Source organism: Emys orbicularis, chromosome 4 (genome assembly GCF_028017835.1).
Source record: "Emys orbicularis isolate rEmyOrb1 chromosome 4, rEmyOrb1.hap1, whole genome shotgun sequence".
NCBI classification, from domain to species: domain Eukaryota; kingdom Metazoa; phylum Chordata; order Testudines; family Emydidae; genus Emys; species Emys orbicularis.
In genome coordinates this window covers 125719587-125790951 of record NC_088686.1, presented here as the reverse complement: position 1 = coordinate 125790951, position 71365 = coordinate 125719587, and the positions used below count along the sequence as shown (strand labels likewise).

At 47.1% G+C, this 71365-nt stretch overlaps 3 protein-coding genes across 3 annotated transcripts; all 3 read left to right on the top strand.

The window, feature by feature from the left end:
* The first annotated feature begins 3174 nt into the window (after positions 1–3174).
* On the top strand, positions 3175–5367 carry LOC135877831 (olfactory receptor 10V1-like). The gene is made up of 2 exons (XM_065403373.1): positions 3175–3393; positions 4405–5367. The coding sequence occupies exons 1-2, from the start codon at positions 3175–3177 to the stop codon at positions 5365–5367; spliced, it is 1182 nt and encodes a 393-aa protein (XP_065259445.1).
* Positions 5368–18399: 13032 nt separating this feature from the next.
* Positions 18400–19152, top strand: LOC135878726 (olfactory receptor 10V1-like). The gene has a single exon (XM_065404458.1). It carries the CDS (start codon positions 18400–18402, stop codon positions 19150–19152), a length of 753 nt encoding a protein of 250 aa, XP_065260530.1.
* Positions 19153–47698: 28546 nt separating this feature from the next.
* Positions 47699–49093, top strand: LOC135878668 (olfactory receptor 10V1-like). Its single transcript, XM_065404393.1, has 2 exons — positions 47699–47767; positions 48128–49093. Exons 1-2 carry the CDS (start codon positions 47699–47701, stop codon positions 49091–49093), a joined length of 1035 nt encoding a protein of 344 aa, XP_065260465.1.
* The last annotated feature ends 22272 nt before the right edge of the window (positions 49094–71365 follow it).

The window sequence follows — 71365 nt, the reverse complement described above, 5'->3', positions numbered from 1 at the left end:
TAGCTGTCTGGCGTTGCGAGCTTCCAGAGGGCTATGGCCACTCGCTTCTGGACAGTCAGGGCTGCCCGCATCCGGGTGTCCTTTCGCTTCAGGGCAGGGGACAGCAACTCACACAGTTCGAGGAAAGTCCCCTTCCGCATGCGAAAGTTGCGCAGCCACTGGGATTCATCCCAGACCTGCAGCACTATGCGGTCCCACCATTCCGTGCTGGTTTCACGGGCCCAGAATCGCCGTTCAACAGTATCAACAAGACCCAGTGACAGCGAGATGTCCTGGGCGCTGGGTCTCATGTTCTCAGAGAGGTCGGAGCTAGTGTCCGACTTCATGCCGTCACGGTAGTGCCGTAGCCTCCTCTCATGATTGATCTGCAGCTGCCTCTGGTACAGGTGGAGGAGAAGCTGCGAGGCGTTGAGAACTGCCACAACTGCAGCGATGGTCGCAGCGGGATCCATGCTCGCACTGCTGTGGCGTCCGCGCTGTCAGTAATCAGAAAAGCGCGCGAACTGATTTCCCACCGGCGCTTTCAGGGAGGGAGGGAGGGAGGGCTTGAGTGACGGACGGATGACGACAGGCGCCCAAAAGCACCCTCGACACATTTTTTTACCCAGAAGGCATTTGGGGCTCGACCCAGAATTCCAATGGGCAGGGGGGGACTGCGGGAACTGTGGGATAGCTGCCCACAGTGCACCGCTTCCAATGTCGACGCTTGCCCCGTTAGTGTGGACTCACAAAGTCTCACAAAGTCGAATTACTGTCCTTAGTGTGGACACACACGTTCGACTTAGTAATATCGATTCCACATAGTCGAATTAACTAAAATCGAAGTACTCTCGTAGTGTAGACAAGGCCTCAGTCTCCTCTGATCTTAATTAAACTAATTCTATGTCATCTATATCCATTGCCACCTCACTGCTCACTTCCTTTTGCAAATCAATAATAAATATATTGAACAACCGCAGCCCTAGTGTGGAACCCTGTGGCACCCACTGCTAACCTTTAGCCAAGATGAAAACTGACCGTTTATTCCTACGCTTTGTTTTCTTGTTAGCAGCTTTCTGAGCCATGAGAGAATTTTACCTCTCGGTCCACGACTACTTAGGCAATGTCTACACTATGCAGTTTTTAGTGACACAGCTGTATCGCTACAGCCATTCCGCTAAAAGGCACACAGTGTAGCCGCTGTTTGTCGGCTCTCCTGACAACAAAAAACTTCCACCCGCAACGAGCAGCGCTAGCATTGTAGGCAGGAGAGTGCTCCTGCCAACAAAGCACTGTTCACACCGGCACTTGTTGTCAGCCAAACTTTTGTCTTTTGGGGGGTGGTGGTGGTGTTTTTTTAACACTTCTGAAAGGCAAAAGTTTTGTCGCTCAGTTGCCAGTGTAGACAAAGCCTCAGTTTCCTTAGTAGCCTCTTTATCAAAGCTTTTAATAAGATCAACTGGTTCTCCTTCATCTGCTATTTGACTGACGTCCTCCGATAACAATACTTAGCTTTTATATAGCACTTTTCACTTGTAGATCTCAAAGCACTTTACAAAGGAGGTCAGTGTCACTATCCCCATTTTACAGATGGGGAAACTGAAGCACAGAAACGGAAAATGACTTGTCCATGGTCACCCAGTATGTATAAGTGCTTGAAGAGGTCGAGGTTTTCTTTAGAGAAGCTGGGCTGGTTTGTTTATCTGTATGCTTTATAATTCTCTTTAATCGTTGTTTCCCCCAGTTTTCCTAGCACAGATGTAAAGCTGACTGATCTGTAGTTCTCAGGATCACTCCTACTGATTATTTTTAAAGATGGGCACAACATGTACTGCCTTCCAGTTCTCCAGTAGAGTAGCTGATTGTAATGAGAGATTGCATATATAGTTAACAGCTCGTCCACTTCATTCTAAAGGTCCATCAAACTCCTGGGTTTCTACAATCCAGTCCCAGTTATCTGTTGCTATTTTGTGTATTAATTTCGGTGGGTACCTCAATCTTGACACCTTAATCTCTGACAGAGCCTCATCTTTATTTCCGTGAAAGGGTGGGTAGGTGTCTTCCTTAAATTCTATGTGGTAAACACTGTTGCAAAGCAACCAGCGAGCTTTACAGTAATGTCTTAATCATCATGGCTCCCTTTCACCCCTCCAGCAGACCCACCAATTCTCTTTCATACCTCGTCTACATGGGGGAATTTACCAGCATAGCTATGCTGGTATAACTGCAAATGTGAATACTCGTCTCCTAGAATAAGAGTGCCTTTTTCTGGTATAGTTTATACCAGTTCAAAGTGACAGATGCTAAACCAGAAACAAGCATAATGATTCTGGGATAAGAGTGTCTGCATGGGAAGTTATATCAGCTTAGCTATGCAAGTATAATTGTACCGGCATAGCTCTGCTGGTAAATTTCCCCATGTAAACAAGGCCATAGGCTTCCTGTTTCTGAGATTCTTAAAGAATTTCTTGGGTTTTGTCTTTGGCTATTTGCTCTTCAAATTCCTTTCCGGTTCCCCTAATTTCCTTCTTATATTTTGTCTACCATAGTGAATGTTCCTTTATATAAGAATATGGGGAATTTCCAGATTTGATCAGAGCCAAGGTCCATCTAGTCAAGAATGCTGACCCAACAGTACTTGACATCAGATGCTTCAGAGGAAGGTATAAGTGCCATGCAGCAGGCAGTTATGGAATAACCTGCCCTTCAGGGAAATTGTGACAAAGTGGGAATTTTTGGTAATATTGTAAGTATATCAGGCATGCCTCAGTTTCCCTCTGTACTTTGCATCATGACCGACAGGGTGCAAAGGGGTTAAAGCTGCTCTTGGAGCAGAGCAAGAGGCAGGAGGTGTTTGTGTCATGTAGCTGTCTGCAGTGGAAGGAATGGGCTGTTAAGGGACTGGCTGAAACCAACCCATATCAGTGGAGAATTCAAAAAGACAATGGGAACCCCAATGGCCAGGACATTTACACCTAGCCACCAGCAACCAAGAGGGAGGCGATTCCCCCCACCTCTCATCAGGGAAGCACTGTCTTCCCCCCCTACCCCTGCCCCAGCTCAAGAACAAAAGGAGCAGGTGTCAGGTGGCTAGAGTGTAACCCTTCTGCCCATCTGAGTTGGCAGCAACAAGGGCCGGGTTCAGTATCTCGGGGTTCCATTTCAATAATGGCTTGAGCTGCACTTTGCAGAGACATGGAGCTCTCATCTTGGACTGACAGAGACAGGGAGCCCGAGCCAGATGCGGATCCACAGCAGCTTGGCTGGCTGGTTGCACTGGCCTCTATTTCTCTGGGCTACCCTAAGGACTTCCCCATGCCGTGTGCCAGTGGGCTAATGAACCCTGCTCTGGTTGGAAAAGGCTGCCTGGTGTCACTGCAGACACTGTCTGGGAAGCCCGTGGTCCTGGAGAGGGTACATGTCTCTGACCAGGTGTCTGGTTCAGTTGGACTCACTGGGCAAAGCTCACAGCATGAGGCAGGAGGGCTGGAGCCCAGAGGCTCCATCTTGGAGGTGCTGAGGCTGCATGGCCAGCCCTTGAGGAAAAGTGAGCCCCATTGGGGGTCAGACAAATGGAGGGGGTCCTCCAAGGAACTGTTTAGTAGCTGGGGCATAGCTGTGGATCCATAGAATCATAGAATATCAGGGTTGGAAGGGACCTCGGGAGGTCATCTAGTCCAACCCCCTGCTCAAAGCAGGACCAATTCCCAATTCCCATGACAGAAGTTTTATCTTTACACCGAACAGTTAATTGCCTTCACTTAGGCTTGATTCAATTTTTAGTTGCTCAGATAGCAGGGTGATGGGGGAAGTATAAAAACATGGAAGGACAGAGGGTAGATAGAGGATTGTTTCTGGGCCTGGGCTCTCTTGTGCCTTGCCATTTAACCATACTGCTTTCTTCTTTCCTTCCTGCTGCTTTTTTGGTTTGGAGGTAGATATCCTTTCTGAGACTCTCGTCACCCTGCGGCTACTGCAATGGTTTTTTATGGCCACCTTCAGGTCAGAGTCAGAGGAAGCATCACAAGAAAATACTATTAATAGAGCCAGTGTTATCCATGCAGCATCAAAACTGTAGTTTGGTTTGAAAATCAAGACAAATCAGTCACCATAAATAAGGGTAAGAAGGGAGCAGGGCTCACTGCTGTCTTTCCTACCAGAAATTCCAATGCATTCTGCCAGAGAGTGGCATCCATCACCATCCGGGATAGATGGGTGCTTAGCATCAGCCTTGAATGTCCGGAGGGAAGATGATTCCTTCAGTCACCTCGGCAACATGCCCTGTTCCCAGAACTTCTCTTAGGATTAGAAAGTGTTTCCTGATATTGCATCTGAATGTCTTGATTGCAGTGTGACCTTGTCTCCTCTTGTTCTGCCCTTGATGACTGCTGACAGGGTCTGCTCTTCTCTCCTCTTCTCTCGCAGGTCCCATGTCTTGGTTCCAGGGGGGATGAAAACCGAACAGGGCTGATACAATTTCACTTCCATCTTCTCTCGACCCTCCCTGAGATTCAGCTGCTGATTTTCCTGGCTTTCCTGCTCATGTACCTGCTCAGTCTCTGTGGGAACACGGCCGTTGCACTCACTGTGTGCACTGACCGCTCCCTCCACACCCCCATGTACTTCTTTCTGGCCAATCTGGCGGTGCTGGAGATCTGCTACTCCTCTGTCATTGCCCCATTGGCCCTGGTCAACCTTGTGTCGGGGAGGAAGGCCACCATCTCCCTCGCTGGCTGTGGCACCCAGATGTTCTTCTTTGTCTTTGTGGGAGGTGCTGACTGCGTTCTGCTGGCCGTCATGGCGTACGACCGATATGTGGCAATCTGCCACCCACTGCGCTACACCCTCATTATGAACTGGAAAGTCTGTGCCTGTCTCGTAGCTGGCTCACTGGTGCTGGGCTTCCTATTATCCCTGCAACTGACCATCTTGATCTTCCGCCTGCCGTTCTGCAGCACCAAGGAAATCAGTCACTTCTTCTGTGACATCCCTGCTGTCCTGAGGCTGGCCTGCATCAACACACGTGTCCACCAGGCTGCCCTTTTCATTGTAAGTGTCACAGTCCTGACCATCCCCTTCCTGCTGATCTGCCTCTCCTACGTCTTCATTGTGGCTGCCATCCTGCAAATCCGCTCTGCAGCCGGCCGATGCCGCACCTTCTCCACCTGCTCCTCCCACCTGACAGTCGTCCTCCTGCAGTACGGCTGCTGCAGCTTCATATACCTACGGCCTAGCTCCAGCTACTCCCCGGAGCAAGGTTGGGTGGTGTCTGTGGTCTACACCTTTGTCACCCCTGTACTGAACCCCCTGATCTACAGCATGAGGAACAAAGAGCTAAAAGATGCCCTGAGCAGAGCGCTGGGAAGGAAAATGCTGTCCCAGGGATAGTGACAGCTTTGGGCCATCAATCAGTAAATGACCACAACTCCAGAGACAGAATGTAGATAATTTAGGGTGACTGGGATTGGGATAGAGCACTATACATACAGAGAACTGGTTCCAGTGGGCCGGTGGATCGAGTGGACGACATGGCGCAGGGGAGTGGTATTGTATTGTTGAATAGGTGGTTATCATTGAACAATATTGACACACCTTTGGCAAGCAGAAGCAGATAGTGGGGGCCCAATGGGTTAGCTTCCTGTTGATGGAGAGATCAGTGATGTGGTGTCTGGGAATATTCTTCATGTAACTTGCTATTATTTACACTTGGTACACAAGTTCCTGGACAGGGGTGGTCATAAATGGCACATGGTCAAACCATTTTGTCTGGGATCTCAGCCCCTGGTGCCCAGCATCCAACTATGCCCCAATAAGGGTCTCTAGTGAAATTAATGTAGAAAGTAAACTCGTCTTGCTGCTTGCCACAGCTCCCTACTCTTTTAATGTTTGTTGTTCTTTGTTTTCCAGCCTGGTTCCACTTGACTTTTGTATTGTTTATATCCTTGTAATGTTTCTCCTTTGCTGGGGACATCTGCTGTACCTTGAACACCTGATGTAATATAATAAGGAAGAGAGGTAAGCTAATAGGACTGGCTTCAGAGCCAGTCACTCCATATACAATCAGGCATCCAGGGAGAGAATTGCTCTGGAGAAATTAAATCACCCAAACTAAGGTTCAGTTTAGTGGCAGCGAAAACTCAGACCATTTGACTCTTTGAGGAACAGGTCCCCTGAACTGTATAGCGTGGACCTATGATTAGAAATTGTAACATGGTGTGGCGGGGCGACGCCTAACTGGCGTGGCGCCTCCTGCTAAGCATCCAGGGAATTAGCTCTCCAGGCCAGAGCGCCCTCTGCAGGCCAGTGTCTCGCCTGCCGCTTGCCCCCATGTCCCTCCCGGACCCAGGTGCCCTTCTAGATCAGGGTTCTGCCCCCAGCAGTAACCCCCAATCTGGGTCTCCCCACCCAGGGGAACCCCCAACCCTCTATTCCCACCTTGCCTCAGTGGCTATGGCCAGTCACTATCTAGCCCCTGCTCACTGGGGCGGACTGCAGTCTGTAAGCCACTCATCATCGGCAAGGGGGATTAGGACCTGCTGCCTTTGCCTGCCCTGGGCTGCACCTCTGCAACCCCAGTACCTTTTATAGGCCTTTAACAAGGTCTGCAGCCTGGGGTTTTACTAGGCTAGAGCTCCCCCAGCTCCCTCTGCCCTTCCCCAGCACTACTCCACCCTGGGTACCCTTCTCTGCTCCCAGGCAGCCAGGACCTTCTCTCTAGCTTTATGAGAGAGAGAGTTTCTTCTGCCTCTGGCCCACAGCCCTCTTATAAGGGCCAGCTGGGCCCTGATTAAGCCAGCCACACCTGTGGTCAGCTACCCAGTCAGCTTCCCCCAGCTGTTCTTAATCCCTTTCCCTACTGCAGCCCTCTCCAGGGCTGCTTTTAACCCCTTTTCTGCGGGAGTGGGGCAGCCGCCCCACTACACATGGATATAGAGCTTTTCAGCTGGTAAGATCTGCACAGAAATTGGAGGACAAGGTAGATCAAGGATATTGGGATGACATATGGATTTTTTCACATCAGTTGCCATTATCAATCTTGGCCAAGATTTTCCAAAGGGATTTTTGGGAGCCTCATTTTTTGTCATCTCTGGCCAGTTCCTCCCAGACTTGACATTTGGCTTTGATTGATCCCTTATGGAGCACCTCAGCTGAGGCTGATGATTAAACCCTCCCATTTGTCCTATAGGCCCTGAAGGGCAGTGTTGAGACACACACAGATAGATCCTACATGGAACACACACACACACACACACACCCTATTTGTAAAGCAGGTCACTTTGCTGAGCAGCTATCCATTCCCTCCCCTAGTTGGCCTCCACTTCTGCTTCTGGGCTTTGCCAGTCAGTCAGACATTTTGCAAAAGGAGAAGAGACACCTGACCCAAACAGCTCTAGAATACTGCAAACAGCACAGAAAAACTGTGTGTCAGGGACTCCCCATCCATGATGTTTTCCCTCCTGCAACTGTGGCTATGCCCAGGTACGCACACAGCCTTCTGCTCTTGTTGAAAACAAATGCTTATGTCTAGATTTTATTGTTAATAAAACCTATCCTTTGAATATTAACATTGGTTCTGGATTTATTAGCCCAATCCCTATTGTCTAGGAGGTAGGGGTTTTAACCTGCTAAGACTTTAAGCTTTTCTTAGGACATAGGCCCTAGTTCTCCAACAGTCAGGTGCTTAGGGCTGTGTGCAAAATTGAAAATAAACTTGTAGATTCACTTTGCGTGTGTGGTAATTCCCGTGGCATGTGCAAATTGGATATTTGCCCATGCAAATAACTAGATAGACATTGAAGTATCTCTTTGTGTGTGCACATTAGGGGTGCAATTGCCAACACTTTTCTTTTTGCCTATAGGTACATGGCCATTTGAAAATTAGGCCCAGAATGATGAAGAGAAATAGAACCACATAAAGCAGAAGAACAGAAACTGTGAAGGAAGTATCCAAGGTGTTGTGTATTCTGTGCCTACCTCATTATGCTCTGGAATCTAAGATTACATTGAGAAAAAAAAAAAAGCTGGTTCTGTCGCTGATGGTTGTGAAGAAATTTTAAAATGCGAACAGTTCTATGTCTCTGTAGGTTCTAGCACAATGGGGGCTTGGTCCATGACTGGCACTCCATTAGTCCCTGTGATGATCATAGAATCATAGGAGTTTAGGGTTGGAAGAGACCTCAGGAGGTCATCTAGTCCAATCCCCAACTAAATCATCCCAGCCAGGGCTTTGTCAAGCTGGGCCTTAAAAACCTCTAAGGATGGAGATTCCACCACTTCCCTAGGGAACCCATTCCAGTGCTTCACCACTCTCCTAATGAAACAGTGTTTCCTAATATCCAACCTAGACCTCCCCCACTGCAATTTGAGACCATTGCTTCTTGTTCTGTGATCTGCCACCACTGAGAACAGCCGAGCTCCATTCTCTTTGGAACCCCACTTCAGGTAATTGAAGGCTGCTATCAAATCCCCCCTCACTCGAGATACAAAAGGAGCGCTTAAAGACGATAAAGTCATTGCAGAGAAACTAAATGGATTCTTTGCTTCAGTCTTCACGGCTGAGGATGTTAGGGAGATTCCCAAACCTGAGCTGGCTTTTGTAGGTGACAAATCTGAGGAACTGTCATGGATTGAAGTGTCACGAGAGGAGGTTTTGGAATTAATGTTAAGTTTATCGATTAACAAGTCACCGGGACCAGATGGCATTCACCCAAGAGTTCTGAAAGAACTCAAATGTGAAGTTGCGGAACTGTTAACTAAGGTTTGTAACCTGTCCTTTTATACCCAATGAGTGGAAGTTAGCTAATGTAACGCCAATATTTAAAAAGGGCTCTAGAGGTGATCCCGGCAATTACAGACCAGTAAGTCTAACGTCTGTACCAGGCAAATTAGTCGAAACAATAGTTAAGAATAAAATTGTCCGACACATAGAAAAACATAAACTGTTGAGCAATAGTCAACATGGTTTCTGTAAAGGGAAATCGTGTCTTACTAATCTATTAGAATTCTTTGAAGGGGTCAACAAACATGTGGACAAGGGGGATCCAGTGGACATAGTGTACTTAGATTTCCAGAAAGCCTTTGACAAGGTCCCTCACCAAAGGCTCTTATGTAAATTAAGCTGCCATGGGATAAAAGGGAAGGTCCTTTCATGGATTGAGAACTGGTTAAAAGATAGGGAACAAAGGGTAGGAATTAATGGTAAATTCTCAGAATGGAGAGGGGTAACTAGTGGTGTTCCCCAAGGGTCAGTCCTCGGACCGATCCTATTCAACTTATTCATAAATGATCTGGAGAAAGGGGTAAACAGTGAGGTGGCAAAGTTTGCAGATGATACTAAACTGCTCAAGATAGTTAAGACCAAAGCAGACTGTGAAGAACTTCAAAAAGATCTCACAAAACTAAGTGATTGGGCAACAAAATGGCAAATGAAATTTAATGTGGATAAATGTAAAGTAATGCACATTGGAAAAAATAACCCCAACTATACATACAATATGATGGGGGCTAATTTAGCTACAACAAGTCAGGAAAAAGATCTTGGAGTCATCGTGGATAGTTCTCTGAAAATGTCCACGCAGTGTGGAGAGGCGGTCAAAAAAGCAAACAGGATGTTAGGAATCAGACTGAGAATATATTATTGCCCTTATATAAATCGATGGTACGCCCTCATCTTGAATACTGCGTACAGATGTGGTCTCCTCATCTCAAAAAAGATATACTGGCACTAGAAAAGGTTCAGAGAAGGGCAACTAAAATGATTAAGGGTTTGGAACGGGTCCCATATGAGGAGAGATTAAAGAGGCTAGGACTCTTGAGCTTGGAAAAGAGGAGACTAAGGGGGGATATGATAGAGGTATATAAAATCATGAGTGATGTGGAGAAAGTGGATAAGGAAAAGTTATTTACTTATTCCCATAATACAAGAACTAGGGGTCATCAAATGAAATTAATAGGCAGCAGGTTTAAAACAAATTAAAGGAAGTTCTTCTTCACGCAGCGCACAGTCAACTTGTGGAACTCCTTACCTGAGGAGGTTGTGAAGGCTAGGACTATAACAGAGTTTAAAAGAGAACTGGATAAATTCATGGTGGTTAAGTCCATTAATGGCTATTAGCCAGGACGGGTAAGGAATGGTGTCCCTAGCCTCTGTCTGTCAGAGGGTGGAGATGGATGACAGGAGAGAGATCACTTGATCATTGCCTGTTAGGTTCACTCCCTCTGGGGTACCTGGCATTGGCCACTGTCGGTAGACAGGATACTGGGCTAGATGGACCTTTGGTCTGATCCAGTACGGCCTTTCTTATGTTCTTATGTTCTCTTCTGCAGACTAAATAACCCCAGTTCCCTCAGCCTCTCCTCGTAAGTCATGTGCCCCATCCCCCTAATCATTTTTGTTGCCCTCCACTGGACTCTCTCCAATTTGTCCACATCAGAAGAAAGTAAAGTGGTTGTGACATTCCCCAGGGTGCAATCTGAACTGTTGTGTCCCCTTAGCTCTCCAGCCTGGGATGCTTTTTACATTGTTTTGCTGGTGAACAACAACCCCCTCCAGGCTCTGCTCACTCACAGCCACCAGCATGTAAAGTCACTCCCAGATGAATACATGAATGCTATGCCCAGCCATCCATGAATTACATACAGGGTGACACCTGCATATCCCTCAGGGCCAGCCTTGCTCCCCAGAAATGTGTGTCTTATACTGTTCAGGACCCTCCTGGATAGTATAAGTAGATAGTCCATCATTCCAACAATGGGTAATGAATATGCACCATGCTTGATTACCTAAGTAGAGAATCCCAAGCACTTTAACCAAAACACACTAGTTTAGATAAAAATAAGGTTATTAACTAAAGAAAGATAGATTTTAAGTGATTACAAATATGGATTCATATAAGTCTGGGTTGGTTACAAAATAAATAAAAGGATAAACATGCAAACTAATTCCTATAATAGCCTTAAAAGCAAAAGGTTTCTCTCACCATGAGCTGAAATACATTTCACAGGCTGTGTCCCTTTCCAGCCTGGGACCCTCTCCCCGCCCTTTGTTCAGTTCTTTGAGTGTCATTGTTGTCATGAGCAGAGAGGTGGAATGAGGAGAGAGGTGGCTAGGGACATTTCCCCCCCCCCCCCCCCCTTCTTATACCCTAACACTTTATGTTGGAAAAATCCTTGCTGGATCATGCGAGCAGGCAATTCCATTGCGTATGTGAGCTCCAACTATCCTTCAGATGAACTGTAAATTTCTTGTTTTGGACCCCCCCCCCCGCACTGGAGAATGTCCGATTAAGCCGGTAATGGCTCTTTAGCACTTTGCTGACATGCTAGGGTGTCTCTCTCTCTGGTTTGTGGGCATTACCCAGGACTACAACATGTTTCAGTAAAAATCATATAGTAAAATCTCATAGCTTTATTCACAGTGTCGTTATACACATCTTAACAGGACAATGGTGTTCAGCAAATTATGAATTTTCAAATGATATATGTGTTTGTAATGTTAATAAAGTTAAGGGTTGTGATTTTGAATATTATGTATCCCTTTGGATTGTAGAACATTTGCAGTATAATGCCCATGTGGTTAATGATATAAGATTGTTAATGCAGGTATGAATATAAGTGTGGTTAGATAACTGTTAATTCACCATATGCTGCAAGACCATTTGCAATATATAAAATGAATGAATACTAATTTCGCATTGAAGTATAGCACAACAATCAACAAGTGACTAAGGTTTGAAAAAACCATTGCTGAAACCAGACATCATTTTTGGTGGGAAACATTACTGGGCTGGTCGCCTAGGTTGACTGGAGTTTTTAATACAATGATTCACCCCATTTTGGTGATAATTGGAATCCAATTGGCTTTGCTTTTAGGCAGGGTGATATTGACAGTGTGGGCAAGAAGAACCATCCAGAAGATACAGATGGCCAACATGCAAGATCGTCTAATACTGTTGCTGACCATCCCTGGGAAATGTATCCAAGTAATGTAGCGTGGGTATCTCATGGTAGTGATGACTGCTTTGGTGAAAGAGTTATCAAGGAGGGGAATTGTAGGTCAGGGCCCTAACTCACCCCCATATTAAATTAGCCTTGACCAGCCTTGGGTGAAACTCAGGGAGTTCACCACTAAAATTGAAAAAAAGAATGCTAATCTCCCTAACAAGAGTTATAACCACCAAGTGTTGTAAAGTAGCTGGAAAGATTTAGGGAGAATACAGAGAGACCCAACAAATGGTAATAGAATATCAGGGTTAGAAAGGACCTCAGGAGATCATCTCGTCCAACCCGCTGCTCAAAGCAGGACCGATCCCCAACTATTTTTTTTTTTTGCCCTAGATCCCTACATGGCCCCCTCAAGGATTGAACTCACAATGCTGGGTTTAGCAGCCCACTGCTCAAACCACTGAGCTATCCCTCCCTCCAAGATAAGCTCTGACCAGCGAATTTATGCTGACCATCTGCACAAACAGAGGTCATAAATAAGTTACAATTTAGGCATGAGAGATAAAAAGGAAAAGACTTGGGCAGGGAGGAGGAAACATAGGTACCAGTATGTGATTGGCTAAATTTTGTTACCTGGGGATGTTGGACAATGTGATAGGTTTAGTAGAGTTAAAGGAGGTAGCTAATTTTACCTATATAATGTAAATGAAAAACAATGCTCTTTGGAAATCAACTCTGGACTGCAGTGCAACAACAAGCTACGAGACATCGTACCCCCTCCATGACCATGATGTGTCAGGGTGCCAAGAACCTCCAGACGAGTGCATCCTGACTGGCCATTAGGTGAAATTTGTCTATATTGGGAGTGGTGAGCATAATAGATTAGCCTGGCATATATATTCTGTGTGTGTTACTAATAAATAGATGTTTAGAGCATAGCTGTGTAAGGTTTTTTCACTGGGAAAAGGTCCCATGGACCCATAGAGCCCTGAGCCCCAAGGGAAAAGGGGTAAGGTTGGGTACTTAAATTGACCAGGTTTCTGCCTGAGCCCCATGGGTAAGGGTAGGTGCCTTATGCCCAGAGCCCTCAGAAGAGAAAGGGTGGGGGTGCCTAAATTAACTGGGTCACACCTTGAGCCCCCGGTAGGGTATAGGAAGGGTGCCCTAGATTGTGAAGGTAACATTGCCACAGATTTAAGTCCAGCTTGCCCCGGAGTACACAAGATCTTATCCTCATCTGATGGACAGAAAAATGGTTTTCAGCAAAGCAAGAGTGTGGGAGAGACTGTGGGGAACAGTTTATAAAAATAATTGTTCTTCTAGGTGGGTGGAATGAAAGGGCCCCATAGCAGCAGCATTATCCCAGGAATGAGAGGGAGCAATATGACTTTATATCAGATATAGACATGAGCCACAAAGTTGAGACCTGAATATCAAACTGTGATCCAGGCATCCCATGTTGGGAACAGACGGAGGAGGGTACAGAATTATGAGTCCACATTTAGGGACTTGCCTAGCTCTGCCCATATGGGCATGTTTCCCCTGCGATTGCCATCTTCATGCTATTTCACTGAAGAGGACCAGGTGTAGTCCCTGCCAGAAGCTAAGAACTCGCTGGCCATCATGGTTAGTTCAGGATGCATGTACGGGCAACACCTTAAGAGTTAGTAACATGTAGAATACTGTGTTCCAAAGAGGCTGGAGGTAAAACGAGCTACCTGGGGTGAGGTGGCTCTCAGAGCTAACTCAATCAAGAGTGAGAAGAACTAACATCTTTCGGCTTGGCCGAGCCCAGCCAAGTGTTTACAGTCTAGATAAGGTGTGGGCTGGGGCCTGCATAAAGCCCAAAAGAGGCCAAGAAGAAGATCTTGAATAGGGGGACCCTCAGGGCCAAAGTTAAGTTAATAAAAGATCTTGGTTATGGGAAGAGACAAAAGGTCTGGAGCTGTATAAAAGGAGAAAGAAGGCACAAGATTTTATCTGTTATGAAGGCCAGTGTGACTGTATCATGAAAAATGGATCCCAGCTCTCTGGCCTGGACAAGTGCTTTACAGGCTGACCATTGGGTGAGAAATACCTTGGCAGACAAGAAAGGAACTTGTTAATAAGTATAGGCTCTACATTGTGTTCTACATTTTTATTTTGGCTGTAACTGTATGTTTCCAGTCCTTATACTTGCTTCTGTTTGAATCCTTATCTTAAGCTTTGTCAAATAAATACCTGTTTGGTTTTACCACAGACATGACTAAGTGCTGTGTGCTGAGGAGAGTGTTGGCCAGAGGGAACACTAGTGAACTGGGGAGCATGCAGGGCCGGCTCCAGGCACCAGCGCAGGAAGCAGATGCTTGGGGCGGCCAATGGAAAGGGGCAGCATGTCCGGGTCTTTGGCGGCAATTCGATGGCGGATCCCTCAGTCCCTCTTGGAGGGAAGGACCGGCCACCGAATTGCTGCCGAAGAATGAAGCGGCGGCGGTAGAGCAGCTGCCAAAGTGTCGCTAATCGTGGCTTTATCTTTTTTTCTTTTTCTCTTTGCCGCTTGGGGCGGCAAGAAAGCTGGAGCCAGCCCTGGGAGCATGGCTTCCACAGAGGCAGCAACTCTGTGTACATTGCAGCTGTCTGGAAGATGAGGGTCTGGGCATTCGAGTGTAATGAATTGAGGTGTACAGATACTGACTTCTTAGCAGAGAAAGAGAGACTATGAAACACCAGCCTGGGAACCCGTATCAGCCATCTGTGACCCAGACACCTGCCTGCTAATACTTCAGGTGTGCTGGAAGGATAGTGGTTGTAGAACAACCTTCCAAGCAGTTACCTGAGGTTTGATGTCAGGCCAGGATAAAATCAGGCTTTCCTTAGCCAAAAAACAATTGCGGGGTGATGGCCATTAGCAATTATTGGAAAAGCACAAACAGTAAGGTGGGAGGAGGATTGTATGTGGGGGGTAAAGGATGGACTTCCAGCAAAGGGAAATGTCTTCTGGACATCAGGTAATGTTTCCTGACAGTGAGGCCTGTCTGGGTGTGGAATAGTCTCCCATGGGAAAGCATGGACACCCCATTACCTGAGACATTAAAAATTGTATCACAAAATATCCTGGATAATACACTATGGGAAACAATCCTGCACTGTGGGAATGGACAAGGCAATGGTTTGGGGGGAAGGAAAGTCCAGAGGAGGTGCAAGGATCATACCATGAGGGGGTGGGGAGGACAACGTGTGTGTGTGTTTTTGTGTGCGTGCGCACATGTGTGTGTCTCTGAGGGAGTTGGGAGGGTGGATTGGGGGTGATTTGGGACCAATCCACCATCTTTTTTTGATTGGGTCAAAAAAAAACCTGATGAGGTTCAACAAGGTTCAACAAGGACAAGTGCAGAGTCCTGCACTTAGGACGGAAGAATCCCATTCACTGCTACAGACTAGGGACCGAATGGCTAGGTAGCAGTTCTGAAGAAAAGGATATGAGTCAATAGTGTGCTCTTGTTGCCAAGAAGGCTAACGGCATTTTGGGCTGTATAAGTAGGGGCATTGCCAGCAGATCAAGGAATGTGATCGTTCCCCTTTATTCGACATTGGTGAGGCCTCATCTGGAGTACTATGTCCAGTTTTGGGCCCCACACTACAAGAAGGATGTGGAAAAATTGGAAAGAGTCCAGCGGAGGGCAACAAAAATGATTAGGGGGCTGGAGCACATGACTTATGAGGAGAGGCTGAGGGAACTGGGATTGTTTAGTCTCCAGAAGAGAAGAATGAGGGGGGATTTTATAGCTGCTTTCAACTACCTGAAGGGGGGTTCCAAAGAGGATGGAGCTCGGCTGTTCTCAGTGGTGGCAGATGACAGAACAAGGAGCAATGGTCTCAAGTTGCCGTGGGGGAGGTCTAGGTTGGATATTAGGAAACACTATTTCACTAGCAGGGTGGTGAAGCACTGGAATGCGTTACCTAGGGAGGTGGTGGAATCTCCTTCCTTGGAGGTTTTTAAGGCCCGGCTTGACAAAGCCCTGGCTGGGATGATTTAGTTGGGAATTGGTCCTGCTTTGAGCAGGGGGTTGGACTAGATGACCTCCTGAGGTCCCTTCCAACCCTGATATTCTATGATATTCTATGATTCATTAGGAGACTCTATGATATGAAACTCCATGGGGACCTGTAGCGCTGGGCCCAGGGGCAGTGGCTGAATCCAGATTCTGCACAGTCCAATCTGCACGGTCCACATGACCCAAACCCCCGTGTGTCATGGGTCTGATGGGTATTTAGCTTCTTCAATCCCTGGCTGGTGCTGATGAGCTGGAGAGGGTTTGGGGGGGAAGGAAAGTCCAGAGGAGGTGCAGTCCCTTCACCAGTGCGGCACCAACCTGCTTGCCTCATCCCATGGCCTTCAGGCTCTTCCACCCCGCCATCGGTGTCCCGGGACTGATTTAGTTTTCCCCAGGTATGGTTTGGGTAAAAACAGAACCAGGATTTAAACTCAGCCCCATCATGCTCTCTGACTGAGGTGAGAGGCAAGGGGAGGTCTCAGCACCAGCCCCGATCCCGAGGGTACGTGTAAGTCATGTAAGGCTCCCGGCTTGAGCTCTTCAGCACTGGTACTGAAGAAAGGGAAAGCAGCTGCTGACTTTCCTTCTCAAATGAGGTGAGACCCCCGCAACTACCCTCTGTGTTTAGTTGGGCAGCCAAGACTCCTGGGTTCAATTCCTGATACAGGGGCTGACTTTTGTGTGACCTGGGGAAAGTCCCCTCCCTTCTCTGTGCTCCCATCTTCCCCAGGTGTAAAATGAAGCTCATCGTATTTCCACTCACCTCTCCCATAAAGGAGTGCTGAGATCATAGGGTACCAACTGCTGGACAAATGCAAAGTTATATCCAATATCTGCTCTCTCCATAGATATATCCTGTGAAGTGGCTCCTAGCCCTTTGACAACAAACAGCAATGAGCAGCAAAGCAGAGTCTGCAAACAGCTGTAGTGGCAGAGCTGAGTGCCAGGCAGGTGTTGGCTGGGGAACCGGGAATGGGCACTCTGGTCTGGGAGAGCTGCTTTCCTCTGATAATGCAGCAGCCACATGTAATAAGAGAGCGAGCAAGATGAAGAGACATTGTGGGGAGAGAGAAGTGTAGATGGACAAATTGCAGGAGTGAAGAAAAAAGAAAATAGCCAGTGATAGAATATAAGATGCTTAAAAAGGGTGGGAAATTATTTTCCGGACATGGGGACTTTCCCCTCTGATAGTCACTTCTCTGATACTAGCTTAGAAGCTGATAAAAATCTGAGTTTCTGAGGACCTTACTAAGCACAGAATTCACCTTTTGCTTTTGGGTTGTTCATATAGTTGGGAATTGGTCCTGCTTTGAGGTCCTCCTAAGGTCCCTTTCAACCCTGATATTCTATGACTCTATGATTCTCTGCAGGAATCCGCTTAAGTCTTCAGAAAGAGGGCTGCCAGTGAAGGGCCTTTTAATTCACTAACAGATTCAATGATTCCTGAGATGTGTAGTTGCTTTTCCTCCCTGTTAGTGTTGGAAAATACTCTTGTCTCCTTTTCAGCCTGCAGCCAAGGATGCCTTGGCACCATCTCCCATAGGAAGCACCTCCCACACCTGTGTCTGTGCCTTCCTCTTCATTGCTCCGATGCAGCTGGGTTGCATGGTAATCGCTCCGCAAACCTGCCATCTGGGGGGAGGGATAGCTCAGTGGTTTGAGCATTGGCCTTCTAAACCCAGGGTTGTGAGTTCAATCCTTGAGGGGGCCATTTAGGGATTTGGGGCAAAAATCTGTCTGGGGATTGGTCCTGCTTTGAGCAGTGGGTTGGACTAGATGACCTCCTGAGGTCCCTTCCAACCCTAATAGTCTATGATGATTTCTTGTCTTGCTAAAACCTCCCCTCAGAACTCACCCTGGTTGGCTTGCCTTTGAGGAGGGAGCGGGGAGAAAAAGGTGGGGGGTGGGGAGGAGAAGAGACTGGCAACACTAAGTTAACAGAATCATCAAACTGTGTCACTTTGTTGTTGTCATCCTCACCATTTCCCTCCCCTTCCTTGTCTGTTTATGAGGCTCATTTATTGTGTCATGTGGACATTAAGAGGTGCACTCCTTGGGGTAGAACAGGTCTTTCCTTGCATTTTAAGGGACTCAGAAATTATACATAATAGAAGAATGCACTGTAGGGAGACCATGAGTAGGTCTCCTTACATCAGTGCATGTCTGATTTCAGAACTAGCCCTGGAAGATGGGTGCCCAATTTTACACGTGTACATTGACAGTGAGGGTGGTTCCTAGCCAGCCCTGGACACTTCTTAGAGTTGGAAAGTTCTTCCTGAGATTGAATATGAATGTTTCACAGCAGTTTAAAGCCATCTTCTCTTGCTCTGCCCTAGAGGACAGGTTATAGTGACTGCTCCTCTCCCCTCTTTTCTTTTGGCAGGTCCATGGGGGAAGAAAAGCAAACAGGGCTGATACAATTCCACTTCCATCCCCTCTCGACATGCAGCGGCTGATTTTCCTCGTCTTCCTGCTGATGTACATGGTCAGTCTCTGTGGAAACACTACCATTGCAATCATTATCCACACAGACCGCTCCCTCCACACCCCCATGTACTTCTTCCTGGCCAACCTGGCCGCTCTGGAGATCTGCTACTCTTCCTGCATTGCCCCCTTTACTCTGGCCAACCTTGTGTCGGGAAGCAAGGCCACCATCTCCCTTGTGGGCTGTAGCACCCAGATGTTCTTCTTCATCTTCCTGGGAGGTTCTGAGTGCGTCCTCCTTGCCATCATGGCATACGACCGATACGTGGCGATCTGCCAACCACTGCGCTATACCCTCGTTATGAGCTGGACGGTCTGTGTGCGCCTTGTCGCTGGATCGCTGGTGCTGGGGTTCTTATTTGCTCTGCAATTTACTGTTCTGCTGTTCCACCTGCCGTTCTGTGGTACCAATGAAATCAGCCACTTCTATTGTGATGTGCTGCCCGTCTTGCGTCTGGCGTGTGGCAACACGAAGAGCCTTGAGGCCATCATTTTTGCTGCCACTATCATAACCCTGGCCACCCCCTTCCTGCTGATTTGCATCTCTTATGTCTTTATTGTGGCCACCATCCTGCAGATCCACTCTGCGTCTGGCCAGCGCCGCGCCTTCTCCACCTGCTCCTCTCACCTGACAGTTGTCCTTCTGCAATATGGCTGCTGCATCTTCATTTACTCCCACACTGGCTCCAGCTACTCCCCAGAGCAAGGCTAGGTGGTGTCTGTGGTCTACACCTTTGTGACCACTGTACTGAACCCCCTGATCTACAGCATGAGGAACAAGGAGTTGAAGGATGCTCTGAGCAGAGTGCTGAGAAGGAAAGTGCTGTCCCGAGAAAGTGACACCTTTGGGCCCTCGATCAGAGAAACAATGTAGAACTGGATGGCTCAAGCTGCTTGGGAATGGGCCATACAAGATTCCAGCTCTAGGGAACCAGTTTTGCTCTGGACCCAGGCTGTAGTGGTACAAGAAGCCCATGGTGTTGGAAAGTGAGATTATGCTGGTGCCATGAAACTTCATGTCAGTTGCATGCTAATACCAAGGAAATCTTAAAAATCCTGATTAGACATTCTCAGGCTAGTGGAAAAAGGGTAATTTTGTCAGTATTAACTTTCCCCTACATTTTATCAATAGTTCTAGTAGCTTAGGGCTTTTGACTAGAAACTTGAAATTTGGCAGGCAGATATTTGTGTTTTGCTTTCTTCACAAAATTCTGTTCAGATGTGACGGAGTTATGAGCAGCAGCAAAATCACCATGTATGCGTGCTCAGTAGGACTTGTTAGATACTTGCTCCTACTTTTCTGAACCTTCCAACTGGTCACTGAGAATGCTCCCAGACCTCGACAGTGTTTCCACACCAGTACACAGAGTGACAGAAAGGACACAGATAAAACTGCTGCTGCAGGCAATCTTAATTCTAGCATGTCCTCATTTTTGAGTAACTGACACAGAACCTTAAAAGGAGTCTTTTAACATCATTTTTCTGCATGGAGTTTCTCTACATAGAATGTAGTAAGTAGCTACCCTCTCCAGATGCGCAGGAGATGGAATCTTGGGGGAGCCCAAGAGATAGTCACTGTGCTGGAATTAGAGCTGCTCTGTAATAATTTTTGGATATTGTATGTTGATCTGGTAATTGGGATGTTTGCTGTATGAATATACTGGTTCCGTTTAATAGGAGACTGTAAGGAAAAACAAGCAGGAGAGAAACAGGATGGCTCAAGATAAGCCTCTTCTCTTCAAACACTTGAGAGTTGTTAAGAGAAAATGCCATGATGGGAAAAGGCCTGTGTGTACTGGAAATCAAAAGGACTATAGCAACTTAAAAAAGACTAAGAACTATCTCTCAAGTTAGGGGACATCAGCCTAAGATGAAGCCTCCCCTTGGGGGGTCTGAAGAAATTATACCTGTCTGGGTAACCATCAGGGGGTGGGAAGCCTATTGTGTAAGATAGACATGCATGTAAACTGTTTGCTGTTTTAAACTCATTTTTTCACAAACTGCTTTGTTCCTACTGAAAAATAAACAATACTTTGGTTTAAGAAGGTTGTTTGGTCACCCGGTAGTGGTGCAATGAATCAATGAGTCTGCAGATCCCTATGCCCAGTTGGACAATTACAGGTTGGATACACTGAAGGAGTTACGATTGGAGGAGGAAGCCAGCACTTCTTCCAAAAGTATGCTACGTTGGTGAGGAGAGGGGGTCTAGGTGGATACAAGGGGTGAAAGGAAAAGGGCTGGACAAGAGTAACAAACATGTCAATTAATAACCAACCCTGAAACAATTATCAGATGCTCCCTCCTCCGGATATCGGACCCACTCTCTTATAATCAAGAGTAAGCAGAGCACCCAAAAGAAAAGTTGGTGCAGCCGTCAGGTATCTCGGCAAGTCTTAGGAGGTTGATATGTGTCCTGTCCCTTAAGCTGACTCTTTACTATTGACATGCTGAAATAAATGTTCGGCTCACATTCAGATAAAGGACAGGCTTGATCATTGCTTGTTGGTATGGTGGCACTGACATCCTTTCAACCCTGTGTGAGCCTTTGCCTGTCTGGGCATGGATTTAACTAAGTCCCTAATAGCAGGTCTTTTCGCACCTTAGAGGCCTTTCTTACTAACTAGCTTAGTGCAACCAGTGCTCACCGTTGTGGTGCCATCTGCCCCCTTGGAGTGAAGCAGGTCCATGTGTTGCTTGAACTCTACTTCGCTTTCATCTTCTAGTGCAGGGGAGGCCAAACACATGAGGCCACAGAGTGTCTTTTCCCTCTGTGTCAGGGAGTCTCAGGGCTCCTTTCCTTGTCTCCTCATTGTCCTGACCTCAGTCTCAATCTCCAATCCAATCTCCCTGGTGGCCCCAGTACTTTGTAGGGGTACAGCTTTTCCCTCCCACCTCCACTATTAAAGCTGTGCTGGGCTGGAGGAGTACCGGCCTAGGGTGAGTTCCTTTGGGCAGTTGGTTGCTTTGGAGTCCCTTCACGCTCAGTGCAACTCTGGCCTATTCCTGATCCCAGACATGTCTACACACTAGGCTGACACTTCCCCTACTCAGAATGCCTTCCCAGCCAAACACAGCCTCTCCCTCATCCCTTCCATGCTGCCTCCTTCCCTTTACTCAGCCCCTTCCTCCTCACTCAGCCCCCTCCCCTCCATGCTGGGAGTCATTATGACCTCACTCAGCCCCCCATCCTTCTCAGACAGCTAGAGAAGACCCACTGAGCCCTCTCTATTCTATTCCTATCCATAGTTCCCACCCCCCAAGGCTTACGCTGTGCCCCTCACATTGCCTTGTGCAACCTAGGGTTGCTCTTGAACTCTGTCTCACATGTTTAGCGTAGGAAAATGGAAGACCCTGCATTGGTTGACAGGACAACATGGGGGAGGCAGGAAAACCCTGAGGCAGCTTGTGTGTGGAAAAGGGAAAGTGTGAAGGAGGGATGCAGGGAGGGAAGGCCCTGAGGCAGTGGGATGGAGTGCGTATCTCACACAGACTCTGTAAGGGTTAATGTGGGCCTGAGGGGTCCATTAGGGTACCTGGCTGCATCTGGAGTGCAAGCCAGTCTTAACTGAACAAGAGACTCAGCTGGGCCAGAGTAGGCTGGTTTATAAACCAGGAAGTTTGCAGCAGAATGGAGCTGCAGGGAGAGAATCTGCAGTCACTTCCTTGGAGCAGAGAGGAGGGGAGGTGAAAAGCCAGGAGGAGAATAGCCCCAGGGTTATAGGCCTAGAAGAAGGGTCAACTTCACAACTTGAGAAGTACCGTGGGGAAAGGAAGCCTGAGAGGGCTCAGTAGGAAGAAGCCCAAGGAAACAGCAGCAAGGGGTAGGTCTGTACAGACTGTGGCTGCTTGTCATAGGGTCCCTGGGCTGGAACCCAGTGTAGAGGGTGGGCCTGGGTTCTTCTACCAGCCATTGGGAAGTGGCCTGGGAGTGTTGGAGACACCAACTGGACGGCTGGTCCGGAGAGACTTTGTGACCTCGGAAGGGGAGGACACAGTGACCTGGCCGGAGGGCAGAGTCATGATGAGGGAGCACCCAGACTCGTGAAGAGAGAGAGAGAGCGGGGTTGGCAGCTTGAATAGCTGATGGAAGAGGGCACCCTACCTGTAAAGAGCTGATCCCCGGAGCGGCCAGGTAGAAGCATCTATCGCGGTGAATGAACCCCTTCACAGGCGGTTATAGGGGGACGGCATGAAGGAGCCAGGGGAGACCCTGAGGGCATTAGGCGGGTGGGTATTATGAGGGACACTGAGGGGATTACAGCGGTGATGGTGTGAAGAGTTAAAAGCAGGAGCTGCTGCATCTGGAACTTTAATTTAGGTAGCATGGGTAACAACCGCAGTGTAGACACAGTGGCCTGGGGTTCAGAACAGGCTAGCAACATGTGTATGTATCCAGGGTCCCTGGTGGGCTTGTACTCAGGTTGTTAGCCCATGTGGAAGACTGTGCCATCATGTCTACACTGCCATTGTTACCTGTGCTTGCTAGATTAATGCTACCATGGGTATGCCCACCTATGCTACCATCACACTTTCACTTATAGTGTAGACATATCCTAAAGAACAAATGCTCTGTAGCTGGGGGCTGTATCCATTCCTATCTTGTGGGGATTGGCACAGGGGGGGAGCTGTCATGCCCAGTCACCAGCGGGATCCCAGTTTACTGTAACCAGCTGGCAGCCCTGAGATTGGCTCTCTCTCCTTGTTCTCAAACAGGAACTACAGCGAAGGTGTAGCAGACTCACTCCTGGGGCTGTGGCTCCTGGGATTGGTAACTGCTGGTCTCCCATATTAATATTAGATAATATTCTTCATTCCTTTTCTGGTTTTGTCTTCGACCCAGTGGCTCAGCTGAGATGGTGCTAATATACAGGATGACGGGGGCATTTTTTGGTTTTCCCTTCCTGTCATTGTTTCTCTATCTTCCTCGGTGATTTATTTCCCCCATTCACACTCTCTCTGTTTTTTTTAAATAATCAATAAATAGTACATTACAAAAGACACAGGAACAGAAACTGTTACACAGGATAATGAAAGATGGGTGAGTGATACTTGCCTGCTTCCTAGGACAGGAATACTAAGGGCTGTGAAGTACTCAAACATTAATGCTACACAATGGAAAGGGTGAGATTTGAGCTCATAGTCTGCAACCCAGTCATGCCCTGTGCCAAAGGGTATTCTGATAGGGAAAGGTTCAAGCTCTCTCATTAGCAGTACTTCTATACTACAATGAGTGAGGCACAACAGCCTTTTCAATTTAGGGACTGTCCCACAAAAATCAGGACAGATGACAGCCATACATTCAGTTCACATGTGAAGGTTTTCTTCACAGACAGTAGCACAAAGAGAAAGACACCACATCATTGACCTGCAGCAACCTGGCGCACGTGAGATCTGAATGAGACTGCCTTCCAGGAGGCTACTTGATATTTAAGCAAGGATCCAGGGAGGAAGGCAATTGGAGAATTGAAAACGTTCATATCAAGGGTCAGTAGGGTGGCCACCAAAACATGAGGTGTTTCATTCCTTCATAACAAGTACACCAAACTGTTGTGTCCGGTCAGCCATGTTTCCTGTTATCAGAGTGACAGAGAGAGATGGACGCACTGTTGTAGTTGTGTTGGTCCCAGGATATGAGACAAGCTGGGTGAGGTAACATCTTCAGGTGACCTGAAGCAGAGCTCTGTGTTGCTCAAAAGCTTGTCTCTTTCACCACCAGAAGTTGGTCTAATAAAAGATATTACCTCACCCACCTTGTGCCCCCAGAGAGAGATGGAGTTTAACAAAGCAGGAGTGAAGATGTGGGGAAGGTTTATAAAAATCACTGTAGCTCTAGCTGGAAGGGGTGAAAGAGCTCCATAGCAGCCATGTCTCAGGGGTGAGGTGGGGGAAGTGTGACTTTGTGGCTCATGTCTATCTCCATAAAATTTGGCTTTGGGTCTTAAAGCCTCTGCCATTAAGCATGTTGGCAGTGAGACAAACACAAGAGAAGGTGGGGGTTTTTTGGTGGGATCCACAAGTGAAAACAATTTGGCTCTGCACCCACAGCAAGGATGATACAGCGAGGTTATACAAATATAGGTAGGGAGCATTTGTGAACATATCTGAATCATTCCATGGATTCTGAGTTCTGAGCCCTTTCCCATCAAGTTTGCTGGGGAGGGATGGATCTGGCATTCTGGTTGTGGCCAGTCACGTTTTATTAGATTATCCTTGAAAACTCTTCCAACTCAACTCAATGGGACTTATAGAACCAATTGTCTCTCCACTGGGGACAATCTGATATAAGTTTAACTTTGTTGTGAAAGTTAGTCATAGTGTAAGGATAGATAGGACTGCTACATCATCCAGTCTGCCCTTCTATATATTACACGCCATCAATGTCACCTAGTCACCCCCACACTAAACTCAACAACCAAAATGAGACCAAAGCATTACAGCCCCACAGGAGACTAGACTGTTACATGCCACAGGCAGAGAATAGGAGGGACCCAGGTGCACCAGTGTCCAAGGCCCCTGCAATGGCAGGGAAATGATTAAGTGAGATAGACCCAGATAATCCTGGCAAGTGACGCATAGCTGCAGAGGAAGGCAAAACCCGTCCCATAGTCACTGCCAATCTGACCTGGGGGAAAATTCCTTGCTGACCCCACATCTGATGATCAGCTAGATCCTGAGCATATGAGTAAGAACCAGCCAACTGAGCACCTAAGAGAGAGGCTGGTCGGTGCCACCTCAGAGCCCTGTCCCACATTGTCCACTGTCCCATCTCCAGCCATGGTCATATGAGTTCCCCTCTGGGAAGCTTGAACAGTCATGTCTTAGAGTGTCACTTGTAGCCATTTGGGAATTATGTTAATTTGGTGTATGTTTTCTGAGCCCCCCTAAGAGCCCTGATTATTTTAACAAGGCCCCAAGGTTACCAATCATCAGACTGGGGAATCATCTGATTGTAAAAGTTCAGGTTTCCTAACAAAGCTCCTGGCCTACAAGTTCCAGAAGTTTTATCACCAGTTTCTGTTTGTGTTTCAGGAAGATTATGGAATAACGGACATCCTGTGATCTCCTGTTGAGGCTGCAATACACCATAAGCACATGGTGATGCTGCTGGGGACACTGGGATCTTAGCAGAGATGAAGCCTTTGAAACCCTGGTGAGTCAACCTGTTATGACCAGCGGTGAGTTAGACACTTGTCTACCAGCCCTTCTGTGCTATTGTAATGATAGCAGCTGTACAGCTGTCTTTCAAGCTGGATTTGATGCCTCACTAAGCCAAACTGAGGACTTTTGTCTGCCTAAAGAACAACCGTCGGGGACAGGGATGTGATGACCATTCACAAGCACTGGAAAGGTGTAAATACCATGGAGGAAGCAGAATTGCTGGAATGGGATGGGAGAGAGTGAAAGCAAAAGTTCAGCTTCCCACATGATGTTTCCAGACAGGTTCATAGGCCCAGAGCCTCAAATATATTTAGATTCCTAGCTTCCACCAAAATCAAATACCTGGTCCTTAGCCTGGGGAATAGTCTCCTACAGGAAAGGCTGAAAGCCCGCATTGTTAGCATTATTAGACCACCCCTGCTTAATATACTGTAGAGAAGAATCCTGCACTGTGTGAGAATCAGGGGCGCAACCAGAATTTTCCTAAGGAGGGGGCCCAGGGAGAGGACCAGTCTCCAGTAGAATGACTGTCCCGGGGTGGAGAAGAAAGTGGGGCTCAGAGTGCTGCATGGGCACAGCTCAGCATGGTGCATAGGTGACACAGGGCAGAGCCAGCTGCAGGCAGGTTTGTGGGGCTGCAGCCATGGAAGGAGGCACTGGGACATGCCAAGCCTGGGCCCCCAGGTCAGGGCAGGGTGAGCTCCATGAGCGCAGGGGAAGGTCCTCTGCAGCCCCACACGGCCCCAGGGCTCCTGCTCCCTGTGAAAAGCCCCATTATCTGGGCTGCTGCCCCGCCTGGGGTAGGGGGCTCAGGGAATTGCCAGGGCTTTGCCTCCTAGCCCATAACACCAGTTGTCTGGCAGCAGCTCCCGCATTGGGCAGGGATGTGGGTGCTCCAGCCTGTTACCGCCTGTGTGGGTAATGGGTGCCCTGGCCACAGGTCTGTCCCATGCTACTGTCTCGGAAATGGCCAGGAGGGGAAGTAGTGGCTTCTGGATCTCTGGCATCTCAAGAGACTCACATTGGGTGGATTCCTGTTCTCCCATTGTTTCTGTTGACTCATAGATGCCTGTGGTTTTATCATAGCACTTGTCCCACTCATATGATCTGGGAGCGTTGGTCCAGCCTTTTCTGTATCTTTCCAAAGGCTAGATCCACATTGGAATGCCCTACTGCAGATCTGGTAGATCTTGGGCAGAGAAGCTGTAATAACTTACTTGCATCCTCTGATTATTTGCCATTTTCATTCTGCAGTTCCCCAAGACTCCTGGTCTGCTGGTGAAAGGCTCTCTAGCCCATTTGCAATGCCCCAAGACCACCATTCCTCAGATAAGTGCTCACTGAATTAATATATAGAGAGATAAACAGATGATATATTAAAAGAATGTTATTATGTTTGCAAAGTTATGTACTCAAAAGTTAGGAATTACTAGAATTAAGAATTGCCTGTCCAGCCCCATCTCCTCCCTTTGTGCGTATGCCCAGAATTTTCAGAAGGGCTCAGCATTCACAGCTTGCTCCCTATTTTCAAAATAGCTCATCACATCTATCTAATCTATCTATCTAAAATAAAAGTTTAGAATCTGGAGCAAGGATGGCAGTGATTCTTCTATGGCAGCGATTCTCAATTTATTTCCCAGCACAACCCCATTTTAATGAATTGTTTCCTTCCAGGAACCCAGGACGGTGCATAGCAAAATGGAATCATCCTTGCATCATGACCTTACATGCACCATACATGTGAGGTCATGCTGTACGGAGCAAAACAGCATCTTCTGCACACTAGAGATCACCACATCCTGACCATGCCACTGCTGATGGCACAACCTCATTTGAGGTCACGACCCACAGTTTGGGAACTGCTGACCTATGGAATTTCCACAAACTGGTCCAATTTTGTACCTAAACATGGCTGCCTTCAAAGCAGAGTATTCAGTATTGAAGGAGGTATCTGGAGGGGCTTTGGAAAAATCAAAGCACTCAAGTCAAGGGTCAATTTGGTGCTAACCAAAATTTCAATAATTTTATCATTTCCTGAAGAATACAACCTCAATTAACTGGATCCACTGCTGTCATAAAAGGTATCTGAGTGACAGAAATGACATTTAACAAAGTAGAAGACAAAAGAGAAACTGTGGGGAAAGTTTGTAAAATTTTTGTAGCTGTGCATGAGCCACAAAAATTTGGATTTGGATCTCAAAATCCCTCACATTTAAAAGGGTTGACAATTGGGCAAACACAGTACAAGTTTGGGACAGGAGACTCCAAGTGAGAGTGTCGTAGTCCTAAACCTACACAGAAGGACATCAACAGGATAATAAAAGTTTGTGTGCGTTGGTAAGAAGCATGGACCATAGGGGCCCAAGTGGATGAATCTCTGCTGTTCTCATCTGAGGGTTTGTTCCAGCCTATTATATAGACGGAGATGATTTATGAATTTTAGATCTGGATCCTTCTTTGGATTCCGTATCCCAAGTCCCATCCCCATGAAAGTTCAGAATGGGTGTGAGATCTGAAGTTTTGGTTCTTGAACAGATCAACCCTGAGAACGGTTCCAGTTCCTCTTACAGAAATTGGGAGACCTTCCAGGTCTTTCCAATGGATTTAGTTGGATGTCAATTCAAACTTCGTCTTTAGTGAAACTTCTCAGTTCCTCTCTCTCACCTGTAATTTCCTAAACTCTCACTTGTAGGCATCTGAGAATATTGTTAATTTATGTGTGTGTGTTTCATGTCCCAAAAGAGTCCTATCTAGTTTAACAAGGCCCCAAAGATTACCAATCATCAGACAAGGTATTTGCCCAACAAAAAAATCAGGTTCCCTAATAAATCCCTAGGCCTGCAAGCTTTTATCACCAGTTTCTGTTTGTGTTTCAGCAAGCTAAAGTAATTACTGAGAGAGCAGGAAGTCCAGTAGAGGTGCTGGGCAGTGATGCACTAGAGAGAAGCACAAGGAGATGTTGTGAGGGACACTGGGATCTTAGCAGAGATGAAGCATTTGAAACACATGTGAACCAATCCATTATGACACCCAGGGCCGGTGCAAGGATGTTTCGTGCCCTAGGCGAAACTTCCACCTTGTGCTCTCCTCCCTCCCCGAGCCCTGCGGCAGCTCCCCGCCCCCCCCCAGCCCTGAGGCGCCCCCCTGTAGCAGCTCCCCACCCCCGCCACCCTGAGGCGCCCCCCCCCGCGGCAGTTCCCCACCCCAGCTCACCTCTGCTCCGCCCCCTCCCCGAGCCCTGCGGCAGCTCCCCACCTCCCCCTCCGCCCTGAGGCCCCCCCGCGGCAGCTCCCCACCCCCCTCCGCCCTGAGGCGCCCCCCGTGGCAGCTCCCCCCCACCCGGGGAGCCGTGCGGCAGCTCCCCACCCCAGCTCACCTCTGCTCCGCCTCCTCCCTGAGCACGCCGTCGCTGCTCCACTTCTACTGCCTCCCAGGCTTGCGGCGCCAATCAGCTGTTTGGCACCACAAGCCTGGGAGGGAGAGAAGCAGAGCGGGGTGGCGTGCTCAGGGGAGGAGGCGGAGTGGAGGTGATCTGGGGTGGGGAGCGGTTCCCCTGTGTGCCCCCCCTTACTTGCTGCAGGCGGCCCTCCCTGCGCCCCCCCTGCCCCAGCTCCCTCCGCCGAAATGACGATGACGACCAGGGCAGCCGAAGATCTGGCTGCCGCGGTCGCCGCCAAAGAAAATGCTGCCCCCCAAATGCTAGCACCCTAGGCGACCGCCTAGGTTGCCTAATGGCTTGCACCAGCCCTGATGACACCTGTGACCGTCTGCCAGCTCTTCATTGCTATTGTAGTAATAGCAGCTGCATAACTGTCTTTCAGAGTGGTTTTGACACTTCACTAAACCAAACAGAGGATTTTGTTTGCCTAAAGAACATCTATTGTGGGGGGGAACAGAATGACCAGTACAGGAAAAGTGTAAATGCCAAGGGGACAGGGGAATTGCTGGAATGGGATGGCATAAAGTGAAAGGAAAAGTTCAGCTCAACACCAGGTAATGTTTCCTCCCAGTGCCTGTGGAATAGTCTCCTACAGGAAAGGCTGGAGATTTTTAGGACCAGATTGGAGAAATATACAATAGGGAAATTCCTACACTAGCTGTAGAAATGGACAAGATCCCCATAATCACTAATGTGACTATCTGTACACATTTTGATCCTGTAAAGTGGCTATATAAATACTAAATATTATGTTGAGAGGAATAAGGAGAGAGGGGGTTAGGCCAGGAAAAGGGCAAAATTTGTAAGGTACTTTGTGAAAATTTTAAAACAAATCAAAGGTTGGGGTGTGATCTGTAAGGGGGAAGTATCCCAGTGCAGTATCTGATCAACTACACACCCCAGGCCTGTTAAAAACAAAACAAAATGAGAAAGAACATGAAGGGGGAAAATATTTCAGCTGTTTATGTAGGGCCTACAATGATCTTTGCCATGCTGCTGTCCCCAAAGAACAAGGGAAGTCAGATGCTAAGAGAAGTAGAACAGGGAGGGACTTCAGGCAGTGAGAGCACTGGGAGGATGGGAGAAAGGAATTCCTTGAATGGACTGGGAAGGCAGTGTGTGGGTGGGGAGGTCAGTCCCTGAGAAAGTTAGGAGGGCAGTGTGTGTGTGGAGGGAGGGAGGTCAGAATCTGAGGTGATTAGGAGGGCACTGTGTGTGTGAGGTCAGTGTGACGGGTTGCCACCTGATTTACTAGGATACCACTGATCCCACCTGTTCTGCCAGCCTGGGCCCCCTTTACCCTGTCTTGCTGAGCCAGGCTCTTAAGCCTCCTCTAGCACACACACAGGCAGGGCCACACCCAACTGCAGAAAGACACAGACACTGAGGCCTGGTCTACACTACGATTTTAGGTCGAATTTAGCAGCATTACCTCGATTTAACCCTGCACCCGTACACATGATGAAGCCCTTTTTTTCGACTTAAAGGGCTCTTAAAATCGATTTCTTTACTCCACCCCCGACGAGGGAATTAGCGCTGAAATTGGCCTTGCCGGGTCGAATTTGGGGTAGTGTGGATGCAATTTGACGGTATTGGCCTCCGGGAGCTATCCTAGTGTGCTCCATTGTGACCGCTCTGGACAGCACTCTCAACTCTGATGCACTGGCCAGTTAGATAGGAAAAGGCCCGCAAACTTTTGAATCTCATTTCCTGTTTGGCCAGCGTGGCAAGGTGCAGGTGAGTGCAGATCTCATCAGCAGAGGTTACCATGATGGAGTCCCAGAATCGCAAAAGAGCTCCAGCATAGACCAAACGGGAGATACGGGATCTGATCGCTGTATGGGGAGACGAATCCGTGCTAGCTGAACTCCGTACCAGTAAACGAAATGCCAAAACATTTGAAAAAATCTCCAAGGGCATGAAGGACAGAGGCTATAACAGGGACTCGCAGCAGTGCCGCGTGAAAATTAAGGAGCTCAGGCAAGCCTACCAAAACACCACAGAGGCAAACGGCCGCTCCGGGTCACAGCCCCAAACATGCCGCTTCTATGATGAGCTGCATGCCATTCTAGGGGGTGGAGCCACCACTACCCCAACCCTGTGCTTTGACTCAGTCAATGGAGTAGAACGCAACACGGAAGCGGGTTTTGGGGACGAGGAAGATGATGATGAGGAGGTTGAAGATAGCTCACAGCAAGGAAGTGGAGAAACCGGTTTCCCCAACAGCCAGGATCTGTTTCTCACCCTGGACCTGGAGTCAGTACCCCCCGAACCCACCCAAGGCGGGCTCCCAGACCCTGAAGGCGGAGAAGGGACCTCTGATGAGTGTACCTTTGTAAATATTATACATGGTTTAAAAGCAAGCGTGTTTAATGATTAATTTGCCCTGGCATTCACGGCCAGTACAGCTACTGGAAAAATCTGTTAACATGCCTGGGGATGGAGCGGAAATCCTCCAGGGACATCTCCATAAAGCTCTCCTGGATGTACTCCCAAAGCCTTTGCAAAAGGTTTCTGGGGAGGGCAGCCTTATTCCATCTTCCATGGTAGGACACTTTACCATGCCAGGCCAGTAGCACGTAGTCGGGAATCATTGCAGAACAAAGCATTGCAGAGTATGGTCCTGGTGTTTGCTGGCATTCAAACAACATCCATTCTTTATCTCTCTGTGTTATCCTCAGGAGAGTGATATCATTCATGGTCACTTGGTTGAAATAGGGTGGTTTTATTAAGCGGACATTCAGAGGTGCCCATTCCTGCTGGGCTGTTTGCGTGTGGCTGAACAGAAATGTTCCCCACTGTTAGCTATGCGGTGGGGGGAGGGGTGAAGCCATCATCCCAGAGAATTGGGTGTGTGTGTGGGGGGGGGGGTTAGTTGGGTTTGTGCTGCACGTTAACCTGGAAACCGCAGCCCCTCCTTTTAAATTGCCAACCCATTTTAAATGGCCAACCCAACGGCTGCTTGGTATGGGAAATGAGGGTGCTGCTGTTTGAAACCATTCCCACAAGGTATGAAGGTTAAAGAAGCCAAAAGACTGTGGCTTACCATGCCCGGCCCTGCGTGAGTGATATCTCACACCAAACCGGCACACCCTCAATAAGAGGCAAAATTCGACCTTGTAACGAAAGCACATGTGCTATGTAATGTTAACAGCAAGGTTTACCGTGAAAGAGTGTACCCATTGTTCTATAAAATGTGTCTTTTTAACTACCACTCTCCCTTTTTTTTCCTCCACCAGCTGCATATGTTTCTCCTTCGCAGAGGCTAGCGAAGATTAGAAGGCGAAAAAAACGCACTCGGGATGAAATGTTCTCTGAGCTCATGCTGTCCTCCCACACTGACAGAGCACAGCAGAATGTGTGGAGGCAGACAATGTCAGAGTGCAGAAAAGCACAATATGAACACAAGGAGAGGTGGCGGGCTGAAGAGAGTAAGTTGCGGGCTGAAGAGAGTAAGTTGGGGGTTGAAGATAATCGGTGGCATCAGCTTGCTGACAGAAGGCAGGAGTCAATGCTCAGGCTGCTGGAGGATCAAACTCATATGCTCCAGTGTATGGTTGAGTGGCAGGAAAGGCAGCAGGAGCACAGACCGCCGCTACAGCCCCTGTGTAACCAACCGCCCTCCTCCCCAAGTTCCATAGCCTCCTCACCTAGACGCCCAAGAACGCGGTGGGGGGACCTCCGGTCACCCAGCCACTCCACCCCAGAGGATTGCCCAAGCAACAGAAGGCTGGCATTCAATAAGTTTTAAACTTTTTAAGTTTTAAAGTTTTAAAGTGCAGTGTGGCTTTGTCCTTCCCTCCTCCCCCACCCCTCCCAGGCTACCTTGGCAGTTATCCCCTTATTGATGAATTAATAAAGAATGCATGAATGTGAAGGAACAATGACTTTATTGCCTCTACAAGCGGTGATTGAAGGTGGAAGGGAGGGTGGTTAGCTTACAGGGAAGTAGAGTGAACCAAGGGGGGTGGGGGGGTTCATCAAGGAGAAACAAACAGAACTTTCACACCGTAGCCTGGCCAGTCATGAAACTGGTTTTCAAAGCTTCTCTGATGCGCAGCGCACCCTCCTGTACTCTTCTAACTGCCCTGGTGTCTGGCTGCACGTAATCAGCGGCCAGGCGATTTGCCTCAACCTCCCACCCCGCCATAAACGTCTCCCCCTTACTCTCACAGATATTGTGGAGCGCACAGCAAGCAGTAATAACAATGGGAATATTGGTTTCGCTGAGGGCTATCCGAGTCAGTAAACTGCACCAGCGCGCTTTTAAACGTCCAAACGCACATTCTACCACCATTCTGCACTTGCTAAGCCTATAGTTGAACAGCTCCTGACTACTGTCCAGGCTGTCTGTGTATGGCTTCATGAGCCATGGCATTAAGGGGTAGGCTGGGTCCCCAAGGATAACTATAGGCATTTCAACATCCCCAATGGTTATTTTCTGGTCTGGGAAGAAAGTCCCTTCCTGCAGCTTTTGAAACAGACCAGAGTTCCTGAAGATGCGAGGGTCATGTACCTTTCCCGGCCATCCCACTTTGATGTTGGTGAAATGTCCCTTGTGATCCACCAGTGCTTGCAGCAGCATTGAAAAGTACCCCTTTTGGTTTATGTACTCGCTGGCTTGGTGCTCTGGTGCCAAGATAGGGATATGGGTTCCGTCTATCGCCCCACCACAGTTAGGGAATCCCATTGCAGCAAAGCCATCCACTATGGCCTGCACATTTCCCAGAATCACTACCCTTGATATCAGCAGGTCTTTGATTGCATTGGCTACTTGGATCACAGCAGCCCCCATAGTAGATTTGCCCACTCCAAATTGATGCCCGACTGACCGGTAGCTGTCTGGCATTGCAAGCTTCCACAGGGCTATCGCCACTCGCTTCTCAACTGTGAGGTCTGCTCTCATCTTGGTATCCTGGTGCTTCAAGGCAGGGGAAAGCAAGTCACAAAGTTCCATGAAAGTGCCCTTACGCATGCGAAAGTTTCGCAGCCACTGGAAATTGTTCCAGACCTGCAACACTATGCAGTCCCACCAGTCTGTGCTTGTTTCCCGGGCCCAGAATCGGCATTCCACGCCATGAACCTGCCCAATTAATACCATGATGTGCACACTGCCGGGGCCTGTACTTTGTGAGAAGTCTATGTCCATGTCCTCATCACTCTCGTCACCACGCTGCCGTCACCTCCTCGCCTGGTTTCGCTTTTGCAGGTTCTGGTTCTGCATATCCTGCTGGATAATGTGCGTGATGTTTACAGTGCTCATAATTGCTGTGATGATCTGAGCGGGCTCCATGTTCCCAGTGCTATGGCGTCTGCACTGAAAAAAGGCGCGAAACGATTGTCTGCTGTTGCTCAGATGGAGGGAGGGGCGACTGACAACATGGCTTACAGGGAATTAAAATCAACAAAGGGGGTGGCTTTGCATCAAGGAGAAACACAAACAACTGTCACACAGAATGGCCCCCTCAAGGATTGAACTCAAAACCCTGGGTTTAGCAGACCGTTGATTTCACGGAGGGAGGGGGGGGCAAATGAATACAAAACAAATCTGGTCTATTTCTTGTTTTGATCCACTCCATCCATCTTATACATCTTAGGCTGGCAGCAGACAATGCAGTACGACTGCTAGCCATCGTCATCTCCTGGGTGCTCGCCAGAAGACGGTGCAGTATGATTGCTAGCCATTGTCATCTCCTGGCTGCTCACCAGAAGACGGTGCAGTACGACTGCCGGCAGGACTGAGTCTCCAGGAGACGAAACTTGAAAAGGGAATGACCTGGCTGAGTCACTCCCATGTCTGCCCAGGCGCCCCTGACCGACCTCACAGAGGTCAGCTAAAAAAGCACCCAGGCGTATGACGACGACGGCTACCAATCGTAATACACCATCTGCTGCCAAAAGGCAATGAGCTGCTGCTGTGTAGCAATGCAGGTCCACGTCTGCCAGCACCCAGGAGACGTATCGTGACGGTGAGCTGAGTGGGCTCCATGCTTGCCGTGGTATGGCGTCTGCATAGGTAACCCAGGAAAAAAGGCGTGAAACGATTGTCTGCCATTGCTTTCATGGAGGGAGGGATGGAGGGAGGGGGGGCCTGACTACATGTACCCAGAACCACCCGCGACACTGTTTTTGCCCCATCAGGCATTGGGATCTCAACCCAGAATTCCAATGGGAGGCAGAGACTGCGGGAAATGTGGGATAGCTACCCACAGCTACCCACAGTGCAATGCTTCGGAAGTCGATACTAGTCTCGGTACTGTGGACACAGTCTGCCAACTTAATGCACTTAGAGCATGTTGTGTGGGGACACTCACAATCGACTGTATAAAAACGATTTCTAAAAAAATGACTTCTATAAATTTGACCTAATTTCGTAGTGTAGAAATACCCTGAAATCAGCAATGGGAAGACTCAACTGAAGGGACTTGCCCCAGCACTCAGGTACCCACGTCCCTTGGAGTGCAGACCCAAAGGTATATTATCTTGCGCTGTGCAGAAAGATCTGCATAGCGCAAGCTCATAAAAAGTCGCCCTCTCCCTCAATGTGAAGAGAGGTATGCACAGCCTCTTGCCCCCGCCCACCCCGAATTATGAATTGCACAAACTGGGTTATGTTATAAACAAGAAATAAGTTTATTAACTACAAAAGACAGATTTTAAGTGATTATAAGGGGTAGCAAGCAGAACAAAGCAGATTACCAAGCAAATAAAACAAAACATGCATACTAAGCTTAATATCTTAAAGAGACTGGTTTCAAGAAATAATTTCTCACCCTAAATGTTGTTTTAGGCAAGTTGCTGAATATCTGTATCTTAGAGTTCCTGTTATTTCTTCTTACCGACTAGACCCCTGTCTCAGTCTGGACTCACCACTGCCTTTCCCCTCAGGTTAGTTCCTTTTTCTGTTCAGGTAATTTCAGCAGTCTTTCTTCTTGGGAAGGCAATGGAGGAGAGTCCAGATTAACCCCCTCCCCAGCCTTAAAAGGATTTACCTAAGGTGGGAAACCTTTGGTTGATCCCCATCCCCCTACAGAGGAAAAGTACCAGCAGTGTCCAGTGTGGTATTTTGTATCAGGTGATCTTATCACCTGACCTTGCAGTGTCAAAGCAACTATGAAACCAGGTTTATAATGTCCACAGGAAGGAACTCCAGGCAGATGGGAGATCCACATCTTCAAAGACTCATTGTCTTTTTCTAATGGCCCATTAAGGCTGATTTCTTACTGTCTGGTAGGCGTTGCCCAAGTATACACACAGATGTAATTGTTACATAGAAATATTGAATAACTTTAGATACAGAAATGATACATGCATACAAATTGGATAATCACGTTCAGTAAATTATTACCTTTCCAATGATACCTTACATGAGCTATCTTGCATAAAATTATCTTAGTTATGCCATATTCATATCATAACCATATTTCTATGAAGAATATGGGGTGTAACATCACAGTCATACCCTGAGGGGGTTAGGGCAGTGTGTGTGTGTGGGGGGGGGAGGTCAGTCCTCGAGGGGGTTAGGAGGGCAGTTTGTGTGTGTGTGTGTGTGTGTGTGTGTGTGTGTGTGTGTGTGTGTGTGTGTGTGTGTGTGTGAGGGGGAGGTGTCAGTCCCAGAGGGGGTTAGAGGGCAGGGTGTGTGGGGGAGGGGTATGTCAGACCCTGAGGGGGTTAGGAGGGTAGTGTGTTGGGGGAGGGGGGTTAGAAGGGCAGTGTGTGTGTGTGTGGGGGGGGTGTCAGTCCCTGAGGGGGTTAGGAGGGGGAAGAGTTAAAGCTCTTTATAACCAACTGCCAAGGGAAGCTGCAAGGCCAGGCTCAGGGCCAGCTCAGGTGCTGATACTCTGCAGAGATTAGTGCTTGTGGCCGCTGTATGAATCAAACCCTGAAGGGTACGCAGAGCCCTGACAGGTATTAACCCCATTCTCTCCCTGCCCAGCATTGCTGAGCTGCCAAGGAGGCACAGGGTATGTCTACACTACGAGAGTAGTTCGATTTCACTTAAATCGAATATGTGGAATCGATATTACAAAGTCGAACGTGTGTGTCCACACTAAGGACAGTAATTCGACTTTGTGAGTCCACACTAACGGGGCAAGCGTCAACACTGGAAGCGGTGCACTGTGGGCAGCTATCCCACAGTTCCCGCAGTCCCCGCTGCCCATTGGAATTCTGGGTCAAGCCCCCAATGCCTTCTGGGTAAAAAAATGTGTCGAGGGTGCTTTTGGGTAACTGTCATCATCCGTCCGTCACTACCGCCCTCCCTCCCTCCCTGAAAGCGCCGGCGGGAAATCAGTTCGCGCACTTTTCTGATCAGTGACAGCGCGGACGCCACAGCACTGCGAGCATGGATCCTGCTGCGACCATCACTGCAGTTGTGGCCGTTCTCAACGCCTCGCAGCTTATCATACACCTTTCCCTGAGGCAGATGCAGAGAAATCAGGAGAGGAGGCTACGGCACCGCCGTGAGGGCCTGAAGTCGGAGAGTAGCACAGAGCTGTCAGAAACCACGAGACCCAGCGCCCAGGACATCACGGTGGCAATGGGTCTTGTGGATATTGTGGAACGGCGATTCTGGGCCCTGGAAACAAGCACGGACTGGTGGGACCGCATAGTGCTTCAGGTCTGGGATGAATCCCAGTGGCTGCGAAACTTTCGCATGCGGAAGGGGACTTTCCTCGAACTTTGTGAGTTGCTGTCCCCTGCCCTGAAGTGCAAGGACACCCGGATGCGAGCAGCCCTGACTGTCCAGAAGCGAGTAGCCATAGCCCTCTGGAAGCTTGCAACGCCGGACAGCTACCGGTCAGTCGCGAACCACTTTGGTGTGGGCAAATCTACCGTGGGGGTTGTTGTCATGCAAGTAGCCAAGGCAATCGTCAAGGTACTGCTCTCAAAGGTAGTGACCCTGGGAAACGTGGAGGTCATCATAGATGGCTTCGCCGTGATGGGATTCCCAAACTGCGGTGGGGCTATAGATGGGACTCACATCCCTATCCTGGGACCGGACCACCAGGCCAGCCAGTACATTAACCGAAAGGGCTACTTTTCAATGGTGCTGCAAGCACTGGTGGACCATAGGGGACGTTTTACCAACATCAACGTCGGATGGCCGGGCAAGGTTCATGACGCTCGCGTGTTCAGGAACTCTGGTCTGTTTAGATGGCTGCAGGAAGGTATTTACTTCCCGGACCACAAAATAAGTCTTGGGGATGTGGAGATGCCTACAGTGATCCTCGGGGACCCTGCATACCCGCTAATGCCCTGGCTCATGAAGCCCTATACTGGCGCCCTGGACTCAGAAAAAGAACTGTTCAACTACCGTCTGAGCAAGTGCAGAATGGTGGTGGAGTGTGCTTTTGGCCGTCTCAAGGGGAGATGGAGAAGCTTACTGACTCGCTGTGATCTCAGCGAAACCAATATCCCCATTGTTATAGCAGCTTGCTGTGTGCTCCACAATCTCTGTGAGAGCAAGGGGGAGACCTTTATGGCGGGGTGGGAGGTTGAGGCAAATAGCCTGGCTGCTGATTACGCCCAGCCAGACAGCCGGGCAATTAGAAGATCCCAGCGGGACGCGCTATGCATCCGGGAGGCTTTGAAAGCTAGGTTCCAGACTGAGCAGGGTAACCACTGACTGTTAAGTTTGTGGACACAGAAGCTGAACCTGCCCCCGTTTCTTTACCCAGTTAATGTTGACTATCCTTCCAAGTTACATACCCCCTTCACCACCTTCCCAAAAAATAAAATCTGTTCTGTTTTGTTAATGAACACCGTTGTCTTTATTACTGTTTTCGCGGGAATGTTTTAAACCGGGGACGCAGACTGTGGCGGGGGGCGGGTTTAGTGTTCTGATGCAAATGATGCTTCTAAACTCCAGGAATGACAGGCTCCGCAGTGGTGGACTGGTTGTTTCAACGGAGCCTGCCAGCACTCCTGGGCGGGACTGCGTGTATGTGTCGGCTATGTGACTTTCTGGCAGGGGGAGGAGGGTTACAGATCCCCTGCTGCGTGGCTCTGTGATCCAGGATAAGGACCGCGGCATAACATCTCTAACTGCCCTCCCCCGCCACAAAGTCACAGATCAACCCCCCCCCCGCCCAGAACATGAAAACCACCTCCCAGACTGACCAGGGTAACTGGTGACTGCACTGTGTATGTGTCCTGATGCTGGACCTGCCCCCGCCTCTGTACCCTGCTAAAGGTGACTGTCCTGTCCAATTACCAAGCACCTTCCCCCCCTTCAGACAGAGTCTCCTCCAAAAGAAAATCATGGAAACAGTAATTAACAGAAACGAATATTTTATTATGAACCACACATGAAACGGGCGGGGGGGGGGCGTGAAACTTGGACGGGGGCTTGTGTGATGTGGGTAGGAAAGGACTTTTCAAATTTTGGGGAATGAGAGCCTTCTAGTGCTAGAGCAGTCTGCAGGGGTTGACTGAAAGTTTTAACGGCCCTTGCCGCCCCTCCTTCTTTGGACTTTGGGTGAGGGGGGTGTGGGACTTGGTGGCGGGGGAGGGCGGTTAGAGATAGACTGCAGAGGGGCTCTGTCCTCCTGCCTCCGGTCTTGCAGAACATCCACAAGGCGCCGGAGCGTGTCCGTTTGCTCCCTCATTAGTCCAAGCAGCGTTTGAGTCGCCCGCTGGTCTTCCTGACGCCACCTCTCCTCCCGTTCCATGATTGCTCGGTGCATTTGGGACAAGTTCTCCCTCCACTGTGTCTGCTGGGCTGCCTGGGCTCTGGAGCAGTCCATTAGTTCTGAGAACATGTCCTCACGCGTCTTCTTCTTCCTCCGCCTAATGTGCGCTAGCCTCTGGGAGTGTGATGCCAGGCTGGGTTGGGAGACAGTCGCAGATGTGTCTGTGGGAATGGGAAAAAGGGAGTGAATTCCTGAGACAGATAAATGAAGTTGTGAACAAAGAACATAGTCTTTCTCTGTGAACAAGACCATGCACTGCACCTCTCACATGCGCACTCAGGACAAGGTCGAATTTTCGGCCCTCGCCTTCAGTGCCTGGGGTCTTGCAGTGGCGATCTGAGAAGCGGGGCAGGACACCTGAACTTGTGTAGCAGGCAAACATGGTAAGCCGTAGACTTGTGGCTGCTTACAACTTTAATAGTAGCACTGGGCTCCTTTCGCATTGAAAGCAATGCCAGTCTCTGCTGGCAGCAATCAGGGAAGCATGAGCTCTGCCCCTGTCCCACCCCCTCGCGGCTGTCCCAGGGAAAGATCCCTGTATGCTGCCCCTCTCCCGCCTCCACCGCGTGGCTGTAAAGCAGTCCCAATACTAACATTCCCCTCCCTAATTCAAAGCAGGGCATCATGAGCGACATCACCCTGATGAGGATCTCGGAGAGCGACAGGGAACGGATGCTTAGGGAAAGCATGCAAAAACCAGGGCCGTATGCCGCCATGCTCTGCCGTGCAATGATCCCTGAGTACTTGATTGACTCCTGGCGCGGAAACGTCTCGTACCATGGAGGACCCAATAAGATCGCTCTGCCAAGGAACCTGATGCACAGGCTTGAACATTACCTCCAGGAGAGCTACGTTGAGATCTCCCATGAGGATTTCGTGTCAATCCCCGGACATATAGACCGGATTTTGGTGTAGCTGTACTGGCAGGGACTACAGAGTGGAGCGTCTTGGGCAACAGAATCATGAAAATCCGGACATTGTTAGATTTTTTTTAAATAGTTGGGACTAAATAGTTAAGCGCCTAAGGCAAAGAAATCATGAAAAACCCATTGTTAATATTATAAATATTCCAGTTCTGTTACAAATAAAAGTTTATATGTTTAAATCACTTAATGAAAAACCCACTGTTAATATTATAAATATTCCAGTTCTGTTAAAAATAAATGTTTAGATGTTTAAAGCACTTACTGCTTGATCCTTCCCCTGATTCTGTGTCCGGGGTAACGGATGGGGACGGTTGGTAGGGGATCTCGGTAAGGGTGATGAAGAGCTCCTGGCTGTCGGGGAAATCAGCGGTGCAAGCGCTGTCGACTGCCTCGTCCTCCTCATCTCCTTCCTCATCTTCCCCGTCCGCTAACATTTCCGACGAGGAACCGGCCGCGGACAATATCCCATCCTCAGAGTCCACGGTCAGTGGTGGGGTAGTGGTGGCGGCCGCACCTAGGATGGAATGCAGTGCCTCGTAGAAATGGGATGTGTGGGGCTGGGATCCGGAGCGTCCGTTTGCCTCTTTGGTTTTTTGGTAGCCTTGTCTCAGCTCCTTGATTTTCACGCGGCACTGCGTTGCATCCCGGCTGTATCCTCTCTCTGCCATGGCTTTAGAGATCTTCTCGTAGATCTTTGCATTCCTTCTTTTGGAGCGCAGCTCTGAAAGCACGGACTCATCGCCCCACACAGCGATGAGATCCAAGACTTCCCGATCAGTCCATGCTGGGGCCCTCTTTCTATTCTGGGATTGCACGGCCATCTCTGCTGGAGAGCTCTGCATCGTTGCCAGTGCTGCTGAGCTTGCCACAATGTCCAAACAGGAAATGAGATTCAAACTGCCCAGACAGGAAAAAGAATTCAAATTTTCCCGGGGCTTTTCCTGTGTGGCTGGTCAGAGCATCCGAGCTCGGACTGCTGTCCAGAGCGTCAACACAGTGGTGCATTGTGGGATAGCTCCCGGAGCTATTAGCGTCGATTTCCATCCACACCTAGCCTAATTCGATATGGCCATTTCGAATTTAGCGCTACTCCTCTCGTTGGGGAGGAGTACAGAAGTCTAATTTAAGAGAGCTCTATGTCGAACTAAATAGCTTCGTGGTGTGGACGGGTGCAGGGTTAATTCAATGTAACGGCGCTAAATTCGACATAAAAGCCTAGTGTAGACCAGGCCACAGTGTTGCCCTTCCAGGTGAGCAAAGCTGCCTGCCCTGTCCAGTCTTCTTCAGTCCTCCCCTCCCCCATAGATGGACCATGGAGTTTTGCCCCATTACAGACTGAAGGAAAAGCTTAGTCTGCACTCTGATCAATTTAGCCCCTTTCTGCTGCCTGAGGTGAGAGGTACTGGGGTGCTTTCATCATCACCACCTCAGGTCTCTAATGACCCTGGGAAGTATATAACAGCTTCTGAGCTAGTGGGAACTCTTCAGAACTGGGATGCCGGAAGGGAAAGACAGCAGCTGGTTGTGCTTCTGATGTGAGGTAAGCACACCTCAATTCCCTTTAATCGACCGAATTTGGAAGTTTAGGGAAGCATCATGCACAAGTGGTTAAACAGGGTATTAGGAGTCAGAGCTCCTGGTTTCTCTTCTTGACTCAGCCACTTTCTTGCTCTGTTGGCTTGGACACAATTCAAGAAGGGTGTTGATATATTTGGGAGCATCCAGAGAGGAGTCATGAGCATAATGGAAGGATAAGGACATGCCATATAGTGATAGACTCAAGGACCTCAATCTACTTAACTTAACAAAGAGAATGTTAAGGGGTGTCTTGATCACAGTCTATAAGTATCTACATGGTCAACAAAAATTATCTAATGGACTCTTCAAGCTACCAGACAAAAGTTGAACAAGATCCAATGGCTGGAAATGGAAACTAGACAAAGTCAGACTGGAAATAAGGAGTAAATTGTTAGCAGTGAAGGTAATTACCTTTGGAACAATTTACCAAGAGTTGTGGTGGATTCTCCATCACTGACAATTTTAAAATCAAGATTGGATATTTTTCTAAATGATATGCTCTAGTTCAAAGAGGAATTAATTGAGGGAAGTCCTATGGCCTGTGTTATGTCAGAGGTCAGACTAGATGATCACAATGGTCCCTTCGGGCCTTAGAATCTATGAATCTAAGTCATGTTATCCCTTTGCCTCAGTTTCCTCTTCTCTAATCTGGAACTATTAATATTCACCAATCCACATCTTTGTAAAGGGCTCTGATAGCATGGGATAGAAGGTGCTTTAGAAGTGCAGTATTATTTGTGGTGATCTCTAATCTCTCATAGTCAGTATCACCTTTCCACAGTGGGGAAAGAGACAGTAATGCTGCATTTGTATTACCATTCTGGGTCTGAGAATTGCACATCACCTGGGAAACATCTTGGAGAGTGATTATGATGTAACAGTGTTTCTAATGGAAATGGGAGTGAAACTGTTCCTCAACCATGCCAGCAGAAATAGTATTGTTGATATGTGGTTTCTACTACCTCCAAAAGGAGTACAGTATTTTCCTCCCAAAATTTTGGACCAATTTGTGTTAGTCCTTCTTTATGCAGACGGCATGTTTTTGTTATCCCAAATTTCTCTAAGCTTGGAGCATACATTAAAGGATTCTAACTCTTTTTGCTGGTAGGAGCAGGGCTTTGGAGCAGAGCCCGGAGCTGGAGCGGAGCCGGAGCGGAGCAATTCAAAAATTTGATTGCTCCAAATCCCTGGGTAGGAGTGTCTGGCCTGATAAACTTTCAGAAAACTAAAGTAATTTTCTTTGTCTGCACACCAAGGCTGCATAAATGGATGATTGATGGCCATTACATTGAACAGGTCAAGTTTTTTCCCCATTCAGGTATTTGTTTTACACATAATGGCCAATGGGATAAACATATCGAGGAGGTAAAAAGGAGAGCCTTAAGTTCCATGCAAGCCATGCTTTATTTCACTTGAATCCACGGAAGCAGTTTAATTGCACTGGCTCTTAGAGTTTTTAGGGCTAAAGGCTGTAATCAAATACCATATGGTGCATAAATTTGGGCTGGGAAGATCTTGAGATGCAAGGTTTGTGCAAAACATTTTTTTAAGGAGGATGTTCAGCTTCCCCTGCTGCTTTACTTGGGGCAAAGGTTGGGGAATGTGCTATTTTGACTAAAGCTCAGTGCCTTCACATTAATTATTGGCTGCATATTCAGCATGTGAATCTAGAGCGCTTTCTGAAGTTTTGCAGGAGCAGTTTAACAAACCCTAAAGTTCCCCTGGCTTTTGCAAGTCTGTTATTCTCTCCATTCTTTGGGCTTCTTGGAACTGAAGCTGGCTAGGATTGTAGGCAAGAGTGTGACACCTCTAACTAAGTTTAGAGAGGAAGATGTGATGTTCAGACAACTGGAAGTGGCAGTTGTCCCTGCAACAAGTATGTCCTCTTGGCTTTCTCATTTAAAGAATATCAATGGGTATGAGAAATAGCTGGATTTACAGCTCTCCATTTTCATACTCTGCAGACAGCATATTTGGGAGGGAGATATGCTAGTATCGAGAGACAATCATCTTTCCCTTGCAGGCAGGGCCGGCTCCAGGGTTTTGGCCGCCCCAAGCTGCCAAAAAAAAAAAAAAAAAAAAAGCCGCGATCGCGATCTGCAGCGGCAATTCGGCGGAAGGTCCTTTGCTCGCAGCGGGAGTAAGGGACCGTCCGCCGAATTGCCACCGAATAGCTGGACCTGCCGCCCCTCTCCGGAGTGGCCGCCCCAAGCACCTGCTTGCCAAGCTGGTGCCTGGAGCCGGCCCTGCATGCAGGTCTGGCCATGTTGAAGATCTACCAATATAATGGTTTACCACATTCCTGGCTCAGATACTGTTTCCAGCACTGTGTCAAAAATTAGAATACTTGCTATGTAGCAAAATGTTTTGATTATATGGGCAGTCACCCTAAATGCCTGGTCAGCTGCAAAAACAAGACTCAAGTGTGGAAGAGAGGGTCTTTGTGATCTAACTAAAATAATGTGTTTCTAACCCTGGTTGTTTTACGGTTGTATATCATTTCAGGGTCTGTGACTTTAAAGGAGTAACTGATCCTGGGGGAAAGGTTGTGTTTTTAATTTTTGTATTTTAAAAGTTTATATTCTTCTTACTGAGCGGTGTTAATTTAAACTTGTATTTTATCTTATATTTATTGTATTGTGAACTATGGCCTAAAGGTATGTGTCATGCACCGGGCTGCGGGGGTCAGACTTAGTGGTTGGAATGGGAGTTGGGCAATAACCAGAGCCAAGGGGTCAGAGCTGGAGTCAGGAACCAAAGCCAGTAGCTAGACCTGGGCTCAGGAAGCCCACAGGGAAGCAGGGCTGGAGCAGACTGAGCAGAGGCAAGAACAAGGCTAAGAGCAGGGCAGGCACAGGAGAGATCGCAGCTGCAGGCATATGCCTTGAGCAGTCAGAGATCAGTTGTGTTAGGAGCAGGCCTGCTGACTTCCTTGGCTATGATGTGTAGTGGTCAATCAGGTGGCCTTGCTGTGGCCCAGCTCAGCTGTGCTCATAAGCTGCTTGGAGACTGGGGGCAGTGCAGCTGCAAGTCCTCATTCCTGATACTAATTCTGTGGCTCAGATCCACAGAGCTATTTAGGAGTCTAATGTCCATTGAAATCTGGTGGGTTGTAGCAGATGCCCATGCTCATTTCCACTTTGTTTCTCTCTCTTACTCATCTGAAGCACCCACCACACCACTGACTCTTCCTTGTTATTCAGTAGCACTAATCCTCCAGTTCTTCTTTCCTTTCTGTCTCTCTGACCAGCCTATATCATAGCTAGAGAGCTAGGGACACCCACTGTATAGTAAAAGTTGCCCTATTGCTTACATTCTAACCCACCTTTCTCGGGAGGTCATACAGTTCTAAAAGTACAGGAATTTCCATATTAATTCAGACCAGTGGTTAGTCCATCTAACCCAGAATCCTGTGTAACCCACAATCCTGTCATTGGCTAGTACAAAATGCTTCAGAAGAAGTTGCAAGAAATTCTGCAGTCGGTAATAATGGGATAACTTGTCCCCAGGGAAGGTTTCTTCTTAACTTCCAGTGGAAGTAGGGTGACCAGATGAGAGGAAGAAAATATCGGGACACAGGGGGGGGAGGGGGGGAGAGGAAAAAAAAAAAGCCGAGTGCTGCTGGCAGGGCAAAAAAAAAAAAAAAAAAAAGCTAGCGGAGTGAAATATCGGGATAACTTGCTTCCCGACCAGAGATTGGTCGGGACGCGGGACAAATAGCTAAAAATCGGGACGGTCCCAATTTTATTGGGACGTCTGGTCACCCTAAGTGGAAGTTGACTTATGCCCCCAAGCATAGAATCCTAGAAGTGTAGGACTGGAAGGGAAGGTCATCTAGTCCAGTCCTCTGTGCTCAAGCAGGACTAAGTAATAACTAGACCCTTCCTGACAGGTGTTTGTCTAACCATGAGGGTTTATATCCCTTCCTTTTAATCTTTACTATTCCATCTCTATTCTTGTTATCCATATAAAGCACCAATCCCTTTTTAAATCCTGCTAAGTTCTTGGCCTCAATATATCCTGTGGCAATGAGTCCCAACAGGCTAATGATGTATTGTGTGGAAAAAGCTTTTCAGTTTTGAATTAGCCACCTTTCCATTTCTTTGAATGTCCCCTTGTTCTTGTGCTATCAGACAGGGAGAATAGACATTCCAAATAGACCTTCTCTGCACCATGCAGTATTTGGTACACTTTTATCATCTCCTCTTTCATTTGTCTCCTCTCTAAGGTAAACAATATGTTCAGTTTCTCATCATATGTAAATTTTTCCCATGCCTGTTATCATTCTTGTCTCCTGTCTGTGAACTGCCTCTGATTCTGCTTATCTTTTTGGAGATGGAGTGATCAGAACTGAACCCAACACAGAATTGCAGGTGAGATTGTACCACCATAATGACATATTTTCAGCATTACATTCCCAATCCAATTCTGTCTTCATTGAGCTGTCCACCATAATGCTCAGATCTTTTATCCAGATGTAACAGTAAAGTTAGAACCCAGTAAGGTAATTAAGTAATTTGAATTATTCTATTAAATATGGATTACTTTGCATTTGCCACTGTTGAATTTCATCTACCATTTTGTAGCCCATTCATGTAATTGGGCTACAAAATGGCTCTGAAGTTCCTCATCGTCTTTTCTGGTATTGACTTGCCTAAATAATTTTGTGTCATCTGCAAATTTAGTGACTTCACTGCTCAGTCCCTCCTGCAGATTGTTTTATTAAACAGCACAGGTAGTGTGGAACCTTGAGGCACTCCATTACTAACCTTTTTGCCATGATGAAAATTGACCATTTATTCCTACTTTTTGTTTTCTGTCTCTCAGCCCATTTCTGAATATGGATATGTCTACATTGCAATAAGAAGTGTGACTGCAGTAGACATACCTGAGCTAGCTTGAGCAAACCTAGCTCAGGTATGTCTAAATGTTCTGCGGTCACACTTCTGATTGCAATGTAGAAATACCCTTTGTCAAAGGCCTGCTCTAAGTCTAAATAAAATATTTCCTTTATCCATTACCTTATTGACACAATCAAATAATTCTAATGCATTCACAAGGCACAACTTTTCCCTGCACAAGCCATGCTGGTTAGCCAATCCTATTGTAATCTTTTATATGTTGTATAATTCTGTTTCTAATTAGCATTTCAACCAATTTACCAAGAACAGAATTCAGGTTTCCTGGTCTGTAATTCCCTGCACCAACCCTAGCCTTTTAAAAAATATAGGTACAACATTTGATACTCTTCCAGTATACTAGGTGATTTTAATGAGATGGCATATTTTTTGCAAGCAGCTCACTTGCTTCATTCTGAAGCTCCTTCAGAACTCTTGGTTGTACCATATGGTCTGGATGACTTATTGCTTTGTAATTCCTCCATTTTTGTCATCATCTCTTTGTTTGGCATCTCAATCTTTTATCTTCTTTAATTGCTCACTTTAGCCCCTGTTAAAGCATGGCATGCTTACCTTTCTGCCTGAAATTTTCCAGAGCTGGGCTCTGCATGGAGGTAGGACTAAAACAGCCAAGGTAGGTAAGCTGACATTTGGCCAGGAGGTAGTACTTAGAGGGGAGAGGATTCTGGCGCAACTCAGTGTTGCGTTGTTTGAGTTATGAAGGTTTAAAAATAGTGGTTTGTGTATCTGGTGACTCGCCTCCCTCCTGCAAGAAACAGTGTAATCTCTCTCATCAGCTGTGGCAACCAGATGTTATTCCATGGAAGGCAAGGTCCCACCTCCTTTGACAGGTTACCCCATCCCCTGCACTAGAGTTAGATTTTGCTCCCTGATATTGAATCTGAATCTCCTGGCTGCAGTCTGATATCATTACTACTTGTTCTGCCCTTGGTTACTGCTGACAGTAACAGCTCCTCTCTCCTCTTCTCAACAGGTTCCGCTTGCTATTTCCATGGGGGATGAAAACCGAACTGGAATGACTGAATTCTACTTCCGTCTCTTCTCGAGTCTCCCCAAGGTGCAGCTGCTGATTTTCCTGATCCTCCTGCTCATGTACATGGTCAGTGTCTGTGGGAATGGCACCATTGTGCTCATTGTCTGTACCGATCGCTCCCTCCATACCCCCATGTACTTCTTCCTGGCCAACCTGGCAGCTATGGAGATCTGCTACTCCACCATCATCGCCCCACTGACCCTGGCCAATCTCACATCTTTGAGAAAGGCCACCATCTCCCTGGCTGGCTGTGGCACCCAGATGTTCTTCTTTATCTTCCTGGGAGGTGCTGGATGTGTCCTGCTGGCTTTCATGGCATATGACCGATATGTGGCTATCTGCCACCCACTGCACTACACCCTCATTATGAGCTGGACTGTCTGTGTGAGCATTGTAGCTGCATCCCTGGCACTGGGCTTCTTGGTATCCCTTAATATGACCATCCTGATCTTCCACCTGCCATTCTGTGGCACCAATGAAATCTACCATTTCTTCTGTGACATTCCTGCTATTCTGCGTCTGGCATGCAGCAACACCCATGTCCACCAGGTCGCCCTCTATATTTGTAGTGTCATAAACGTGGCCATCCCTTTCCTGCTGATTTGCTTCTCCTATGCCTTCATGGTGGTCGCCATCCTGCGGATCAGCTCTGGAGCTGGCCGGCACCGCACCTTCTCCACCTGTTCCTCCCACTTGATGGTTGTTGCCCTGATGTACGGCTGCAGCAGCTTCATATACTTACGCCCTAGTTCCAGCTACTCCCTGGAGCAAGGCCGGGTAGTGTCTGTGGTGTACACCTTCGTCACTCCTGTATTGAACCCCTTGATCTACAGCATGAGGAACAAGGAGCTAAAGGATGCCCTGAGCAGAGCACTGGGAAGGAAAGAGCTGCATCAGAGTAAGTGACAGATTTAGGACATCCTTCAGTAAACAAGACCCCGTCCAGAGACACAATGTGGGTGGCCCCAGGTGATTGGGAATGGGATAAGGAGTATTTTGCCTTATAGTACCTTCATGTCAGGGGCCTCGCCATGTCTCTGGGTATTGGGGAATGGGATTGTGAAGTTGTATACCCAGGTGCTATGGTACATTCTGGTCACACATGCTGGTTACAAGACAATTTCAACAGCAGTTTCTCCAAGTCCTCCTGGTGAGTACGAAAATACATTAGACTAGTCCAGGAGAAGCAGAGTACCAGATTCCTCTGCTCAGTGGACTGAAGGTCTGAGAATCTGCTTGAAACACTGTAGCTGTCACTCCTAGGGAGTCTGGTCTAGCTGTATGATTGACTGGGTGGGCTTTGGAGGAGTTGCTTCTTTATCTCTCTCAACCAAAAGCAGTATAAGATAACACCAGGGTTACGTGACGTCAACTAAAAGTTCTCCTTCCTATAATTTTTTTTTCAATTTATGGTTTTTAGAAACAATTGCCTAAGATTATTCTAACTGAAAGACGTTAGACAAGGAAATATTTATCTCCTTCTCTTCAGTTTACTTTAGCAACACTTTTTTGTGTATAGCAAATTCTGCTCTTCCTCCTGTGTAATCAGCCAGTCTTTATTCACCGAGTATGTCTATATTACAATCAAGAGGTGTGATTGCAACACGTGTAGATATACCCAAGCTAGCTATGATCGAGAGCACTCACTAAAAATAGCAGTGAAGCCACAGCAGCACGGGCAGTGGCACAGGTACCCGGGACACTGGGTACGTAGTCAGGCGACTAGCCCTTGCCACGGCTTCACTGCTATTTTTTGCGAGCTAGCTCGATCATAGCTAGCTTGGGTATGCCTGCAAGTGCTGCAATCACACCTCATGATTGCAGTGTAGACAGACCCACTGTTGTGTGGGTCTTTCACACAGCAACAGGGGAAAGAAAATAGGCAATCAAAAGAAATATCTGATGATAAAACCCTGCAAATTGGTAGCAGGACTCAGCAGTAGCAACTATTTCCTGTAATTAATGTCTATTATGATAATTTATTACACTAGCACCCAGGAGCCCCGATCACATTAGGGCCTTATTGTGCTAGGTGCTGTACAAACACACACACACTAAGATAATATGAGCCAAATGGATGAAAACAAACAAATCTAAGCTGTAGGGGAGGGAGGATGAGCGTAACAATAGAAACCCGTCTATACGCATAATTTGCAGAATAAGAGGGGTTTTTAATTTTATTGTTAATTATATGTATATATAAATAAAACGAGAGATTAATGATATCAACAATACCTTTCACTCCTTTTAAATAAAACCTGACTTAATTTCATGGTGTGTCTTTAAGAAAAATAGCCTTACAGCAGACTAAATGTATGATGTTATTCCTGTATTTTTTTTCTTCACTGTTGACTCTTGCAAAATTTTATTCCTCTTTCTGAAGTTGTTTCAAGTTGGATCTGTGTATGTTTAATGTGCTTGTAAATGACCCTTTAATACAATTTACACATTACAGAATAAAATCTATCGTTGTACCTGTTTTTTCTCTCATGTGATGACTGTTTTATTTTAACACATGTGCTAACATAGGCTCAGACCCAGCCACACCCTTATGTATGTGTTTACATTTAAACATGGGATTAGTCCAGTAATTTCAATGGGAATACTCATGTGCTTAAAATTAAGACAATACTTTAGTGCTTTTGTGGATCATGATATGGTAAAGAAGGGGAGATAAAATCTAATGTGACCAGGGGTCAGATAGGTAAAAATTAAGAGGTTGTAATATTTCACATTGTCATTTGATAAAGCACTAATGCTTTTATTGAAAATATTACTCCTGGGGGAATTCTGCGCCACTGCGCATGTGCAGAATTTATGTCCACCGCAGATTTCTCTGCTTCCCTGCAGAAAAATGACTTTCTGATGGGGAAGCAAAGGGAAGCCACAAGAGAGGACATGAGATCCTCCCCAGCAGTATGTTTTGGGTGCCCAGGGCAGCCATCAGGGAGGTAAATCACTGTGGGGCCAGGACTGGGGAAGACCCTGCGGGTGGCTCCTACCCTGCGCTGGGTTCAGCTGCTAGTCCCGGCTGCAGAGGATGGGACTTCCTCTTCCCCTGCATGGCATCCAGGACGGTGTCAGACCCACCACCAGATTTCTCCCCTAGCTGTAGGAAGCTCTGCAAACTGCCTCCTCCTCCCTGCACTTCCTACACCCATTGCTCCTCATCTGCAGGGGGAAGGATCACTGTACAGGGAGCTGCTTCCCCATCTGCCCAACCCCTGTGCATCCAGACCCCCTCATACTCAGACCCTCCCGCTGAGCCTCACCCCCCTGACCCAGAAACTCCCCTGATGAGCCCCACTCCCCCTGCACCTGGACCACCCCGACAAGCCACCTGCATATGGATCCCCACCCTACCAAGCCCCAACCAGCTGCACCTGGATCCCCACTCCACTGAGCTCCAGCATCTGCAGCTCCCCCACCCCCAGCTGATCCCCCAACACCAAGACCCCCCTGCCAATCTCTATCCCCCCCCACCCAGACACCCCCCTGCTGAGCCCCAACCACCTTCAGCTGGACCCCCCCTGCAGAGTCCCATTACTGTTTCACCCAGAACCCCCAACAAGCCCCTGTGCATTCAGATCCCCCACACACCCCAGATCCTCCACTGAGCCACCTGCACCCAGATTGTCCCACACAGAACCATCTCAATCCACACCTGGATCCCCCCACACTAAGACCCTCCACACTTGTCTCCTGCCTTGCTGAGCCTTCCTGCTCACACCTGGTGTACTGGGCACAGAGGGGCGGGGCCCTATCCTTGCGCGGTGTCAGAGTTGGGTGCAGCTTCATTGCTGAGTCTGTGTCCTGGGGTAGAGCTGCACAGTGATCTCCCACCTCTGTGCGGCCAGTAGCCTGTGTTTTTTTAATATATGGAGATATCCTATCTCCTAGAACTGGAAGGGACCTTGAAAGGTCATCGAGTCCAGCCCCCTGCCTTCACTAGCAGGACCAAGTACTGATTTTGCCCCAGATCCCTAAGTGGCCCCCTCAAGGATTGAATTCACAACCCTGGGTTTAGCAAGCCAATGCTCAAACCACTGAGCATGCTGGAGCACCCACATATATTTGATAAATAAAATTTGCAGAATTTTAAAATATTGTGCACATAATTTTTAATTTTTTGGCACAGAAGTTTTAATTTTTTGGTGCAGAATGCCCTCAGGAATAATTAAATATAGAACTATATTGCAAAAGCTGTCTGGGGAGAAACTGGACATTTGGGCTGCTGGTTAGTTGGGGCTTTTGGCATTTGTGGAGGTATGAAAGGTGGTTTCTGTTGTCAGATGCTACCGTGGTGGTGCTCTGCTTTCTCCTGTTGATATCACTCGGCTGCATGCGTGTGTTCCCTCTGTGTGCTGCCCCAGCTCTGCGCAGATAGCTGACACAGCAAACCCGATGAGAACCCCCAATAACCACAGAGTCTAGTAAGGTACGAAGGCACCTCGGCCAGGTTTATTGCGACCCTGACACAATTTCAGTTCCCCGTAGATTACTTAGTCTACCGGGCATACTACTAGAAAGTGCCGCTCGGCAATGGACTCAGCTCAGTCAGTGGCAGGACTTTCCACTGCCCCCTCGGCTGGACCAAGACACCGCCCAAGGGGATACATTCTTATACACAGGTACAAACAAGTTATACATCACTCCTGACGTATTGAGGTGCAACCCCTCTACGCAGCAAGGTGCAACCCCTCTACGTAGTAAGGTGCCGCCTCTCACCTTGTACATGTTGGTTCGATCAAAACAACTTTATCCATCATTTTACCCTTTTGCCCCTGTCATTGGGATGGGTCGGCCTGTTCCATGTTATCTGTGGAATGTTCCCGTATGGTATGTCTCGGTACCATGTTTATACTTTAACTTTGCTAGGTGAGTATATTTCTATGCAACATCAGCCCTTTTCCTGCCAGCTTCTGTGAGCAGGGCCTGCCTTTGGCTCACAGCTTAACTTTGCTTTATGTTAGCAAAGGCTTGACCATTTCTTTAGTTTAGGCCTCAGGCCTCATACTGGGCCTTTATCAGGGCCTTTACTTACTAAATTCCCCCACTTTTTGTCTTTTTAAGGGGAGGATGTTTACCCATCGTCCTGGAAAAGCATAGTGCATGGACTAAAGATAACCCAGTGGGCTAAACACTGTTAGGTGGTTACCTTATTTTACCATCCATACACTCATGCCCCATCTGTCTCTTTAGTCTGCACATTCCCTCGTACGACTGGCGGACAGATTTTATTCTCCAATTTTATTTTTTCAGTCCCTTATGGTGGGCCTGGGAATGTTAGGCCCGGGACCATAGGTACGTGGGGTTTAGTAGCCTATCTAGTATTTTCCTTAAGGGCGTCGTGGGGACATACAAACTATGCCCAGGATATAAATGGAAACTATGAAATATATGACTTATATATTGATATTATATAAGTGTGAGTATATGTATATGCATGGTATATTGCATATTGTATATTGCAAGTGCTTAATATTTAAAACACTTTAATCATCACTAAAATATATCTTAAATGTATTAACTTGTATGCTTTAACAAACTTATTATTCAATGTGATTCAATTACTGTGCCTTAACTCCTTACTCTATGAAGTGATTATTTGGATGTACAACCACAGTGTTGATTGCCATTTCCATTCCCTTATCCACTCGACCTTGTAACTTGGCGCGTCTTGTTTGACGGATCATATAGCAACACATTCCTATTAAAACCATAACTGTCAGGACCTGGATCCCCATTAGGAATACGCTTAGAGTGCGAACTACTGGATGTAAGGTCACATCCTCGGGGATTGCCCACCAGGATGTTTCCACTGCTTGTTGAACCTCGTCCACTTCACGCATTTGCTGCTGTATTAAGTGGGCTATTGGTATTAGGGACTCCTTAGTTCTGGTTACTAAATCGTGTACATCTAACTGTAAGAACTTTACAGGTGGAAACAGATCAACCAATAAATTTTGCAGATGTTCATGAATGATGACCATTTCAGTGACAGCCTTACCCTTTTTTGTTGGCCAAAAGGCATGGGCTCCTATTTGGATAGTGCCGGTGACCGGTACACAAAATCCTGCCTCACTTGCAGGGCAGATATTGCCATCTATAGAAAAATTATAATACCCTATGGCACAGGCCATGACCTGAATGCGCACTACCTCCTTAACCAATTCCTTTTGTACTAGCCATGCCCAGCCTTTTTTAGTGGCATTAATGTCAATTTTGGCATAGCACTCACACAACCACCATCCATTATGTTTTGTACAACATGCCTGATTGATTTCTGAGCCAGTCTCCGTCACTAGACGCACAGTGGGGTAATGTTGTACGTAAGTTTTATTTACCAGAGTCCCCACGCTATTAGCATAGTATACTTTAACTGGCTCCTGTACCCATCTGGGCACTGCCATCATGAGATGTATACATTTGTGTTCCCCTTGATTTCTTTTTGGGATGCTGTCAGATGCTACCGGTGTGGTGCTTCTGCTTTCTCCTGTTGATATCACTCGGCTGCGTGCGTGTGTTCCCTCTGTGTGCTGCCCCAGCTCTGCGCAGATAGCTGACACAGCAAACCCGACGAGAACCCCCAATAACCACAGAGTCTAGTAAGGTACGAAGGCACCTCGGCCAGGTTTATTGCGACCCTGACACAATTTCAGTTCCCTGTAGATTACTTAGTCTACCGGGCATACTACTAGAAAGTGCCGCTCGGCAATGGACTCAGCTCAGTCAGTGGCGGGACTTTCCACTGCCCCCTCGGCTGGACAAAGACACCACCCCAGGGATACATTTTTATACACAGGTACAAACAAGTTACACATCACTCCTGACGTATTGAGGTGCAACCCCTCTACGTAGCAAGGTACAACCCCTCTACGTAGTAAGGTGCCGCCTCTCACCTTGTACATGTTGGTTCGATCAAAACAACTCTATCCATCATATTATCCTTTTGCCCCTGTCATTGGGATGGGTCGGCCTGTTCCATGTTATCTGTGGAATGTTCCAGTATAGTGTGTTCTGTACTTTAACTTTGCTAGGTGAATATATATTTATGCAACATCAGCCCTTTTCCTGCCAGCTTCTGTGAGCAGGGCCTGCCTCTGGCTCACAGCTTAACTTTGCTTTATGTTAGCAAAGTCTTGACCATTACTTTAGTTCAGGCCTTAGGCCTCATACCGGGCCTCTGATACCAAGGTTTATATCTTAGGGCCTCCTCTTACTACATTCCCCCACTTTTTGTCTTTTTACGGGGAGGATGTTTACCCATCGTCCTGGAAAAGCATAATGCATGGACTGAGGATAACCCAGTGGGCTAAACACTGTTATGTGGTTACCTTGTTTTACCATCCATACACTCATGCCCCATCCATCTGTTTAGTCTGCACATTCCCTCGTACGACTGGCAGACAGATTTTATTTTTCAATTATTTTTTAGTCCCTTATGGTGGCCCTGGGAATGTTAGGCCCGAGACCATGACTGAGGAATGTAGTATTATGATTGAGCCTTAGAGGCACTCCCAAATAATTAATATATATCAATTATATGAATATGGCATATATATTTGTAGTGTGTATGGGCATATATGTATAGTATGTATGTGTACATATGATACCACCTTATATTCAAGCATAACCATATTTTTCCAGTCTGGTGTTGTCCTCTGGCCCTTTTACTTTGGTGACACAGATAGAAACACACTTCTGTTAGGGCAATTCCAGTTATCACCTGTCTCATCATTAGTAGTAGGCTGAGTGTTTTGAAATATTGGGATAGGGATTGTGATAGTGTGTCCCACAGTGCTATGTATATGAGAAGAAAAACAGAAATTTGGAGTAGTGACACTACCACTGAGGCCTTTATATATAAATATATTGTAATTAGTTACTACCCAGTACTGTCCATTCATGTTATAGGTTACCCTTATGGCTGGTTGTCACCCTCTGGTTAGCTTCACTGGGCAGGAAATAGAAGTGACTAGCTTCTCTGTTCCATTGGTTGCATGGCTCTGCGATACACCAGTAGTTGACATAGATCCAGTTGTTTCTTATGGATGCTGTCTTCCAGATAACCTACTGAATGGACAGTAACCAATTTATCAAATAGTGCTGTGTCAGGATTTAGTATTGGTACCCAGACACTGAACAAGATTGTTTTAAATAACATGTGCCTCAGTTAGGATGCAGTGTCACTGACCCAAATTATGACTGGTACTAACAGGCAATTTGTTTACCCAATTTGTAGTTACTATGTAACTTTTTGTTTGTTTACCACTTTGTTTTTTCTTTGCCTTCACGTTGTTTGCTGCCATTTGTTTGTTGATTTTTACCTGTGTGTTGGTTAAACAGTTTAGCAAGGTTATGCATATTGTAAATGTTGTACAGCAATAATACAATACAGCAATAAGACAACAGTACAACAATAATACAGTAGTACAGCAATAATACAGTTGTTTTTACATAGTAACCAAGTTGAAATTAAATGGATTATTCTGGTCCAGCTAGTGGTTTTTAGCTGATTATTAACTTATTGTCCATATATGGTAGATAGAGGTGTATTTAACCAGTCTCTTATTTATAAAGCACTTTATTTTTCTTTTCTTGATGCTTGGTTTTTTTTTTTTGCTATATACCGATATTTTCTGGTGTCTTCAGGGTGTGATATTTTCTGGTGTCTTTGGTCTGTGGGATGCAAGTTAAACAGCTAGTTAGTTAACATTTGTTTTTGTTTTCAGTAACCCAAACTTAATACACAGTTTAACTTAGTTTGTTTACAATGTAATAAGAACAATGTAATAGGGACCAAGCCTTTTATAACACAAGCTATACTTTTGCAATTGTTGTATGACATTCATTTTCATTTGAAGTGCATTACTAATAATTTTATACGGAATGTAATGCTTAACGGCTAAAATAAATGCTCACAATCTTCCATAAGAAGGTGTATTGCTTTTCCTTGCTGAACAATTTGTTTCCGCAAAGGAGTTAACAGAATTTTTACCAAGCTTTTTAGAGTTAATTTGTTTGTGATACCAATTTCACTTTTGTTAACTGTTTAGATGCACAAACTTTAACAACCATTGCTTTCCATTAACATAACATAACAAAAGAGAAGCGTATACAATTAAACCAACTATAAAATTAAACCAAAATAAATTTTAAATACAGGTACATGCAAATACTTTGAGGGTATTTGAGGGTATACTTTCATGATGCTTTGTTATGTTTGGGAGCCAAAGGTGGAAACCTGTTGAAAACATGGAAACCTGTTGAAATTGTTTGGTTAGCTTTATGCATAAATTGTTATTTTAAAACATTTTGGTTATGATATTCTTATAACTATATTTAAAAGTGCAAACAAGTTTATAAAAAGCCCAAACAAGAAATTAACATTTTGTTAATATTATCTTTACCTTAATGTTGAGGTTTCCCCTTACATTTTTTTGTTTGAATAACAAAATAAATTTTTTTTTTTAAAACAAAACAAAACTGTGATTGATAAGAAAATATTTTTTGTTTGCAATTGCATTATTTATTGAGGCAGAAATATATGTACATATATTTGTAACTGAAACCTTTTTGAACTTTGCACAAAAAATTGGTGCTAATAATACTATGATTATACCCCAACTATGATTTTAAATTAGTGTGGTACCACATATACATAAATTTTTAAAAGGGTATAAAATTGACTTTTGTTGCAACAAAATAAAAATAATAAAAAATAGTCATGTGACACACACAACATACAACACACATGCCATACAGGACAAACTTACAATTAACAACAAATGGCGCCCAAATTTTATTCATAACTATACAAAGTAAGAAACAAAAATAAAAAATAAAAAGGGTTATATTTGAATAAACAAATTATTACCTTATTTAAAACTTGTTACATAAATTGTTAAAAATATATTATTTGCCAAATGTATTGTATTAATTTGGTAACAAGGAATTTTGCATTACTTTATATTTAACATTATTTTAAAACTCTGCTATATGGAAATAAGAAAAGCCCATGTTTTAAATATTAGTGAGTGGTTAGGATTAGAAGCAGAGTGTGCATTTCTGTTGCTTGGCAACCATATCTTCAAGAAAGTTAGGAATAATTCCAGCTATTGCATTCCTGAAGGGTTAAAATACTTAATTTACTGGATTTATTTAAAGTAAAGTTTTTACCTTGTTTTCTTTTTGTTTCTTGTTTTATTCTGTTTTTAATTGCTGTATTTTTTGGAGGTTTCTGTAAAAACTATAACTTTTAACTTTTAAAACAAAGAGAGAGAGCAGAATTGAGGAGAGGCTGGGGGAAAGGGGGGGGTGAACAGCAACCTAGGAAGGTAGCAAGACCTGAGCCAAGAGAGATTAACTCTATCAAGATATTTGAAAGTACAGGCAGAAGCAGCAAGTTTAGCAAACTAAGAAAGCATATAAAGGACAAAACTTAACCGGTATGTAAAAATATTTGAGAAAGAAGGTTTTATTTTCAGATATGAGCGCGGAGTGTGGTTCCGTGGGTTAAAGCAGTTGGGAACCTGCACAGTTAGGAACCGCGCCCCTGTTTTTTATCCTGGCTTTGAGAGGAGAATGGGGGTAGTTACCTGCTCTTGTAAAACCTGAATTTGTTTCCCCAATGTCTGTTGCTTTTGTATGCATGCCAAATGGATGGCGGGAGTGCCCTTTTTTGCTGCAGTTAACTGGTTTTGGGCAACTCCATGTGTTAATGCATGAATTCTAGATGTTAACCCACTTAATTTTGGTTTTTTACTTCGAAATTCTTTTTTATTCACTCCCCTGCGATCGAGTCGCAGCTCCTGTCTCCTAATGTGTTCTGTGAACTGTTCCATATTTTCCTTCATTTGATTTACCAATTTTGTGAAAGTATTGTTTGCTACTCTTTCCTTCTGTGCACTTACTTGTCCCGTTCTGACAGGCACCAGTCTAGGTCTCAGTTTAAGTTTAACTGGAACCTGGCTTTTATGATAAGGTGGTGGTTGCAATGCAGTGGACCCCGTTTCATCTTTTAATTTTACTAGGACCACCTTTTTCCACTTTTGTCCCCATTCTTCAGGCACAGGGTAGCTACCTGAAGCCTGCTGTTTACCACCAATATTTATAACAGGGGACGGCACTTTTTGCTTCTGCAGGTTTTCTACAGCTGTTTCCAATTTTTTATTTTCCTGCTTGACTTGCTCGAGCATATCATGAGTTTGGACCGCCTGTTGCCCTGCTAACAGAGCTTGGGCTTTCCAGTGCTTGACTGCCCGGGTTACCTCTTCTACTTCTCCTGTTTTTTCTATGACTTGTTTGGCCAGCATGCCAGCATGCTGTCTGAGCCATTTCACTGCCATAGACATGAGTTGCAAAATTTTTGCTTTTTTACTCTTATTACTGTTTCTCAGAGCCTCGGTTTCTACCATCGCTCTGCATATGCCAGTCCATTTTTCCCCACTCTCTTTTTAAAATTCATATGGACCCCCCTTACTGGCAATCCAGCGGGTCCAAGAGTTATCAAACTCTGTGGGGATCATAAGGGAGGGGATCAGGGGGTTCCCTAGCTCGAAATTTTCTGCCATGTTAGATTGCGATTCTTACAGCGGACAGCTCGCTTACTCACCAGATCAGCGGTCGGGGTCACCAGTGTTGTCAGATGCTACCGGTGTGGTGCTCTGCTTTCTCCTGTTGATATCACTCGGCTGCGTGCATGTGTTCCCTCTGTGTGCTGCCCCAGCTCTGTGCAGATAGCTGACACAGCAAACCCGACGAGAACCCCCAATAACCACAGAGTCTAGTAAGGTACGAAGGCACCTCGGCCAGGTTTATTGCGACCCTGACACAATTTCAGTTCCCTGTAGATTACTTAGTCTACCGGGCATACTACTAGAAAGTGCCGCTCGGCAATGGACTCAGCTCAGTCAGTGGCGGGACTTTCCACTGCCCCCTCGGCTGGACCAAGCCACCACCCCAGGGGATACATTCTTATACACAGGTACAAACAAGTTATACATCACTCCTGACGTATTGAGGTGCAACCCCTCTACGCAGCAAGGTGCAACCCCTCTACGTAGTAAGGTGCCGCCTCTCACCTTGTACATGTTGGTTCGATCAAAACAACTTTATCCATCATTTTACCCTTTTGCCCCTGTCATTGGGATGGGTCGGCCTGTTCCATGTTATCTGTGGAATGTTCCCGTATGGTATGTCTCGGTACCATGTTTATACTTTAACTTTGCTAGGTGAGTATATTTCTATGCAACATAAGCCCTTTTCCTGCCAGCTTCTGTGAGCAGGGCCTGCCTTAACAGCTTAACTTTGCTTTATGTTAGCAAAGGTTTGACCATTTCTTTAGTTTAGGCCTCAGGCCTCATACTGGGCCTTTATCAGGGCCTGTACTTACTACAGTTTCGTATAGTGGGATAAACACAGTAACTTTATATTTGTGCTAAAATACCAGAACTGAAACAATTAGCAATTTACACTGTCATGTCCAAGAGTTAACACCATATTGAGGTGTATGAGACCTGTGAGTTTCTGTTTCAAGCTGTCTGCCCACAAAAACAGGTATCAGTTCACATTTTAAGGTTTTATTCACCATCATTGTGAGGTGAGGGTTGATATGACCAGCTGAAGTCTGTCAGGGACATGAACACCAAGAAAGGTGAGGAATTGTGATTAGGTGGAATGGGAAGGAACTGAATAAAAGGAAAATTTCAGCTGGATTTCATGTAAGAGTGAGGCCTCTTAGACTAGAGTATGGAATAGTTTCCCATGGGAAGGGTTGGAAAACTCATTATTACAGACAGTAAAGACCAGAATTGACAAAATCCTGTCGGTGACATGGTAGGTGATAAACCTGAAACTCCTTCTGGGGCCCAGCAGTGTCACCCCTCCCTTTGCCAGAGGGGTTACTGTTCGATAAAGTCAGATGCTTCTTTCCTCAAGATGCCTCCCCCACGTAGGAGCGAGACTGGAAATAAGACTCAAATCCAGGTCTCTTACAGAACAGCTGTTCTACAACCCAGGCCAAGCCTTTGCAGTGCTCTCAATCACTGCTACCTCTAGGGAAGCAGGGCAATGGAAATGAGAATGGAATATGCCTAACTGCAAGGGCAGTGGTGCTGGGCCTTCAGTTCAGAGAGAAGGCAGCGTGAGCTGGAGGACCGGAGACACGGCGTTTCAGTCCTGGCTCTGACGCTCAATCACTCTTTGGCTTTAGCAAATCGCTTTGGCTCAGATCCCCAAAGTCATTTCAGTGCTTAATTCCCATTAAAATCAATGCGAGTTAGGGCCTGAATATCTTTTGAGGATCTGTGCCTTTATCTTAAAGTGTCAGTTTCTCTGCCTACTTCACGGGTTCTTTTCTAAGGCCTGGTCTACACTTAAAATGTAGGTTGACGTAGCTCCATCGCTCAGAAGGGTGAAAAATCCACACCTCGGAGAGACATAACTATGCCAACCTAACCCCCATGATAGATGCAGCTAGGTCAACGGAAGAGGTAGATGGTATTCCTACAGCAATGGAAAAACCCTTTCTGTCATTGTAGGCTGCATCTACGGGCTGGTCTACACTGGGGGGTGGGATCGATCTAAGATACGCTATTCGCGTAGCTGAAGTTGAAGTATCTTAGTTCGACTTACCTGGTCGTCCTCACGATCTGGCAGGTAGTGTAGACGTGGCCTACGATACAGCATTGTACAGGCACAGCTATAGCACCATAGCTATGTTGCTATAGTCCCCATCATGTAGACATGGCCTAGGTGTTACTTAGGGGCCCTCTTGACAGTGTTTTCAGACTGTAAAGGGTTGTATGGGTGCTAAGTATTACTCTGGAAGTAATTATTGAGCAGCGTTTAGGTGAACCACAAAAGGGGATGTTTATCAAATGGCTTCTGACTATGTGAGGAGAAATTCAAACTGAAGGTGTCATCTGGTTTGAACTCCCTGGTTTGGAGTGCTAGGGAGGAGGTTTCCCCAAAACTCTTCTGCCCCATTACAGAAGAAACAAAAAAGAGTTGACACATTTATGTAGGGCCTACGATGCCCTGTGCTGTACTGCTGTGTGCAATGAGGTGAGTTAGGAGGGCCGTGTGTGGGGTTGGGGGGATGTATGTGTGGGCAGTAGGCTGGCATGGAAGATGCCTGGAAGCCTGGTTACGCTGTGGTTGGATTTTTGAAGAGAAGAAGGAGTGGCTAATCTGCCGCTTTCTCTGGGGAGAGTGGAATTTAAAGCCTTTTGTTTGGAGTCTTCTTCTGATCCCTATGAGTGGAAAAGCCACTTATCCCTCCCTCCCTCAGGGATTTGGAGACCCAGGTTAGGCCACTGGGCCTTGGGTTCTTAGCGCTTGTGTCATAACTATAAAGGGAAGGGTAACAGCTCTCCTGTGTACAGTACTATAAAATCCCTCCTGGCCAGAGACTCCAAAATCCTTATACCTGTAAAGGGTTAAGAAGCTCGGGTAACCTGGCTGACACCTGACCCAAAGGACCAATAAGGGGACAAGATACTTTCAAATCTTGGGGGGGGGGGGGGAAGGCTGTTGTTTGTGCTCTTTGTTTGGAAGGTTGTTCGCTCTTGGGACTGAGAGGGACCAGACATCAATCCAGGTTCTCTACATCTTTCTAAACAAATCTCTCCTATTTCAAACTTGTAAGTAAACAGCCAGGCAAGGCGTGTTAGTTTTCCTTTGTTTTCTCAACTTGTAAATGTACCTTTTACTAGAGTGTTTATCTTTGTTTGCTGTACTTTGAACCTAAGACTAGAGGAGGGTCCTCTGAGCTCTTTAAGTTTGATTACCCTGTAAAGTTATTTTCCATCCTGATTTTACAGAGATGATTTTTACCTTTTTCTTTAATTAAAAGCCTTCTTTTTAAGAACCTGATTGATTTTTCCTTGTTTTTAGATCCAAGGGGGTTGGATCTGTATTCACCAGGAGTTGGTGAAAGGAAGGAGGGGGGATGGTTAATTTCTCCTTGTTTTAAGATCCCAGGGGGGTTGGAACTGTATTCACCAGGAGTTGGTGGAAGGAAGGAGCGGGGATGGTTAATTTCTCCTTGTTTTAAGATCCCAGGGGGGTTGGATCTGTATTCACCAGGAGTTGGTGAAAGGAAGGAGGGGGGATGGTTAATTTCTCCTTGTTTTAAGATCCAAGGGGTTTGGATCTGTATTCACCAGGGAATTGGTGAATGTCTCTCAAGGCTACCCAGGGAAGGGAATCAGCTTTGGGATGGTGGCAGCGGACCAGATCTAAGCTGGTAGTTAAGCTTAGGAGTTTTCATGCAGGCCCCCACATTTGTACCCTAAAGTTCAAAGTGGGGAAGCAGCCTTGACAGCTTGGCATCGCCACCTAGAGGCAGGGTACATAAATAAATATCAATCCCTATGACCTCTAGGACATTACAGTTAATAAACACTGGCAGGAATGGGGACTTGCAGCTGCACCTGTCCAGTCTCGAGGCAGCCTATGCACAGCTGAGCCACAGCAGGGCCCCTGATTGGCCTCTCCGCCTGACTGGCCAAGGAAGGCAGCAAACCTGTTCTGAAGTCCAACAGCAACAACAGATCTCTGGCTGCTCAATGCATACGCCCATAGCTGCGATTTCTTCTGTGCCTGCCCTGCTGCACCCTTGATCTTGTCTGGTTCCCAGCCTTGCTCCTGTCCTGCCTAGTCCACTCCAGCCCTGCTACCCTGCTTGATTCCTGACCCTTGGCTCCAACTACTGATTCCTGACTCCAGCTCTGACCAGCAGATCTGACCACTTCTGCTTTGACCAATAGGCCTTAATGCCCAGGTACAATTTGTGACCAAAATAGGGAATCAAGGACCACCAGATTTTAAGGATAAACAACATTTTGTTCCAGGAAGCAATAGCTGTAAAATTAAAAGAAGGGAAAGGGAATGAAGGTTCTCAAATCAATGAGTAACCAACCCATCCCCCAGTGATATGCATGAAATACCCACTAACAGAGTGAAAATAACAAAATGCCCTCAGTTCCCCCACAGGTGTTAGCTGCTGACTGGCATTGGAGTGTGATGAGAAGGTATCCCTTGCTCTAAAGCAAGTCTCTCTCCCTCTTGGTGGGAGGGGGTCCCCGATAGCCATCCGCGGGCTCCCTGTGGAGGGGAGGCCTAGTAGGCACAGCTGGGTGGCAGGCTCAGTCTCTCCTGCATGGAGCGGGGGCTCTGGATCAGGCTCAAGTCCTCTGGGCAAGAGAAACAAAAGTCTCCCCTTGCTGCTGGGAACAATTGAAGGGCAGATTCCCCTCCAGATGATCTAAGCCGACTCCCTGCAGCAAGCGCTCTCCCACAACCACCGTCCCTACTCCAGTGCAGCTTACATCTGGGAGCATTCCCAGAGAGCTGCAAGCTCTTCAGGGTGTGCAGTTGATTGCTGGGGCCTGTCAATCTGGCACTGGTCCCTTAGCTCCTCCTTCCAAATGTGGCCACTGTATGGGCTCAGCTCCCAGGTGAGATGGGAGCCATCCCAGCCATGCACAGACTCCCTGGAGCCTGCAGTTTGGATTGCCTGGCTCCTGGTCTGGTCCTTGCAGGTTGGGTGTGTCCCTCCAAGCGCAGTCGCAGTTCCAGTCCCTACCTCGGTGCTGGCTTCTGTGTGAGCTGCTCCTTTCAAGCCCTGGCTGCGTGTTTGTGTATCTCCTAGGGAGGGAGAGCAGTGCCATCAGCCCACGGGAATTCTTCATGAGCCACAGGACTTAGGCCCCAGCTGGAGCATGTCTGGCAGTGAGGCAAGAAGCGCCAATCATCACAGGAATTCCAGCCCTGCCTGGGGGGAACCAGTCTCTGATTGGCTGCCTTCCCTATTGCCTCACCTCCTGAAATAGAGCAGCCAATCAGGGCTGCTGCAGAAGGCAGGCAGGGATGCTCCAATCCCCTCTGGAGAGAAGTTTTTGGGGAGTGGGAAGGGAGCAGCTGATCCTATTCTCACAGGAGGGGAAGGGGAGGAAGTGCCCAGCAGTTTGTGGTAGGTCCCCAATCCTTCCCTCTCCTCCAGTGAAGAATGGGTCAGTCTTCCCCTTCTCCGACCCCACACCAGCACCCCTGCAACACCAGGTCTGGGGGAGGGGGAGAGGAGAATCCCCCCATTGAAGCTGCCTTCCCCCAGGCCTTAGGTGGGGGTGAAGATACCCTGGAAAAGGGTAAAGAGCCTCCATAGCTGCAGGAGGAGCAGAGGTGCGCTAAGGGGCAGATGTGGGGCTAGGGCACACATATAGGGTGCAGAATTATTGCATGGTTGGGTAGGCAGAGTTGATGGGGTTGGGGCACATGTGAGGGCTTGCAGGGGGGTAAACTACAAATGAATTGCTTAGGGCTGGAGGTGCAGAATTGACAGGAGAACTGGGGCACAACATTAATTGACGTAGTGGCACAATGGTCAACAATAATATTTTTCGCTGTAAAATGGCAACACTAAAGTCACATGCCCTGGGCAGGGGGATTCGACAATCAGCAGACCAAGCGTTATTTACTTTTCTTTTTTAGAAAACCTCTTATGAATTTTGAGCCAATCTCATAATTATTTTGGCAGGGGGGAGAGGCTGACTTGTGATTTTTGAACTGCTAGGGTTGGCAATCCTGGAGGAGAGTGGTGGGGAACGGAGATGCGAAAGATGTTGTTCCAGGGGAAGATTCCCAGAGACAATCAAAACTGTACTTGGTTAAGTTCTCTCCTCTGGGGACAATGTCCTCAAAGACTTGGAAGGTGAAATTGGCCTCAGGAAGGCAGGGGAGGGTTCTGGGAACTGTATCTGGGCTGCCCAAAGCTGGAGCTTCCACGTGAAGATGGAAGCTCTCAGCTCCCCTCAGCAGCGAGACACTGCTCGGGCATCCTCACATTGAAGGGCCGTGGGACTTCTACCCAAATAGGAATATCAGTAAAAACAGAGCCAGTCCTTTTATTCCAGCAGCCCCTTCCTGCTGCCTGCCTGGGAGAAGCAGTGGGATGCTGCTTCATCAGCTCAGCTCCCTAAGGTCCCAGACAGCATGTAAAAGCTCCAGGGCTAGAGGGAGATGTTCAGTACTGGGATGCGGGAAGGGAGTGACCGTTGCTGGGTTTGCTTCTGAGAGGAGGTAAGACATGCTCCCCACTCCAAGGCCGTCCATCCCCAGGTTTAGGGAAGCAAAATGGACTAGTGTGGAAAGCTCAGTTTCCTCTTATCTCAAATGGGGAGAATAATATTTACCCTCTCCACGTTCATAAGGGGCCCTGAGATCATGTGGGATAGAATGTGCTGTACAATTGCCCAGTGCTGTTGTTATCTGCAATGATCTTTCATTTCTCATATTCTTTGTCAGCTTTTGGTGGTGAGGAACAGGACAGGAACACTGCTCCTGAGTTACCATTCTGGGTATGGGACGAACAGATAGCCAGCTGGGGAAGTAGTTAGCATAATAATGTTCCTAATGAAAAGCAGAAATAGGGGAGCTGTTGGGTGGGTTTGATTTTCTCTGAGGGGGGACCCAAATGTGGCTCTTTTCAGAGGCAGATGGGGATCTATTTTGACAGCAGTTACTCTAATCACTCTCAGGGTAAAGGATCAGAAACGTGACCCAGTAAAAAGGAAAGGTCCCTGCTCTTCCTGCCATAGTAATGCTGGTTTTCTTTGCCTGCTGTAACCCAGCTGGCTAAATTCAGTGTTTGAAAATCAAGCCACTTTCTCATAGTCCAAAAACGAGGGCTCATTCCATGCCAGTGGAACGTGGCAAATTTAATATTGATAAAAGGAAATGCTTTTTCACCTCATGCACAATTAACCTTTGAAACTCATTGCTACAAGATATTGAGGCCAAGAGTTTAGAAGTATTCAAAAAAGTCTGGACATTTATCTGAATAAGAACAATAATAAGTTTTGAGTTTTAGAAGAGTTATAAACCCACATTCTTCAGGGAATAAGTCATCCTCTAACTAAGAGATTCTGAGATTTTGAAATCCAGAAGAGACCATGATAATCTAATCTGATCTCCTGCATATCACAAACTTTAGAATTTCAGACATTAATTCCTATAGTAGAGGAAATTATTGACATAAGTGACGCCATCATGTCAGATAAATTGTGGTTTAGAAAGATAACCAGTCTCCAATTATAGACTTCAAGTGATAGTGAATTAATCATTCCCTTTGGTAAAATAGTCCAAAGGTTATCTGCCCTCACTGTTAAAAAGTTGTGTCTTATTTGTAGTTTGAATTTCAGATCTTGCTATGCCTTTATCTTCTACTTTAAAGAGCCCCTTGAATCAGATATTGTCTCCCTGCATAGATCCGTTTAGACCATTATAGGGATGGCAGTGCAAGTGCTTCTGATCCACTCCGAGGCTTGCCTCCAGATCAGTGATCACCTGGATTTGTAACTCTTCCCCTGGGTTAATGTTAGATACCAAATTTCTTCCCTTACCTGGCTTTTTCAGCTTGGAAAAGAGGCCACTAAAGGGGGTATGATAGAGGTCTATAAAATCATGACTGGTGTGGAGAAAGTAAATAAGGAAATGTTATTTACTCCTTCTCATAACACAGGAACTAGGGGTCATCAAATGAAATTAATAGGCAGCAGGTTTAAAACAAACAACAGGAAGTATTTTTTCACACAACACACAGTCAACCTGTGGAACACCTTGCCAGAAGATGTTGTGAAAGCCAAGACTATAACAGGGTTCAAAAAAGAACTAGATAAGTTCATGGAGGATAGGGCCATCAATGGCTATTAGCTAGGATGGGCAGGGATGGTGTCCTTAGTCTCTGTTTGCCAGAAGCTGGGAATGGGCGACAGGGGATGGATCTCTTGATCACAGTGGTGCAAGTAGAAATAATTTCTTGCCAGTACTGCACTCATGGAAGGGACACAAGGGGCATCAAAAATTGAAAACTTCTTAAATGAAAGGATAGGAAGGACAATCACCCCACTTTCCCTTAACACATTATCAGTGCCTCCCTTATGTCCAAACTAAGCTTCTGCCCGCTTGCCTTTATCTAAGTATTGCTCTCCACCAGGCACTGGGAGAGCAAAGATGCGTCATCTGGGTTTGATGGAAAAGAGGCATAGAACTGTGTGTACCACTCCCAGTCTTTATTCAGGCCTAATTTGATGGTGTCCAGTTTGCAAATTAATTCCAGTTCTGCAGTTTCACGTTGGAGTCTGTTTTTGAAGTTTTTTTGTTGAAGACTTGCCACTTTTAGGTCTGTTATTGAGTGATCAGGGAGATTGAAGTGCTCTCCTACTGGTTTTTGAATGTTATAATTCCTGATGTCAGATTTGTGTCCATTTATTCTTTTGCGTAGAGACTGTCCGGTTTGTCCAATGTACATGGCAGAGGGGCATTGCTGGCACATGATGGCATATATCACATTGGTAGATGTGCAGGTGAACGAGCCCCTGATAGTGTGGCTGTTGGGACCATCATAGGACCTAACCACATCAGTTGCACCATCAGGGGCTCGTTCACCTGCACATCTACCAATGTGATATATGCCATCATGTGCCAGCAATGCCCCTCTGCCATGTACATTGGACAAACCGGACTAGTTTTCTCCCTTGAACCATTGTTCTTTCCCGACAAAAACCCCTACCCATGCTCAAGTAAGTGTTCTGAAGCCTGGATCCAACATCTGCATCAGTTCCATTGGGACTTCATCTTCTCCTGACTGATCATGCAGATGCAGATGTTGGATCCAGGCATCAGAACACTTACTTGAGCATGGGCAGGGGGTTTTGTCGAAAAAGAACAATGGTTCAAGGGAGAAAACTAGATTTGTTTATGGGTAAACTGATGGCTCAAGGGAGTATACCAAGGTTGTTTTGTTCAGGCTACACAATAGGAACTGATCATTGCTGGCTATGGGCAGTGTTCCTTCCCGGGAGCTCACAATGCAATTAGGCAGCTTCAGTAATTTGGATACCAATAAAGGATTTATTACCAGCAGGCCTGCTCTAGGTTTTTTGCCGCCCCAAGCAAAAAAATTTTTGGCTGCCCCCAACCCCAGCCCTGGGCTCCCCGAGCCCTGGGCTCTCCCCCCTGACCCATACCCCCTGCTGCTCCAGCTCTGGGCTACCCCCTTCCCCCCCACCAGTGCCCCTCCACCCACACACCTACTGCCGCCCCAGCCCTGGGCTCTCCCCCCCAACTGCACCCTCCTGCCGCCCCAGCCCTGGGCTCTCCCCCCCAACTGCACCCTCCTGCCGCCCCAGCCCTGGGCTCCCCCCCCAACTGCACCCTCTTGCCGCCCCAGCCCTGGGCTCCCACCCGCACCCTCCTGCCGCCCCAGCCCTGGGCTCCCCCACACACACACACACCCTGCCGCCCCAGCCCTGAGCTCCCCCCCCACACACACACCCTGCCGCCCCAGCCCTGGGCTCCCCCCCACACACACCCTGCCGCCCCAGCCCTGAGCTCCCCCCCCAGCCACACCCCCTGCCACCCCAGCTCTGGGCCTCCCCCCACCCTGCACCCTCCTTCCGCCCCAGTCCTGGGTCACTGGTAACTTGCTCCCAGGTTGGGTCATTCAGCAGGAATTTTGGATGTGCACAGAACACAGACAGGATTGGATCCCACATGGTTACAGAACTGCAGTAAAGTGGAACAATTTTCAGCTTCTGTGATTGGAGGATATCTGGATGCATATTATAAGACTGTCCTACATAAATGAGGAAAAGTTGAGGTGCCTTTATTATGCTTTTGTTCCACTCTTCGTTTCTATGGGGAATTTGCCAATGCAATATCACTGTCTTCCTTTTAAACAAATAAAACTAAAAAAAAAAAAATGGCAATGGCTGTTGAAAATAGCAATTCCAGTCCTAATAACCACTGGGAAGCATTTCTTGCTCAATTTTATCCTACTTTTTCTACAGCAAGTTACAGTGGATCAGTATATGTGATTTGGGAGAAATGACGTAACAGCTGCCCAAATTGAGCTTGAGCACTCCTGAATTTTGAGGTGTTCAAATCTGGAAGGCAGGTGCTAGATTCCCTTTCTGAATATTAGCTAAATCTGGAAAGGAAAAGTCAATTTCTGCTTCCATGGCTCAGGAGTGGAAATCCTCCTATGTGCCTGGTACTGTATCTAAAGCTGCCCAGGTCCTCTAGTAGAGCCTCCCCTCCCTTACTCTTCATTTTAAATTCTAGTGGGATCCACGTACCTCCCTTGCTAGGCTTCAGATAGAGAGAGGCACTGTCCATTCATTCCACCCAATTCCTTCTTTGGGGGCCACAAGGTGAGGTCACACCTGTATCCCTAATCCAGGCTGGGGATGTCTTCTGAAGGGGATATCTGGGCCAAAGCCTACTCCTTGGGCATACTTGTTCCCCATTCCCAGGGCCACCCTGTTCTAGCAATGAGCTCTCCATTCACAGCAAGTGCATGGGGTCTCAGCTTCCCCACTCCCTCCCCCTCCCTTTCCTGTTGATAGCGGTCAAGGGAATGCTGGGAAATGTAGTTCTTTCCATGCTACAGGGCTGACTCTATAGGCAGGGAGCTAAACAAGGAACTACAGCTCCCAGTGCCCCCTGTTGGTTCTCTGCTCCCATGCTGGATCCCTGCCTGCTGTCGCCCCTGCAAATGTGCTGCCCCAAGCACCTGCTTGCTTTGCTAGTGCCTAGAGCTGCCCCTGATTACAGAATTGGTCTGATACTACTAAGAAGGGTGTGTGCAGACATGGGTTCAATAACATCTGGAACAGAGATCCCCCATCATGCAGTGCTTTCCTGCTTTTCTGGTCCCATAGTTCAGTGTAGGGTTACCATTCGTCCGGATTCTGCCGGACATGTCCAGCTTTTTTGAGTTAAAAATAGCATCCGGGGATAATTTGTAAATGTCCGGATTTCCCCCCCATGCAGAGCGCACGCGGCTGACAGGGCAGCCGGCCGGATCGTGCCACTCGCACGGGGCTCTGACAGCCAGAGCCCCTCCTCCACTTCCCCCTCCTCTCCCCTGCAACTTGAGACCACTCCCCTCCTCTCTCTCCCTCCCTCCCTCCCCCTCCCTGCATTCGCAGATCACCGGCCGGCCGTTTGCATCGGGCCTCCGGCAGTCTGGAGCTCCTCCCCCTGCTCCCCCCTCCCCTGCTGCCGAGCCCACTGCTCTACAGCACTCTGTTCTGAGCGGCACGGTAAGGGGGCCAGGGGGTCGGAGAAGGGGCAGGGAGGTTCTGGAGGGGGCAGTCAAGAGACAGG

Bases quoted from the DNA above. Each gene is read 5' to 3' on its own strand.
- LOC135878726 (XM_065404458.1), top strand. From the start codon at position 18,400: ATGCAGCGGCTGATTTTCCTCGTCTTCCTGCTGATGTACATGGTCAGT.
- LOC135878668 (XM_065404393.1), top strand. From the start codon at position 47,699: ATGCTTACCTTTCTGCCTGAAATTTTCCAGAGCTGGGCTCTGCATGGA. The intron at 47,768-48,127 runs GTAGGTAAGCTG...TCTTCTCAACAG, and splicing joins GTAGGACTAAAACAGCCAAG to GTTCCGCTTGCTATTTCCAT.
- LOC135877831 (XM_065403373.1), top strand. From the start codon at position 3,175: ATGGAGCTCTCATCTTGGACTGACAGAGACAGGGAGCCCGAGCCAGAT. The intron at 3,394-4,404 runs GTACATGTCTCT...CTTCTCTCGCAG, and splicing joins AGCCCGTGGTCCTGGAGAGG to GTCCCATGTCTTGGTTCCAG.